The 72,089-nt window shown below is 32.5% G+C and overlaps 1 protein-coding gene across 2 annotated transcripts; it reads right to left on the reverse strand.

The window, feature by feature from the left end:
• Positions 1-322: 322 nt before the first annotated feature.
• On the reverse strand, positions 323-56,179 carry vn (membrane-bound neuregulin protein vein). Of its 2 annotated transcripts, XM_090107325.1 has the most exons (6): positions 55,707-56,179; positions 5,827-5,995; positions 3,847-3,992; positions 2,815-2,914; positions 2,571-2,629; positions 323-551 (listed from the first exon to the last, which is right to left on the reverse strand). In XM_090107325.1, exons 1-6 carry the CDS (start codon positions 56,119-56,121, stop codon positions 529-531), a joined length of 912 nt encoding a protein of 303 aa, XP_089963451.1. In that variant the 5' UTR covers positions 56,122-56,179; the 3' UTR covers positions 323-528. The 2 variants fall into 2 exon arrangements, with proteins under 2 accessions (XP_089963451.1, XP_089963450.1); XM_090107324.1 differs by lacking the exon at positions 323-551 and having other exon boundaries at positions 1,104-2,629.
• Between the last annotated feature and the right edge of the window lie 15,910 nt (positions 56,180-72,089).

Here is a 72,089-nt window from a genome sequence, read left to right on the forward strand (position 1 = left end):
ATGTTACTTAGATATATCACATAATATGAAACTTGAATCTACTATTAAACCGGAATATAGAAAAATATTTCCTATAAAAATGTTCAGTATCTGCCTCCTTTTCATCTAAGTTATATGAATTGTATTAAACATATTATTAAAATATAGCCACTATGAGTACTGTACAAATTGTCTTTAAAAAAATATCATACAACGCATTAACAATAAACAATCATAAATTAATATTAAGGCTTTTCACACTCATGAAGCTAAAAAATAATTAAATATGACTGAGGCAAATTCGATCAGGCAAATCCCACGATTTGCCTGATCGATTTCGAATTACTTAAAAAAAATATTTTTTCTAATGACTCCGAAAAAAATATTATAAATGCGTATAATTGCAACATTATGCAAGTTTTTTTTCATATTTTAAATATATACTCCTAAATTGCAAGTGAAATACGTTCGGGGCTTGGGCAGTGATATACGATCTAATGAGTTTCATTCGGGAATGATTTGTGACATTCATTCAGCGTTTTCCGTACTTCACCATAGTCGTTCACCCAGACCTGTACACAGAAAAATCGATTAACAACAAGTATTAAATAAACAGAAAAACATTTAAATTGTTAACAATAGTAAATATATTTTGAGGAATTACTCCTTACATAAGACTATAGATAGAACTATGATTCGCAGGTGCTAGATCTATTGAATAATTAACCGAGATATTCCCAAAAATATATTTAAGATTGTGGAAGAACATGTTTAGTTTAACATGCACCGTTACTTGTTAAATATATTCTCACAACAAATATTAAGAACAATTAGATATTATTTACATTTATCCCATAGACATGCATGAAGCATGCTCCCACAGAAATTAGTAGAAAGCATTAATCACTTTACATTTATAAAAAGTATGAAAAAATGTAACACTGTATTGAAAAAATTATAGTGGCACAGGCGCGTTACATTGTTTCATCTCTTAAACAAAATGAGTGCGGATAGGAAAGGTAAGTGCATGTTAAAAATGTCCAGAAATACGTACCATGTTCCACTTTAATTCCATAGATTTTGAAGGATTTTGGGATAGTTTGAGAGAAAAATAAAAACAAAAGTTATCGCCTCTCAGTTAATTCCATCACTCATTCTTTTATTGTAATTTTGGTTTCTTTGTTACATAACTAACATTTGTGTGTTTCTTAGTATTTGTTGTGAGACTTAGAAAAAGTAATGTGACGTCAATGCAACAGGGCTGAAAATATATGGTTATTTGGTTAACAAAAAATATGAAAGCGTATGACATCACTTCACCTTAATGCCCTATAATCTTCACATTAATATAATAAATAGTCAATTCTAGTTTAATTAAATATAAATAATGGACTTATAGAACTTTATACAAAATGAAAATATTGTTAACAAAACCATTCATCGTACAGTTCGGTCCCATTCAGAAAGTTACACGAAAGCTAGAAACTATAAAAGGGTAGGAATCTGACGTTTTAATAAACTTTCACTCACTCATTAGACGCACTCATGAAATTCATGTATAAATTAATAATTATTTGTATTCTGCTCTTTGACTAGGTAAAAAATAACATGAACGAAATTTAAAAAATTTTGATAAAATTAAATAGTAGGTACAAAACATACGGGACTGTAAAATTCACGTGTGCAAGGCGAGAAAGAGTCTAGAATTTGTATTAATAGAAAACGATCCTAATAAAACCTTACCCTAGTAGATATGTACATAACTTGCAAGTCTCTTCATCTGAATATTACATACTAAAGTTATCAAACCTTATGAGTTATAACAATATAATAATTCGCAAAATACAGTAAAATATTTACAACTTCGAAAACCGAACAATAAATTCAATAATAATTATCGCGTTAATTTTTATCGAATTTACTACCTGTAAGACAGGATTTCAATGGACAATTTTATCTATTACTGTCGGTAAATTTATCCAAATAGTAAGATTCGTCTACTAAAAACGCTTAAAATTATAATCTCACTGGGCCAGCTATTTATACAACTAAAAAATAATTTAAAGCTTCGCTAAAAGATAAAACTATAGAAAACAAAACTCAGAATAATATAGAATCTACTTGTATTCTCGGTTTGGTTGCGAGAACCAGAGGTTCTATGAGAGGATAACGGCCATGCAAACAGCTGGCCCTAAAACGATTACAAGTTGTCAGCAGACAACAGCTGTTCAACGAGCATAACGAATATTTCTAAAATATCATCTGGCAAATAATTGTATTACTAGACGTGAACATTAACATTACTATTGCAGTCTTGAATCTTGGCGTGATAATAAAATGCTTTTCATGTCACAATTTTAAAATGGCAATACTAAATGTTTTTTTAATCGAACGTGTCAAATCAATGACAATTGTTATGGCGGTAACATCAGCATCGTTCGGATGCTTGTACCTAAATATTCATCTGTGTTGAATGTTCGGATATTGATTTTTCTAGAATACATAGAGGTGGGTGGGATGTGGTCGAAACGCCCGCTAACAGTAGTAGGACGTGGAGAGGCCCAGTTTGCATGTGTAGGAATGATACATACTGCTCCTGTTCGACACGTCCTTGTTCTCGCAGCGTTGTCCATTGAAGCCTTCTGGGCATCTGAAATTTGTGTTAAGAATACGTGAATAACGCGCTTTATTTAAAAATAATACGAACTTTACAAACAGGTACATACATGAATTTGATATTTTTGGTTTTATGGCATTCATTTTTCTATTCTTTATAAAATAAGTAATTACCATTAAACAAAATTTATATGAAATAAATAAACACAAATATCTTACTTGCAAGCCTGTTCTTGAACAAGCTCGAAGAATAAACAGGTGCCTCCGTTGAGGCAATAGGAGGAGGGGTCTGGCATAGGACACGGCGCACCGATCATTGCTGAAACATAAATTTTTCTTATTAATATTAAAGTAACTAAGTATCAGATTTTCCAGACATGAAAATTATCACACTGTGTAGGTGTATAAAAAATTTGAGCGTGTGCTCGTTTGTTATAGTATCTATTCTGGATGTGACTTTCTTAAGGAAAGGTAAAGGAAAGGTTAAACAATCATGGAAAATATGAATCTAAACTGGCATTAAAATATGAACTGTAAATTTCCAGTCATCAGTGACGCAGTTAAAGGTCTTAATTAATTACTAAGGATCATTGATCAAATATTTTGCTATTTATAGAACAGATTAGTAAATAGTTATGTCAAAATCCATAGACTAATCAATCAAATAATAATAATAAGTAGATACAATCTATATCCGTTAATCGTTATACATGCAAATGCGAGTCCCGTTGATCAGTACAATGTTGGGTAACTGATCGCGAGGCATTGTCGCGTTCACGGAACAGATTTAGTTCTCACATACTGTACACACGGCAATGTATACCGGTGGCACACGACACCTACGCTGTTAGATGATACACTTTAATGACATAATTGTGATGGAACGTATCACGCGATACAAACATATGATGCTGGGAATTGATGTGTTTATTAGTTGATGTTATAACATATTCGCAAAATAGTGAATTTTCTATACTCTTTTACAGGTTATGAATAGATATTATTTAATCGGTATTGCCATATTGGCTGATTAAGCAGACTTACTCTTACATTATTAAAGTTGTATAATTGAAAGTAGAGATTTATCACTATTACTTTCAGTATTATATCATGCACCTTATGAAGTGAAAATTCATTATTATTCATTAAAGTATTTGATATATAAGTAAGTACTTCAAAAAACCCCTGAAACTGTTTAGCCAGTGACAGACTAATTGAATATCATCCTAGGTACTTGTTTTTTCTACTTACATGTATCAGGCGCCGAAGTGGCAGGCGGCAACACGCTGACGTTAGCTGAGGCGATGGCCGGCGGCCCCACGGCGCCCTGCGCCCTGCACTCGTACGTCGCGGCGTCCTCACGCCGCGCGTGCCTTATCACTAACACCGAGCGCCTTCTGAAATTCAGCGCAACTATAGTTAATTAATTTGTATAAATAAATCAATAAGATTTGTAAATTTTGATCTTGATGCGGAAATAATAGCGTTTTAAAAATGACTTTTAGTCTTAATTGAAAGGTGAAGAAGTTTTTGAAATTTCATCCAGTGTTTCATCCAAGAAGCTTATATCTTACACTGGAGATTGCACTATGACCATTAAGTAACTTGTAACAAGAAAATATGACGTTGAATGACGCCTGTATGTTAATGTTCATACTGAAATCTCCAGTGTATTAGATATAAGCTTCTTGGTTTCATCCAATTAAGTAGATACTAGAAAGACAGATTAAAATTTGTTACTGTGGTAACTGAGAAATAAATAATCTGTATCTAATCGTTCATATTTAATTGACATTGACAGCTACTTATTTGCGCGCCATTATGAAAAAAAAGAAAGCCATTTGAAATCCGAACAAATAGACTCAAAATAGGTTACGTTTGCAAAAAATGCCTTTGTCATGACATACGGCTCGTTTAACCGAGTACAATTACGTCACAAGACATGAATGAAGTCTTATCTAAAGCAAATAAACTAACGGGAATTAACGACCCGTGAAATTGCAGTTCGCATCACTTGATCATAATTGCCTCTCATAATTGGTCCTTCTAATACCCTCTCGGTTAATCAACGCTTTTATGAGTGTGTTTACTTTAAATATGCCGTTTTATTTTTCACAAATCGTAAATATTAGGTATATTATATGTATATATTATAGTCGATTGTATTAGACTTTTTGTGTGTATAAAATCAAATTTTTCCATATTCTGTAATCATTTATTTTGAGCTATCTGTATAATCTCACTTTTTTACAATATGATACCTGCTGCAGCCTATTTAGAGTAGGTATTTATATGTAAAATAATCTAACTAGAAATTATGTAGTATATTATTGATCTAAAAAACATTTGAAATAATTATTTTGTTTACATTAAAAACTTTAGTAGTACCTTTAGTACTTACATTTACTAAAAGTTTTCCACAAAACTAGTTCAGTAAAATTCCACTAGATGGCACTATAATCAAAACACAATATCAACGGTTTATAGCAAAACATAATGACCATTCGACTGATGTAAGCCCCATATGTATTGTAATGTATTTGGATCAAGATCGACGTCTTATTGATCCGTTAATTAGAACATCACATGTGCAATTAATGGCGGTTTGAATTAGCAAAGACACCGACTAATGGCTATCATTAATTATTTCAGGCACAACAAATAAAGACTAGTGTGTTACGCGTTGTGTTGTTTTCTTTGTGAATTGTTATGGAATAATTGCTATTTTATTGTCGTTATTTATAGAGCCATTTCGTAGAATTTCTCAAAATTTTTCCAATGCAACAAAATTCATCGAATCCAATTAATGCTGAAAGATCCCCTATCGTCTTTATTATAAAGCCGTATCGAACGTGATAAGTAGGTAATTTTTTTATAAATAAAACATTACCTATAATTATACCCTCGAAACATGCATGTAGTTTTCCTTCGGCTCTATCATGGCTCTATCATAAGGATTAATCTACATTGATTCTAAAATAACGACATAACCATAGATTATAGATGCAATATCTTTGTGAAATAAAGTCTCTACTAATCCCCTCACTATAATATAATATTGCAAAAGTGTGTTTGTTTGTTTGTCTTCACATTGTAATGAACATAATTCTAAGGCTAGAGCACTCCCTAGCTCTAGTAAATTACTATTTACTCTATTTTGAATTCACTTCGACCATACAGTATGTTGTTCATCATACACATAAGACCATGAAATACCAAACCAAGTATTACCTGAAACTCTGCACCCGGAATCTCCTTAAAGCAATATCAGCCACCGGCCTGCCGTCCCTGTACCACGAGATCCGTGGCGGCGGCCGCGCGCTCGCCCGACACTCGAGCTTCACGCGGCTGCCGCGCGTCGTGCGTACCGACTGCATCGGCTCGACCCGCGCGGGACTACCTGGGTAGGGGGAAGAATTTGTGAAACATTACAGAAATAATATAGAGATTACACAAAACTCATAAATCAGTAGGTAAGTATGTAAAAATACAATTTTTATTTTATTATTATGTCTCTCTCCATAATACACGGGTACCACCAGAAGGAAGATACCCGGTCCTTTGGAAGGCTTACGTGGGGACACAGGTCCAACACGCAGAGGCCCTTTAGAGAATTTAATGTGTTGTGGGACACCAGCCGCAGCCTGCCCATGACTGCACTATAGAGATACAGCCCTGGGCAGTCCGCGGCCAATGTAGGACTATTGCAGAAAAATGGAAATGAACAAAACTGGGTTATGGAAGGGGGTGTTAGATGGACTGGTATATTGGTTCTATGGGGACTATGGACGTCTGCCTTTTCAATATTAAAAATTGAAAATAATGGCAGACGGTGACTCGCCAGTTCGGTCGATGGGCTCCCAAAAAGGTTACCGAGAATGGCAACAAGGGGGCAACATCAGCTGAACGGCTAGGGGTGTAGAGAGGTGCGGCACCGGTTTCACCATCACGGGCCTTAGGGCCCGGAGCGGGTTTCCCCGCTATTACGCCATTAGACACTTCCACCCCCGAGCATATAGCTCTGGCGGCTCCACTCTGGACGGCCAACAAAGGCAAGCCAGAGGTGGGGGATCCTGAACCTCGTCATTGTTCACTCCGAACTGCCACTGGGACAGTCCAGAGGTGAGGACAGGGGCCTCCCCCGGGAGCGCTCGGTTCCCGCGGGGTCGCTACTCCCCGACACCTCGCCACAAGGTGCCCTGCGGGGTGACTGACTGCACGGTTGGGATATCTATTGTAGATATGCCAACCGGGGGCGATGGGGTCGTCACATCCCTACGCCTTTATTATTATTATTATTATCTATAGATATATTAATCTAAGAAAATGAAATGAAAAGAAAGTAATATCTTGCAGTGGTTTTATTATAAGAAATTATATCATGATTAATTTTGTAATGTAAATAAAAAAACGAAGCGACCTATTTTTTGCGTCACAGAATAGCAAATATGCGGATACAGTACCTAATGAATTTCAAATAATGATGTTAACTTCTCATTCTGTTACAATTTACAAACTATGTATATTCTGTTAAAAGTATGATATAATAACAGTGTGCCTAAATAAATAGACTTCTTCACGTACATTTAAAATCAAATACCAAAGCAAAGGAAGCATATAATTACCTCTTATTTACTATACTTTGTCACCTTAAGACGAGGAAATATTACACCTATTAATTCACCTCATTACAATCAATTGCCAAGTCACTTATGTATTTGAAAACAAACATTACGTAGATATATTTTCAAAGCGTAAAGACGCCTTTAAAAGTTCCCAACTAAAAATAAAGTCCTGTCATTAGGCCAACGGCCTTATTATACTCTGTGACGAGTTACATATGTAGGATCGAAATAGCATATTATCTACACGTTATTCTCTATGAGGGTGACAAAAAATTGGCTCCATTTCAGTTTTAGTGTAATTCATTGATATTCTTGGATGCTAAACGGTCGGACAAAGTGATGTATGATGTCATCAATTTATTGTTTTCCCGCTTTTATTTTTAATTTGTGAATTGTCAAGGAGTTAAAGAATAATTGCAGTTTTATTGCGATGAATAACAAGGCTGGATAGGGGTGAAAATTGCATTTAAATAAAATGAAAGAGATTATGATGATATGTCATCGTTTCATATTTTTCTCTAATATTTTTTGTGGAAATTGAGCAGTTAATGATGGCGCTAAAAGATTCTGTTTTCATTTTATTCATCTTTTCGTTTAATATGTTTATTTTCAACAAAAAACTTACCTTCTTAATATTAAAATCTTAAGCTCTACCTTTTTGGTCATCATTTTATTTTGCAGTTCGAAGATGCTTTTATCTAACAAAATATCGAAGCATTTTTAATGTACCTAACTAAAGATCTGCATGCATGTTAAGGAAAAGTAAAAAACTGAATTCCATACATTTCAAATTGAAAATATCATTCATCACCTCAACGAAGTAACCATACGACTCCAAAAAGAAGGGTTTTGCGTGAACGTGCTAACTATTCCCATTGAAGATGTATCTAAAAATACAGCGAAGTATGTGTAAATAACAAAGGCCCATTAAACCTAGTGTCAGTTCTGCCAATATATGACGTCAGCCCATTGAACCTCCTACGTACTACTTTCATTCACAAATCCAACTTGGAATTTCTAGAGACTGTCAATGCCCTCGCCTAAAAATATGACAATACTATAATAGACTTTTAACGTCATATTTGTGGGTGAAGTCCACTTCGAAATAAGTCTGGTTAGGGGTAGTTAAGTGTCGATATGAATTGGCGTTGCTGAAATCGACAAAGGAAAAGTTGTGTGAAAACTGATAAGGATTCTGGTATATTTAGATGCAGTCATTACTCGAAGATAATTTTATGATTCAGATTTCTTGAATCATATAATATTGGTTAATAAACAGAAGACTAGTCTTTGACATTTCAAACTCAATAATCTTCAATTTTCAATTAGTTGTTGTGTTATTGAGCAACAGAAGTTATCTTGAGATATCCGATAGACGCTGAAATTTTACCTTTACGCAAAATTTACCTTACACATAACTCTATCAGCGTTAACACCAAAACATTTTATACAACAATTTATCAAAGCTCTTAAAATTTAAACCAACGTATTTCACGTACGTATTCAACCAAGAAAACAAAATGCGACCCTGTAGAACATCATATTGACTGTATATCTGAAATACGCTTACAGTAGACAATTTTTCATATACTTTTCTACATTATCGAATAGTATTAACGGCTTCAACTATCTGAGTGACATTTTTATACTACCGTTAACTTTGTCAACGTTTGGCGAGGATCCAACACACCTGAGCTCTTCCTGAGGATGTGACGAACTATTTATGAAGCTTACCAACTGACGAGACGGGATAATTGGCCTGCCCAGATTCGTGACGCCACTATTTTTATATTATGAAATTGATCGGCGAATACTCAAAAAGGATGAAGTACAATTTACTCACTGTACAATTAGGCAAAACGAGAAAACCTGGGAACTGTCCATGGTGGAGAGTGCTATGAAATTATCTAGTAGAGAAGACTAAGGCTAGCCCGTAAAGAAGGCATTGAAATCCGTACTATGCTTTTATCTGTTCTGTGGTAATTTGCCCTACAGACACACACTACACCAATAAAAATCACGCACATGTCTATGAAATTTTCAAAACAAAATAAGGTTTTATGTCCATCTTTAATTTTAAGAGAATTCCGCCGAATACCAGTTAAAGGAAGTCCGTAATGATTAATCGAATATGATTCTGGGACGTTTATAGTTCATCGTTAGGCGACGTCGCCGCTCTTCCTCGTAGGAAAACTGGAACATACTTCTTACAAATAACCGAGGCAATTAAAGACAGGCGGTCAGTAAAGTGTTTGAAAATAAACGAAGTGCATCACAATAGTAAAACAGTACGTAAACAGCGCTCGAAATAGGCAAGCCTGCGCCTGCAGAGGATTGCCGAAAGTAAACAGTGAGGCAATATTTTAGTATGTATTAATGATTAAATTGGTTTTATATTGTCGTAATAGATTGTTGAATTTAGAGGAAGTAGTAAGAAATTCTCCTCTGTGAGCTGTTATGCAATTTGGGTTTATAATCTGTGCTAATTTTTCATCTGCAAGTTCACTTGCATGCACTTTAACTATAATATTAGACTACAGTTTCTGTTTCCATACAATTTCCAACCTTAATATTGCTATTTTAAGAGAAGCAGTGTATATTTACTGCAGTTCCAAATACGAAAAATTCTGATTCAAATATAGAAGCAAAGCAATTCACGCAAAATTTTAATCGGATTTAGATAAATTTAAGAAAAGATCTCTGTCTATAGTAAAAGTAGTAAAACCGCAAGCATATTCTAGTTCATAATATGTATAAGTCCTACCTATGGCTTACAAACAATACAGACTTAACAACTCTTAAAAATCCATCGTGTGTGTTCCCTTGCCTTATAAAACAAAACTTTACAATCTTCGTAAGCCACAATTTATTACTTGGTACAATACACATATGGAATTAAGTCATATAATTGTAAATATTATGTTCATAGAACGTGTAACATCGATGCTGTTAAAAGGTAATAACTTTTTATACATTCATGTTTAACTTCATTTCTCTTTGTGATTTATATCGATTGGTTCGATTTATGTTGCATCTGAATGTAATGTTTTAATTAAAGGGAAATAGATATTTTGAAATCAACATTTTGTTACTACGTTATGTGACTTTAATCGACATTAAAGAATTCACAAAATATATGGAAAGTAGTACAAAGTTTATTCTGGCAACGATTTACATGTAAGCATTTAAATTTCTAAGAAATTTGTATAACTCAATATGTAGATTTAATTAGCACAGAAATATAAAACAGAGTGATTCACCTACTGTAAAAATTATGTGCGTGGTATACTTTCATTGAGATAAATGTGCCAGCCAAATTAATTGTATACTTGTTGGCATCGATAATTGTAAGGGTCGAATAATTAAAGCATCAGCTTTCGAGAAAAATAACAAAGAAAATCTCAATTTATATTCTGTATTCTTGTAAATTCATTAGATGATGTAGTTACCTAATTAATTACTCATGAAGCTAAACCCCATGAAATAATTACGATTTTCAATCACGTATCCACCTTCAACAGATTAAAAAAGATTCCACGTTCAATCGAATAATTGCAACACAAAACACAGCCCTAATCCAGATTAAAAAAAAAATCTAATCAACGAAATTACCAGAACTCGAAATTACGGATTCAAAAGTCGAAAAAAAGTCGATTATTAAAAACCGTACGGCGAACGACGATGCAGCAAGTTTGTTTACGCCGTAGTAAGGTGCGCGGGGCGCGGGGCGCGTGGAATTCTACTACTACGTCTGATGAGTCCGTTTTTTTATCGCATTCGGGTTTCCTTTTGATTCGCTTACTTTTTTCGTTAGCGCCCAGTTTGGTGATGGCAACTCCATAAACAGTTACACTCTCGAGGCAACCCCACTGAATTGTTTTTAAATGATGGCGCGCCGTTGTGCGCGCGCGGTCTCCTATAGTGCATGCCTCAAATTTTAGTGCGCGTTTAGCTTTGTTTTTAAATCCTTAAAAGTTTGACAGAAATAATGGTAATGAGATAAATCGTTTGAATTCAAATCGACGTGCATATTTTCGGTTCGACGCTTAGAAATTCATCTTGGGCGATTTGCATACCGCGAATTCAGATCGCAAGAACTCGCTGCAATTTATTTTTGTTAAAAGTCCTATAGCGAGCCTTTATGATATGCCGATAACTTGTATGGTAATGATAGAGAATAATATCGGTTATTTAATTTTTTGTTCGTGCAGTGTTTGAATATCTGCTCGTCTACATTAACATAAAACAACATGATATGAAAATGTAGATCACATTTTTAGTCAATTGTCTTTGCAGAATTTCTTTTCTCATCCCATACAAAATTTAGTTTAAACTTTAAATGGTTATACAACAAAAAATAAATATATCTTCGATATAAAGCACACGATCGCACCAAAACCGTTCGATCGTAGTGTAGTCGGCAAAATCAATACGGTCTTTTGTTGGTCCCCACATGGAGCGGCCTTACGATAAGCGCATCGCAATATCCACTCCGTCTAAAGACAGTAAAATGTACATTTATATTTTTTCTCCTTTATGTTATGTCTAAATTCAGATTTTCCTTATTCCGCGCGAACTTCTGTTTGTTTTAACACGCTTTTGGATGTTTTCGTTTACGGTTTTCTGGGAAAATTTTCGCTGCGCTTTGTGTTAGACGTAAACAACAATACTATATGTGTGTTTATCCTTAGCTGTTGTCTATGATAAATATTACTATATCTATCAAGAAGAAAACTTGATACAATAGTTGAACGATTTTCAATTTATTTAGTATAGCTTCAAACACATATATACCTACACAAAAACATAATTACCTACCTACATGTAAGTGCAGTAAGTATTGCATAAGTTTTCAACAAATTACCCAATCTTGTAAAAAGCGTCTCTTAAATAATAATTGCGTTAATAAAACGAATTGTTTGAATGTGATATTTTAATTTAAATAGCTCAGTTTGCATGTATGGTAATGCACATACCTTGCATGGGAGCACTTCAATTATCCATGATGCCGCTAATTTGTGCCTCCAACCTCGAGGCCGTATTTAATATTAATAAGCGATGCCTGGTAGCAAATTTGTATTATTTTGTGGCTGCTTAAAGATTTTTTATGTTTTGTTGTTTAAATATTTCTTCGATTAAGATTTTTAGTTTTCATATATGTATGTAGATAATTAATAAATAACTGATAATGATTAATTATGATAAAATATGAACTATATTTATTACAAAATGTGAACAAATAAAAGGGTACAACTTTTTTTTCAATTCATGACATTATTTAATACTCATTAAAATTATAAGTAATTTAAACTTATAAAAGAAAAGTGTTTCTGGGTCTTAAAATCTTAATTAGGGGTTCAATTCGAGGATTCATAACAACTCAAATACTTAACTTTATAAAAATATTTAATCAGGAGCATTCCATACATGATTTCAGGCAACAAATTCTTCGAAATTCCCTAAAAATTGCAGCTATGCGCATGCGCATGCTAACGATTATCAAGGATGGTATAATGACTAACATCGCGTGCCAGGACGTTAACCGATTTAGGAAATATTCGCAGGTTCGATGACTTGTAGAGGTCGTAGCAGACACAGGATGAGAGTCCTTTGGCAGTGTTGCCAGGTTGAAATGTAAGGATAGTTCAAATTCTGGCCTATATTTTTGCCATAAGGTAATGAGGATCATAACCAAACGAAGATGTGATTTAAATCTGAAATATGACGTCTCATTAGTATGTTTAAATATCCTACTTAGTGATTTAATATTCGGTACCATTAACACACTTTAAATTACTTGTTTCAGCTATCCATCCAAATAAATAAATAAATACTTATCACCAAATAAATCAAGGACCCAATCCTTTTATATTTCATTCTTACAAAGAAGTATCTTTAAAACTAGAAACTACTAATATTACCTGTGAATATTACACACAAACTACGACTCGCTAAACACCACTGAAAACGATGTGAATTTTTTTTCAAGAAGATATAAAATCATCACTGAACTGAGCAAATAAAAAGCATCATCTTGTTTTCGCTACTCCGTTAAAATGATCCCTGTGACCAAAACTCGTCGACTATGAGACTGAATCTGATACTCTGCGTTAGTCAGAATGTTTTTCTGAAAATGAATAATTGCATAGTCATATACAGTCTATACTTAAATTTCCACGAAGCCTAGTAATCCGTTAATACTCTGATTAATTGCGGCTCCATATATATAGGTATTGATTCATTTTGGCGTAATGCCTGTTTTTGTAAGTGATTCAGTAAACAATTATTATTTTACTTGCATATATATAGACTAAAATAAACGCACTGTTGTAACGAGAGGTATTTTCGGATAGAGTAAACAATGGATTTGTAATTTTTGCACCTAAAAATATCTGCGTGAGATATCTCCTTGAAGTTTTTTCAATGGATTTGTGAGATTCGTTGGCTATTGCTTTATCTGTCAAATAGTTTTGTGTTTAATTGTATTTTATAGATGTTAGTATTATTTATATCTGGTAAGAAATTTTAGGTCCAAAATAATTTACATGGTTACGAATAGTAAAGAGTAAGGAATTTTAATCACATCTTTCAGGCACATATTTAAAATTATTCTCCTAAATTGTAATTGTGTCCGTAGTAATAACAATAAAAATCCGATTTCTATACATTTAAAAACGTAAGCTTCAAATAATACTGGGATAATATACAAATAATACTACAAATAACAAATGAAAAAATGTATGTAAGAAAATAAGGAAGTCCTATTCTCGTAGACTGTAGAGTAATAAAGTCCGCCGTTACAGTTGAATTATATGAGACAGTTCGTCTCATCTTAGAACAATCAAGGTTTTTACTCTATAAATACGTAATGCATTACTGAAACATTAATTATTATTTCTGGAAGTTTTGTCTTTCAATTTGATTTTCTACTTTGAATCCTGTTTGGGTTCTTCATACGGGAGGTATTTGTAATTTGATTGTAATAATAATTTAGTCAAATTCAACTTTCTTAAACGAGGCAGTAAATTGAATTTTTTTTATCCCTTGTAGAATATTCATATAAACAAACCTATAAAAAAGTAAAATTTTATAGGCGTAGGTATTTATGCTAACAATCCATATATTTAAGTAATTCTAAAGTATCCAGGAAAGTGAAAGGAAATACGAAATAAAGCAGAGTTCGCCACCGCCATCGTAGCCTCTAGAAATTCCTCGAAGAATCGCCATCGCATTTGCATCGCAATGCACACATCTAATTGCAGTAATACCTGTCAGACTCACCTTTTAACCCACTTGTATCTGGATTCCATTCCATTGTCACAACCACTTCATTCGTATTCCGTCCACGCTTTCATCAAAAGCCGCTATTCGCTCAAGTGTTTCTAAATTCTGTCCCTTTTCATCGAACACTGAGTCTGTGTGCTCATACGGTTTACCGTAATATGCCCAATCCACGCCAGCATTGGAAAACAAACACCCGCGTCTATTCGCTTTGTGATCAAACAATATACGGACAAAGTCGGTAACAATCCAATGTTTGTATTTGAAATGCTTCGGTGTCTTTAATTCCAACACCGCCTCCTATCTGTTTGGTTTTAACATTATTTCAAGTGTAATGTTCTAATTTTTTGTTTGTTTATGTGTGAGAATCTTAATAAGTAAATATAAATACTTCGTTCGAATTCTTTCTTAATAGCCATTGATGTGTTTCAGCGGTTTAGAGAGTTAATCACTATTATTAATTTCTTTGTTGGTATTGTTAGCTTTTATGATATATAAGTATAAATGCATTCTACCTGGAATATATGTTATATATTCAGTATTTATAAATAGTAATTATAATGCGTCATTTGGTTGAGTATTTTGTCACTCAAACCATTTTTCATCGAATTGACGATCTACCATAGTATCTATAACTATTATCAACATCATCAACAAAGAGAATAACCGTTACCCTTACAAAAAGGGTAATCCAAGTAATTGAAATCGAATTCCTTCCGTCCGTAACACGAGGTCTGCCGTCTGCTCATACTGGGACATTAAAATGCACCTCGGGATGACCGCACAAGTCGTCGGCATCTATCGTTGAGCCAATTCGATAACTCTCCCTAATGACTTCGATTAAAAGCGATTATGGCCCTCTCGGCAAAAACGGACTCCTCCGTCTTCAACAAAACTGTGTAATTAGACAATTTCTTTCCATATATGAGCGGGAATATTTTAATGCCCGATGTTAGGAGGCAAATAAATGCTTTGCATAATTTAAGATGTGCTCGCGATTTCACTTGTTTGTTTATGTTTGTGGTGGTCTAGTTTGTTATTCGTGTGGTATTGTTTAGAAGGATTTTTTGCATTGTTTGTTTTGCGCTGTTACATTTACTATTGGATTTTAGTTTTCACTTTTCAGCTATATGTATCGTATCTACTTATTGGGAAAACTATATGAGAATTTATTCAACTTTTAGCAATGTTAATTGAAAATATTTATAAATGAAAAGGTCCGGCAATCAATTAAAGGTCTAATTATGTCCAAGACAATTAAACACCCAAAATCTGCATAGGTTTACATCGGGAATGTATAGAGGGCGCCCAGCTAACGGCGCGGGCGCTTTTTGCTAACAGTATCTCAATTTTATTGTCCATCGCTTCATACTTTTTGGTTGTTTTGCGTCTGCTCCCAAAAGATCCTAATCTTTGATTTAGGTGCCTTCCGATAAAGACGTGTTTAAGAATAACTTTACTGTCTTAACATATACCGACGTGTGCTTTTATTTGAAAAAAAATTATGAAATGAGCAATTTATAAACAATGTTTGGTGCAAGTACCTTGTTATTTGGAGTTTATTTCATGTATTTTTTTATGTGCTTTTTATTTGAATTTTTGCATAATCTGTACGATTATAAAGGTATATCTGCGAATATGCACCCACTTATAGAAGAAGCTGAGTACCTCTCCTGTATAAATACTTCATCATATAAAATACTGTAATCAAATGTATTCTTTTCAATTTATATTAATACGAATGCTTATATTATAAACGTAATTACATAGCAACCCACATTGCAAGAGGCCCGCATGGAAACATCGTACGCATCCGCGAATCACTGCATTTAAAATTTTCACTTACGCAAATTATTCAGATGCCCAAGCCATATGGGAGCTTAAAAAATAAGGCCGTTCGAAAGAGTCGCCACTGGAAAGTGTCACAACGTAAAAATTAAAGGCGTCTTTTTTCGAATTGTTTTTAAGTTTATTTTCGGTATTCTATTTACATAAATGCGCGGGATCTGAAACGCCGACTAGCCGGCCGAGTCCGTTCTCACATTTCTGCATCGATTTTTGAATCGATTTATGGAGACGGACCACTCGTTTATGGCTCGCCTTTGTGCAATTATGGATTTGTTTTAGCGACGGAATGTTATTAGATATGCTCTTGATAGATGTGTTCTTTAGATGAAATTGAAAAGTAAATAGAATTGTAAAGGGAGTAAGATTAAGTGAGGTAGTTATTAAAATCAGATCATGTGCTGATCATTATCTTATCCAGATAATTTGGTTGTAAATTCTTTATTGTCCCAATGAAATTGGCATTCACATCATGAAAATGACACATATTACATGGACTACACATGAACTTGCCCAGTATCTTTAACTAATCAATCCTATATTTCCAATAAAGTCTAAGAATATTTTGATTGCCTATATGTATAATTACTAGATGATACGTGATTCAACGACTGGCTTCCTGACGCGTGTCGGTTGCATCTGTTATGACTGCTGAACTATGATTGTAGTTACTTTCTGGTAGCTAAATTACGATAGTAACTTGTTACTCCAGCACTGTCTGACGAAGATACTCGAATCAAATCATCCCCAAGCGACTGGAAATCATCCACAATTCATACAACACCTAATTGGCCGTGGCTCCCAAACCGATAACATCTCAAACGGGCCGCGGATCATTAATCTTCCTGCCGATGGGTTACTGGCCCTCACACCCTATTGTCCATGTTACGAATTTGCACTGTCCGTCTGTTGCAAGTTTCTTATGGTGAACAGAGAAAAGTTTGTTTCAGTACAGTAATACACAGAACACTCTCCTGGTGATATTATAAGAGAGAGGTCTCTGTAGTGAGTCAATTCTGTAAGGACCAAGAGAAACCATGCATTTAAAAGATAAATCTATTTTTATGCCGTCAGTTTTAAGCCAGGAAACCTACCGATGATAAGATTCATTAAAAGGTGACAACACTATAATGACTAATAAGAAGATTTGAATACAAAAGGATTCTTGATAGAGTAATACCATCTTCTGACGTATTTTCTAACTACCCTCAACCATCTGCATCGATATGGGTAAAATAAATATATTATGTAATATAAATAGTTGTGTGATGGAAAATAAATATAGCTTCATATACAACAGCTGACTTAACTTGACCAACAGTTTGATCCTAAAACTTTTTAATGTTAAAGTTCATTGGATTAATATTACGTCTTGTAATCAAATATGTTAACATAAATTGGAGGGCATTATCAAATTTCGAGAGCAAGAATTTAAAACAGAACCGTGGCAAGGAGTCGCAACCTAGTATACAAAAATAAAATTCACAATACGCTACTAAGCCAAGGAAAAACCTTTGAAACGCGTTTGTTACGCCAAAATCAGCTCTATATATTGTGTATAAGGTTGTTTAGGTGGTATATAGTGTATGTATGTTTGTAATTAGATTCTGACAGGCAAAGGAGCCGATTGTCAAAAACGCGGCGCCAACGCACACGCGTCGTAAAGGCAGAAAAAATATAATAAGATTAGACATTTTGAAGTTAACCGATCGGCGGAGGTGAAATTTTTGTTTTTATTTATGCGCCGTGGTGATGGTCTAGATTTAGAGGTCGTTCGATTTGCATGGTTTGAAATGTAGTTTTTGTTATGCTTCAATCGCATGTTTGTCTTTATGTAGGGGATTGTTATGCGAATTGGAACTTAATCACAACTTGTAGATTTCTTTATTCTAAATGCGCAAGTGTGTATAGTACATGTTTCCAAATATGTTTGATCATTAAAACATATGATTTTAATGAGCTTTAGCATAATTGGCATGTCCCTAAGTAGAGTAAAATATAGAGAGTGCAATTTTCAATAACTGCTTATATCACAAAACTTCGAATTTTACGAATTTTAACATTTCAGTTTTTTTAATGGTAGTTTTAGTACATTTTCTTTAACTACAAAATTAATTGCTCATCTCTATGACGATAGTTTCTGTGACCGAACATAAAATACATTTCTGAGTCACTCTTGAATCGCGTATCGTAAGTTGTAACAAAAATAATGTGTTGCAGTTGCCAACACTGATTTTTCAATGCATTGAGCTAATTTTTTTATTGAATTTACGAGTTTTAAATAGGCCAAGAGATGTCGGAGAAAATTGAGAGCAAATAGGTCGAGTGTAAAGATTTAAATATATCTATTGGTGGTTAGAATAAGGTTATTGGTGTATCGTATATATTGTTTGAAAGGAAGTGTAAGTAGATTAAATATTGTACGTATCTAATTAAACTAGTATCGAACGGTGGTAGAAATTGGACAATGTTATAACTAAACATTTATTTTAGCGGCTAATTTAAAGGAATAAATACCCTAAAATATTTATTAGACAGACTGTGTTTATTGTTAAAGTCAACAGACTTTTATAAGCTTTCCTAAATCGTTTTACATGGACAAATAGTACGGAACGCAGTTCTTTAAAAATAAAAAATTCAAAACAAGAACGTTTAACGAAGAATTAATTATGATTATTTTGCTATAAAGTAATATAATAAAAATTAATTATTACACGAATTATCAAGTTGCAGTGCCAAATGTTTTCGCAAAACAGATGATACTTGATAATTATTCTGTGGGAGGCAAAAAGTACATTTATAAAAATTAAACGGTAATCCATATTTATGTGGCGCAATTTGTCAGCTCAATTACGTTTCAACAAGAACATTGTTGGCTTCAAATTCGGTTTGTAAATAATATTTTACGTCATATTTGCAAAACTTTATGATGATGCGAATCCTGAAGATTGTTTGTGAAAATAAATTGCTGTTTATTTGATAGTTGTTCGTTTGGTTTTTACAATTTTTTAATGTGCACAGAAAATTTTGTTGAAGTTTTAGCGAAATCGTATCTAATATTTATTAATTATGGGTAGCTTTCAGTATAAGTGTTGAATATGTTTATTAATATGATCTATGATCTATATTCTATTTTTATTTAGAAGAAATCTTATCAAAATCGTTCATATGTGAAAACACTTACTATAACAGTTTTAAAACTTTAAACTATGAAAACTGTAGTATAAACGTAATACAGCAAAGCTATAATCTACAATAACTATAAGTACTATATTAAACTATAGGTAGGTATAGATATTAAAATGCATCAAACTATAAAAAATATAAGATTTAAGTATGTATTAAAAATAAATCGACCTAATTCTTAATATCAAAAGGAACGAGTCGAGTTGTGAATTCCGTTTTTCCGACACTTTCTTAATGGCAAGTACTTTTATTGAGGAAAATTCATGTAGAGATGAAAATTTAAGTGTACATAAATTTTATGTAACGTATATGACATAACTGGGACGTAATACTAACCCCGAAATGTGAAAATTTCAGGGAAATTCTGAGTAAGCTTTCGATGCAGGTAAATAATACGAATTTATGTTAGTAGCACAATCTATTAATATACAATTGTATACAATATGAAATAGGAGAAAATGAATCCCTATTTACTTTGTCACGGCGTTATGTTGAAATACTTGATAGGTAGGTACCTAATAAACTATAACTTACTGAAAATAACAAGTAGTTCTTATAAAATCTTATCTTAATTTTCTATTTGAATCTATACTAATATTATAAAGCTGAAGAGTTTGTTTGTTTGTTTGTTTGTTTGAACGCGCTAATCTCGGGAACTACTGGTCCGATTTGAAAAATTCTTTCGGTGTTAGATAGCCTATTTATCGAGGAAGGTTATAGGCTATATATATATCATTACGCTACGACCAACAGGAGTGGAGCCACGGGGGTGAAACCGCGCGGAGCAGCTAGTAACTAATATAATCCATTCTTATTTCCCCATATCAAATAGATTAATCACTAATGTATTTAGGAACAGACGTTTCGGTACGATACACGAGTTATTGACACACAAACATACAAATATTATTAAGTATATTAGTGGGATAAGTGATGTAAAAAATTGAAAGAGGACACCCACTTTTCAGTTGGTACGCGCATGTAATGTCTCAATTCAAATGCGTCAAAAAAAAAAGAATAAGTTACGTACGGTCAGCAGAGGAACCTTTTTTATTTTAATATTTTTTTTCTGATAGGTTTCTGAATCTGAATTTATGAGTATGAAACTTAAATAGTAGTAAGTTAAGTAATAAATTGAACAGATTAGTTTTTATTTATTGCACTTTTCATATTGAAAAACCAGAACTTGACAAAATTATACTCATTATATTTTAACGATACGAATATTTAGATGTTTAGATGATTTTATTAAGGCCATACATATGAAACGTAATAATCCAAATTAAGTGAGAGCAAAATATCGATAAATAAATCAGAGCTTACTTGAATCTTTAGCAGCTTTCCATATCAATTGAATAACTAGATACAATGATAAGATGTGACTCACTCACAAACAGAATAATGTTCTGGGTAAGAACACTTCACATTGCGCAATGATTACAATATTTGGGCGATAATTGAGCGCGAACGGATTTATTGAATTGCAAAACTAACATCCGTTGTAACTATTTATTACACTGGGTAATATAATTTGCCAAGGAAGTACCATTTTTGCGTCTACGTGGTAGAAGATGAAAAAAATACGATGTCTGCCTTGAATTGATTGATAATACAACTATATGTTTAAAAATAAGAGCGTTTGTTCATCATCCACGATTGGAATAATTCAGTTGATATATTACGTATTTATAGAAAAAGTTACCCAAAATACTAATTTAATTAATTAAATAAGCTCTAAATCGCCATTGTTTAGGAATATATTATGAAGTTAGAAGTAAGTCCCTAAAATTGTGAATTTATGATTACATGTTAATATTCTAGATACACTGCTTTTACCTTTAGCGCCAATACCATAATTATTAAGATTTATAATTATTAAGATGTGATTATATGGCTTCAACAATTCTAAATATCAATGAAATGTCAATAAGACGTTAAATCCGCACGCAAGCAATTCGTCACAGACTCACTTTCAAAATAAATGTCGTTGCAAACGGTACGTCGCGTCTCGTCTATTTCGGGCGCCCGCCCAGCCAAGTTTATTGACTCACAGTATACCCGGATTCTTTACAATTTCTAATACTTACTGCGAGTGGCTGCGTTTTTCAGACGGATTGCTGAAGGTAAAACGGTGAAAGGGCTTTTGAAAAGTGAAGGAACCCCTTTTGTTGAATGTGCAGTGACTATTTAGTTAGATTATATTACTAAGAATTACCTATGTTAATATCTTTATAATACAAGATTTGTAGAGTTTTGTTTAAGGTAGATATTTCATTGTAATTAGACCAACATTTTTTTTGTGAAAATATTATGTGTTTTGTAGACGTATATTATTTAATTAGAATTTAACTAAAATGTATTTTGTATTGTATCAATTGCTTATGCAACTTCAAAATTTATTACCTCCATGTACATCAAGCTCAACTCATGTACATATATTATTAAAACGACAACATATTAATGACAAAATAATTAATAAACAATATGTATCATATTGACACTAGATGGCACACATGGTTACCGCAATCGATAGAAAAAACTCAACATTCAAACAACTTTCCAAAAGCCAGTACTTAAAACAACACAGAGTTGAATTCGCTTAATAATTGGGGCTTTAATGTTAAGCCTGAAGCAGATGCACGCGCCATCTGTCGCGGGCACGAGACAGTTTTTTCACCTTTTTTCATTACTCGCCCTTGAGCAACAGCAACAGTTATACTATCGTCTGATATTATTTTTTTAAACTTTTACGCGCATGTTGACCGTACAACGTATTGTTAGACTTAAAACACGATTATTCAGATGTGATATTGTTGATCAGGGATAAAAAACATAACCGATCACTTAGGAATAATGTAGCTTTCTGCTGATGAAAGTATTTATAAAGTTCAGTAGTTTCAAAGTTCCAAACAAACAATCAAATCTTTTTTATTTATATTTATGCGTATAGAATATTGATGATTTTTTTTGTTTCTTTTACGGTTAAAAATTGATAGCTTTCTTTTACGGTTAAAAAGTAGGAACTGTAAAGTCTTGAGAGAATTCTCACTGCTAAAAATAAGTGGACAAAGAGATATTATTTTTTATACGCCATTAAATCATTAATTGGCGGAGACGCATATAATTAATGAATTATTTAAACGCAAGGTGTTAATGTTAACGAGGTCGCCGACTCAGTTAAGAGTTAAATTATTTTATGATTTTACTCACATCATTATGTGAAATTTGTGTAAATAGAGTGGTCACTAGTTTTTTCCCGCGAAGACGCTTGCATCTTCTTCCGTTAATTCTATTTTATTTATGTTCTATAATACTGTCGAATTTTCACCAATCTCCATTTTTTATATTTCTAAGCTTCGAAAATATATGAGAAAACTGACTATTTACATCATCGACGAAACGACATAAATCGTGAATTACTACACTAAGCTCACCTTAACTTAAAAATTCAATACACATTCATTTTTTTTTCAATAAGTCGAATTAAAACTGAATTAATACGTCACAAATATCGTTCGCGCGTTTGCAGTTATGTTAAAACTTACGACCACGTGGAGCAGGTGTATCTTGTATAGTTTAATCTTTAGATTACTATTATTGACTTTTAATTATAGGTTTATAGTTAAATGGCAGCGTTTAATGAAGATGCTTAATCAACAAGTCGAATATCACCTGGACTTTATTTATTTATTTATATTAGTCTATTTTAGTGGGTCTTGCGATATATGAAATTACTAGCGACCCGCCCCGGCTTCGCACGGGTGCAATGGCGGCCGGCCGGTACCGCCGCAAACGCTACGTTCCGCAATTTTTAAATCTGTAATATCTTCGAAAATATTCACTTAAATCATACGGTGTAAAGGGCCATATAGATCTATATTAAATGAACAATGTATTCAAGGTATTTAATTGGTTAAGGATTAATGCTGTATTGGTTAAAATCGCTTCGAAAATTATCCATTATTTGTCGTAAAAAGTAAATGACAAAAAAAAGTTATTGTGGGTTATCCATAAGAGATAGACATATACCATCGCGGACTTTTCTGTAGACCTTTTCAATGTGTACAATACTTAGTACATTATTTTGATAAAACTCGTAGGGTTCAGCCTGCGTTTGCAATATAAGCGGAATAAAATGTAATTATTTACGACATCACATTAGAAACCTCAAAAATAACAGTACTTCTCCACTATTTAATGGATGTTATTATACATATAAACCTTCCTCTTGAATCATTCTATCTATTAAAAAAAACCGCATCAAAATCCGTTGCGTAGTTTCAAAGATTTAAGCGTACAAAGGGACATAGGGATATAGGGACATAGGGACAGGGAAAGCGACTTTGTTTTATACTATGTAGTGATAATTCACTGATTGTGTTTAATTATGTTTGAAAACTGAGCTTTTAGTTATTTATTTGATACTTATTTGAAAAAAAAATGTATTATGTAAAAAAAAAATATAATAAATTTTGACTGGGAATGGGACTCTATTTGAAGAAAATTACCTACAGTCGTAAAAGATGCATAATTATCGTGTTGTATCTAAATTGATTTTGATTCATTAGAAAATTATATTAGACTCTATCAGTAAAAGGTGATGGAATAGTTTTTAAATATGTATATTAATTAAATGAATATTAATAAGATATAATTAAAAACAAATGTGCAGTTAATACATAATTAGCGTTCTCGACAGTGTTACATTATAGAAGAGAGCGATTTTTTCATTGCAACATTTTTTTTGTTTTAATTTTTCTATTACACACAGAATATGCATGCATGAGCATGTAAAGTTGGCAAAATCTGAAATCATGGGCATACTTTTCTTCTCAGCGCAAGAAAGAATTTGTCTTTCATAGCCTTAACTAATATAATAAATCCAATATTGATTTCACTAGAATGTTCAAGATTTTTCGTGACACGAATATTCTCGAATTTTCTTTTGATAATAGAAACTATAACATAAAATAAATCACTTCATTGCACAATTCACAGAGAGAGCCAAATTACATTTCACAAATAATTCGATTGTATTTTGTGGCCTTATCGCTTAGATGCTTTCTTCCAGGCAACCTTGATTGCTAATGTGCAACTATGTACTATGTTTATGTGGTAACTAAGTTTGCTAGATAGGTATGTGTAGGTACTTTAGTTAAGGATCGTCGCTCAGTAACATAAACAAACGCTAACAAAGTTAATGAGAGCTAACAAGCGGTGCAAGCGTTTCTTGTCCATTGTGTGCGTGTTCCCACGTCCTACGTAACGCATAAAATATTTTTTATGATAATCTCCTTATTTTTATATATTGTAGTGCCCGATACAGATGTGACGCACTTTATTAGTTTTTTGCTTCAATTTAATTGGAAAATTTGAAAAGCTTGAGGTGAATTTTTGTGTGCCTTTAAATAGAATTATTGATTCTAAAAATCAGTAAAAACTTCTAAAAACTTGTGGACAGTGGAATCATTAGCCAGTTAATTACTGAATACGTTGTTATTCCTGCAAAAATAGAAATTGTCTGTCAAATGTTAATTATAAATCAAATTGAAAGAATGAGGAATGTTATTCTTACCCAATACGAAATAAAATCGTAAATATTTATCTAATATCCCAACATAAAATACCAAATTATGACGCAAAGCATCAAAGATAAAGCGCATCGCAGAACCGCCATTCAACATCTCAATAAATCAACATCCCTTCATACTATAAAGTTATTAAAATGACTTATTTAATATTGATTGATTGCGCAGTAAAAACGTTACGATCAATCAAATTATTCCAAGCATCAGCTTCGGACATATTATTAATGCAATAAAATCGCCAATGCTATAATAAAATGAAAGTTTATCATATCGATATGTGTAATTTTGTGTTGAAGGCAAGCGAAATTGTGTTTTGATGTGAGATGCGTGTTAATGGGCATTTAATACTAGATTTGAATATAAATAGAACTAATATAACTTGATAATAATTGTTTATTTCTTATGTATTGGATAATAGCATTTCACAATAAAGTGACGATAGCGCCAATTAATTTTATTATCTATGCATGTTTAAAAACAATAACAATACTCTCCACGTGATCGCTCTGTATAAAAAGATGATATTAAAATAAACAATAAATTTCGCAATTACGTTATTGATATTATGAATACATAATGCGAATTTGCTAAGGTAAATAATGTTTATAATTACTACATAATGTTAGGGCATGTTTTGTATTTTGATGTAGTTAATTGTTGTACTTGTGATTAAAATATGAGTGATATCATACAAATTATAGATACAAATTTTGAGTACAGAAGACTACTTATAGATGGAATTTATATTATCATACCAAAATTAAGGTAATTAGTAATTATCTACGTTTCAAAATTTGTGTAGGTACTTAGAGATCGGAAAATTCAAACTATGACAAGTACATTATTCAACTAACACAATTCCAATGTTTTACACGATCCCTCCGCTCAATTACTTTGTTCCAACCGCGGAAAACAAATTAACAACATCATCAAAGAACAGTAACCATTGCTATAACAGGAATTGTGTTGAAATTTACGCAAGTGAGGCAAAACAAACAGAAATATATCGGCCGTCTCCCCGGGGCCGTTAAAAGCGTATTCCGTTTAATCAGTCTCGCAGAGGCAGTTTTATGATAGGCATTAAAGTCGTACGTGGTGGGTCGCTGAACTTTGATTGGACCGAAATAATGGATCGCCTATTAATCTTGTACTCGCTAAACATATCCGTGTGGATTCTTACAAAAAGTACGCACTCTATGGTATTCTTGATTTATGTAAGCTTCATGCAGTCCATATAGGTACCTTATTATGTCCTAAGTTCGTTCGTTTTCAGTATCATCGCAAACTATCACGAAAACATTTTCCTGAAGTGTTGGGCGGTACTTCGCCAGTCTGGTTTAGTGCAATGTTCACACGTTTTATTTTGTCTTGTTACTTTACTTCATTTTCATAAAATCTAGCAATTAGCCAACAGCAACAATGTCCAGTAAGCTGTTAAAGTAAATCCATTCCGTTATTGAAAGGAATAATCACAAGGATAGTGATGTTAATGTAGAAAATGCTTCTTTAATCCATAAGAACTTAAAACCTGCCAGAATATTACCAGCTCGCGTTTTGATACAAGCTAATAGTTTTGAAAAGTATCTGTATGAAACTAATCACCAATAATAAAAATATACTCGACCGTTAACAGTTTTCTATTGACTAACGTAGAGATCATAAAATATTGAAGAGATTAACCGTCAAGCAATAAACACGAGGAGTTTCAGCCACTAGATGTGTGGCTATTTATAATCTGTGAGTTGTGACACTTATTTTCATTATTATTCGTACTTGACGAACTGCAGTTAAATGCAAGCTTTAGTTTATCAATGGTACGTTATAATTAGGGATTGATTTCAAAGGTTTAAAAGATAACATTATGACTATAATATGATAGACTATGGAAGTTGTATTCTCGGAGATAGCTAAAGGTAGAAAACTTGGTGGAAACCTGAAGGTCTTAAGTGTTGAAAACCGCGTTTGCAAATGCACAACCAGAAAATATAACTCGAAATGTTTTCAGAATAAATTACAAGCATCAATATTAAAAACACTTGAAATCTTAGCAGCTTTAAATGATCAAAAAGTTAAAAAAAGCATAGATCAATTTAAAAAAGAGATTATACCCTTTAGGATGAGTAACGTCTCTCATAAAAGAGAATAAAATATGTACAATTTACTCATCTACGACTGAAAAAGCGTTACTAAATCATATTTACGTTTTTAAAAACTAGTCTTGGCAACAATACCGTGGTCCACCCTTGACCTACCTACACAGTATTGGCATTTGCTCACAAATACACACATCTGAAGATTTTAACAGCTTTAGTGTAAATACATCTCAAACAGTGGATATATAGCTGAATGAATCACGCTTTGTAGAAGAGACGTAGTGACACATCATTGGAACATTGCGAATTGAAAATGATCATTTGAGTGTTAGGAGATATCCAATGTTTTTATTTTCGAGAAGTATGTGACACAGTAGATATGTTATGATGTATTGACCTTCAAAAATAACCATGCATCAATTATAGATTTTTCAGATGGATTCCATCAGATAGATTTAGACGTAAGTGTGAAAATATTCTAGGTGTAGAACTTGGGCAGGATGATAATTTCACCTTAGCCGATTTACCTAAATCGTAGAAATGCAGTAATGTTCTTAACTTTTTGATTAAAAAAAATTGTGTACAGGTCTACTGAAGAGAAATCTACTCAGATCGCTAAAAGTTAAAACTATATAGTATAAGTGGGTACATAATAACAATTTCTTTGCTTTTAATAGCAAAGTTTAGCTTTAAGTTAAATTTGGTCAACGAGTTCTTTGCTATTAAACGCAAATAAAACCAGTTAGTGTCACATTTTAACTATTTAATCAACAATTAATGACATACAATACGCCGGAAGGCAGGTGCTAAGCCGATAGCGCATCTGTTAGATTCGATCTCAAGTGATGTGATGGGAATCATCGACACTCGATAATTTCAAGTGGCAACCGATGACAGATGTCGATAAATATAAAGTTATTGCTGCACTTGAAATATTTCACACTGCATGTTAAATGCGTGAAGCTAATGCTACCTGTACTAAAATATTTTATGTTTGGGGTTTAACGTAGATCGAATTTAGCAATTTTACATCGGAATTGATACGATACTCATCAAACCGTGTTAATTTCATTTTGATACATATTTTTAACTATATGCACTTTAAAAACGTTATTTTAAACGTTATAAACCAGTATTAATTGAACTAAAAGATTTTATAACAGCATTCGTTTATAAATAAACATGTAGAAAGCTATTAATTTTAATCTCCAACACAAATGGGTTTCGGTAGCGTGATCCTATAAAAAGTGGAGTAAAAACCTTAAACAAGAACCAATAATTAACCTATATTTAGCAAACAAATCTGGCTATTAGATATGCACAGAAATAAACGTGGTAACACATTTATGGGTGTATTAATATCTACGGATAGCAACATTTTTGGGACCACTTTCGGTTTCTTTTGAGATAGATACCTAGTATTTAATAAGATTAAAGTTCTCAATATCCTATTTTTAGTAGGTTGTACGGAAAAATGTGATTTTTGTAATATGTGATGCCACTGTAAAAACAGAAAGTTTTTTTTATCATTTTTATCATTTGAGCTTTTAATAAAATGTGTACAAAGTTTTCTCTTAGTTCGATTGCATAAGTTGTAAAACGTATAAATTACACAAATAAACAGCACTCCATATTGTTGAATTCCATTACAAGTTATTAACCTTTATTTCGAATATTATATCACAATGATAAATGTTTTACATGATTCACGCCGGTCAATCTAATTTCATAACGCTTTCGCGTGGTTTCTCGCAACTGAAGAATTCTCTTGGAATCCTTCCAAATACCGCTCAAACCTCGTATCCATTGTTAATTGGATATTTTAATTATGTCCTTTACAAATTTTTGGGTAATTACTGAAATATTACGACATCGGAATCTAATGTATTCCGAATTTCAACACTGACTTCTGAATTTTCATTTGTTATTACCTCAATTACGGATCGAAAAATGTTACAAAGAATTCTTATTTTGTAATTCTTCGGGCATTTTTATTTTACGGCATGTGGAAGAATAAAAATATATAACTTTAATTGGATGAGGCAGAAACTGTTTTGAAAATTATCTACTTATTTAGTACCACACACATATTTTAAAATAAAACTTTACATTATAATATAACATATAAAGTAATTTTATCGACGTTTTATCTATGCGATCGTTTAACGAACTGCGTTGCGGTGCAATGTGTAAATGAAAGGTCAAAATTGATCGACAAAGGGCACGTCACTAACAGGTGTATGGCCTGATAGGTACAGTTTATATTGTTTTTGGTTAATATTTAACTGTATGACATTGAGATTAGTTTCTATCGCACCGCTCAATTTATAACACCTGTTCATACCTGTATAATACATAAGTTTATATACTGTAAACAATAAAAATAAACGCACACATCAAAAGTCTCATATTTATGTAGTATATTCTCATATACTTCCGTTCTAAAAAATTGAGGCGTTACCTCACACTAACCTACATGTTATATTATTAAAACAACAACTTCGCCTATAAAAAAATAAATCGCACAATAATGTTGTTTTCCTTCGAGCGTTGTTTTCCCGCCGTAAGCTGCGTAAACGTCTAAAATCGAAAGAGGAGCTTCCCTGCACCATTGCGTGTACATATATGTATATTCATATGTTCTGTACACCACTTATAAATCAAGATCAGCTGAACAGATTTTAATGATTTCAAGGGTTTGTATAATCTTATATATAAAAATGAATCGCAAAATGTGTTGGTAAGCGCATAACTCGAGAACGGCTGAACCGATTTCGATAATTCTTTTTTTATTATATTCCTTGAAGTATGAGGATGGTTTTTATGTAGAGAAAACGTAAATATGTACCACGGGCGAAGCCGGGGCGGACCGTTAGTCTTATATATAAAAATGAATCGCAAAATGTGTTGGTAAGCGCATAACTCGAGAACGGCTGAACCGATTTCGATCATTCTTTTTTTATTATATTCCTTGAAGTACGAGGATGGTTTTTATGTAGAGAAAACGTAAATATTATGTACCACGGGCGAAGCCGGGGCGGACCGCTAGTTACTGATAAAATTTTGAAAACCAAAAAATATTACGATACACACGGAGCCAGCTACTTTTTTAACGGAAGTATATAGCCGTTACTAATGACCAGTCTCTGATGTGCGACTGATAATCTTGTATATAATCTGTAGGCTTTGCTATCATACGATAAAATCTAGTAAAATCTAGATGGGTATAACTCGAAGTTACTTATTTAGCTTTGAATGGTATAAATGAGTAAGTATTTAAAAAAAGCCTATAAAAATGAGAGGTACAGATAATTTTTTCCATTTCCACCAACCATAGTAATATTGAAAAACAATACTTCAGATTACAGAAATGGCATGCAATAAGTTCAACTCTTGGGGAGATGCACGTAACACGACTAGGACGCAATTTTTTATATTCTTCTTAAAATACATAATAATACAATTGTATTTTAGTTTTAAATCTGTCTAGAAATCTATATATACACATTTACACATTTTCGTAACATTCTAATGTGCAAGTGTGACGAATATAAAATGCTATATAAGTATAAAGTATGACTTACAAGTGATGGTATCAGATGTCGCACCTGTCGCCAAGCATACCAAGTTTAAGTTATCACTATAACTTGTTCCCAATGCCTAGAGCCTACGTAATTAATTAAGTTGCAGTTTTTAATTATCGATATTGACGTCGCGTTCACATTTAAAAGTATCGATAAGGATCGTGACATCCCTATTCAGGTCTTTACGTTTATTATTATAATTATAACTAGCTGTTTTGCCCTGGTTTTGTTCGTGATGATAATTATAGAAAAAACTTCTACTAAAGTATATAAGATTCAATTTTATATAATTTCTATGCTAGTTTTTTTTGAAATAGCTTCTATTTAAAAATTAGAAGGTATTTAAATATCGAATTAATAGTGTCGATGAAAACGAAATCGATAGTCGATGCGATGGACCGTGCACTACACTTTTTGTTCCAATTGTACAGATTGCAAAAAAACTATTGTAAAATAGTTACTTATAATATATTTACCATTTTGCAAAGTGCAGTAAAAATACCTTATTAATTAAAATTATTTTTAAGTCAATTCTATACTCGAACAGACAATTTCGTTTCATATTGAATATTAATTTATTTTAAACTCATACTCAATCTAGTTGTTGTTATAATACTGTGTGTTTTTACTAAAACTGATTTTTTTATTTTTGAAGTGAAACTTCTTTATCGGGGTTGGAAAAAAATTTAGTGTAACATTTTTTCGTTGCGCGTGACATTTATCCGTTACGCGCCATCATTTTCTTATCCGCTACCACGCGTGATTCGACGTATTTCTGTAAAGTTTCATATAGTAAATTATTTTTTGAAAAATAAGGTCATAAAGAAGTTTCACTTCTTACGTGTGTACACTAGTACACGCACACATTTTTTTGCAGACTGTACTGCTGACTTCCTAGTGAGAGGAAGCGAAAGGCTGCAGGATATTATTTTACATCACATTACACAGATACATTAAGTAGCATTGTATTTACTGTAATACATATTATATATTTGAAGTTACAAATAAAGATTATTTTTTTAGTTTGCAAATTCTTGACCTCTTTGTAATTCTATATGACTTTTTATATGTTTAGTCTTCAGTATCCTATTTTTATTTATACTTATGTCCCTATAGTAACTAACACTGAAGCTTGAAAAAATATTTATAGACATACCTATACCTATATATATGTATATATATATTAATTATTAACCTATCATCATATTATTATAACATAAAGATTCGTTAATAAATGGAAAACATACTTCGAAAGTACCTCATTATCTCGAATCAGCTGATTGATTAGGTCTTAAGTTTAACCTAGGTTCTAAGAGTACGTGTTTACCATATATGAAAACTAGCTCTGTTGAATAAGTTATTACTAATGGTTTAACACGTTCACTGCGGCATGTCCAGTATCGGGCCATCAGCGACTACACCACAGTGCGGCGCCCAAAATCGCAGTTTTCACCGTGGTGCGGCGAGGTTTTTTATATGTTAATCAATGACTAGAAAAGAGACAAATATATTTTTGTGATCACATTTTGAAGTAGGACTCAATTTCGTTTAAAAATCGTATGGCAAAATATTGGACCAACGCATAGAAAAGAAACCGTTTCTTTTGTATGCGGCATGTCAAATATTTTGCCATGGACAAGCACCTCATGCCGCACTGTACTGCGAGCGCGCCGCGTGTCAGTGTCGCATAGTGATGCACCAGGACCGAAGCACTTTTCTTTTGAGTTTTTTTAAATGACAATGATACCTTAAAGGCTTTAGTTTTTTTACTTTCTTTTATTTCGTAGCATAAATGCAAAAATGTGATGACAGTTGTGAAAATAATATAAAACATTAAAACAAAAGTTATTGAACAAATTAAAACGAAAGTTACTGAACAATTTCCTGATAGTACTCTATCAAGTACCTTGTTTTATATGTGTTTTTTTTTGTATCGACGATCTCGTTATCTGTTAACAAACAGACTGAAATATACAAAATTGATTTATATCGATATCGATGTTTTATTTTACAGTGTTTCCCATCGCTATTACTGTAAACATGCCGTATCAACGCAGTGCGGGATGGCAAATAATTTTTCACAAAATCAGGGGTTTACATTTTCCCTCATATCTTTTAAACTATTCGGTCAAACTAAAAGCTATTCATGCGGTATATACTAGACTATATATACTATTATCTGAAAAAAAAAATTTTGAAATATCTTGAAATTTCATGAAATTATTAACCTTCAAAGTCAGAAGGTGCGATGTGATAAAAATGGCTCATGACGCACAGTGGTGAACTTGCCGATGTGAAGTATGGAAGACATGCCGCAACAACGGTAAGTTTGGCATTTTAGGTGCCGCAGTGAACGTGTTAAATATTTCCAATAAGGTAAAATAATATACTTCTGAAGATATAACCTGAGATACGAATATTTATTTTAATGTAAAGAGGTTGAAGATATATTAAAATTATTGTTAGTTTGGGAACACATTTATTTTCAATACCTATTTAGGATGTTACAACTAATATTGAGCAAATACGTTTCCTTATATTAGTTGTACAAGCTGGCCTAAAGCTTCTGTATTAGCTTAGCTTCCATACACTTTGTAAGGCAGACTATATAAAGAACCCTTCACCATGCCCTTAGTTTATGTTATAGGAATAAAAATAATTAAAATGTTAAGAGTTCTTCAGTAATGCTGCAGTAATTTTTCTTAAAATCCCACATCAAGTTAAAAAGTTTATCCATAATTTACTGCATAGAGAAAAAAATATGATCGTGAGAAATTGTTCCAAAGGCAATTCTAGTCACGAGTAATGTATAAAAGAAATAAGTTTTCTTAAAATACAATCTCGGCGGAGCTTTGTTTGTCGCACAATAATAGTCAAGTAGATCATATTTATAGATCATAACTCATCACTTGTTAAGGATCGCCTTGGTCATCGAGTGGGAAGTCACATTCGATACATTGTTGGCTCATAGACTATATACATTATTTTCTTTTCATGTTAAATGATTGAAAAAATGTATAGATTGTAAATGAAAAGTGGTAATAGAAAATGTAACCGTACAAAAGCAAAATGAACCGTGAACCGTAACCGTAACCGTACAGTGATAAGGGTAGGATAATGTCGAACGTCTGTAAATCTGATTTTCCTAATATTTTCAATTTTAATTTATAACACTTATATAATATTGATAATATCTTTCGTTCCTTGGTTGATTCAAAAGTCCATTCTCACTGCATATTATAAATTAATCTTAAATGGTAGTAGTAGTAGTAGTTCTATTATAGGCATTCTACATAAATTCCTTTCTTCTTTCTGGTCAATATATTTTTACTTTTATATTGAAAAGGCAAATAATATTGCGTGAGGTCAAGTAAACAGTGTAAATATACTCATTACTCATCCTTAATAGTATCTTACAAATTACTATAAATTGTTTATTTCCAAAGATTATATAAACAATTCTATGCATGCAAATTAGTCAAGCTTTTGTCAGTTCTTCTGAAGATTTATATTATTCGAAGATTTATATTTCAACACTCGCAACCTTAACCGATTTCAATACATTACAGCAGAAAACAAATTACCCCATTATCTCGTTAGGCTGACCTTTATAAAGGTGATAATGCACAAAGCAATTTTATGCAGGTTCAAATATAAATCTAACTAAAGTGGGAAAACATCTGGATGTTTGAAGTTCACTAAGATCATATTGAATATATCTGATAATACACTTATTATGCTCATATATATAAAATTTTAATTACACTTCCAATACATTCGAAATTTTATTTTCCTGAAAATATAAAGCTTTTTCTACAACCATCGAAGATAAACGCTTGTTGTGCCTTCAAGACAGTAGAATAAAAATAGACTATTATATAGTAAGGTAGCTGAAATCTACGCTATGTTCTGAAATATGAACAATATAGTATGAATCATGTTAAAGTGGAATGTTTCATCACTACACAAAAAGTACATTTTCTTACTCTCACGTGATAGCTTTTGAAATAGGTTTCACTATTCGTTGTGTTAAGTTGTTTTTCTGTATAGCGTGTCTATCTATTGTCTGTATCTGAAATAATTTATGAAACGTAGCCACTTCAATGTTTACTTCACTACGCGGATTGTTGGCGCCGACCAATTTCTGGGAAGATGCTTTCTATTCTTGTATATAATATATTTGGGATTGTTTGTTTGTTTTCTTGTAAATTCTGATAAGGATGAGGAAATTTTGGAGTAGCTTTAAAATTAGCATATCATATAACCTATATGAATATTTCAAAAATGGAGGTGACTCTACCCCTTTGTATTTTATTGATTAACTAATTACACCCTATTATCTACGTAATAGTCGTAACTTATGTAGAAGAATAGGGAGCGGATGTGGAGTCATGTAGGTAAACTACATTAATCTACTCAACTGAAGTGTCGTTTAAAATTTACTAGTTCAATCTGATAATTTAAAACAAGTATAAACAAAATTTTGACGAACAGTACCACTAAATCGCACCTCATTTCTAGCATCAACCTAAATTGTTTATATTCGCACCGTCAGAACTACTACAATTCAGACCGTCTGCGAATTTCAGCGGAGAGTGGGTACATTATATCGAAAGATAACGCGCAAATTACAAGTCCTTAGTGTGTGCTTAGTGCACTCTATTCAAAGGGTTTCCGAGGAATCAATTGCAGTAGGTATTGACGGGTTTATGTCTTGAGCCTTCGATATTACCGACACTCAGTCTAGTAGAGCTTTTCTTTCCTTTTCATAAAAGAGAGCGAAGATTTTATGTGTATATTTAACAGCAATTTCGAGAAGTTTTCTTTACCTTTAAAAAGAGAGTGAATAAATTATTTTTATAATATATTATAAATAAACTATTTTACAGGATTTTCCAAGTTCGGAAGTCAAGGAAGATTTTTCAATTGCTCGAAAAGCTCAAGTTTAAAAAAGATCAAAGTTTTTCAATCACCTTTACTTTCCGATAAGCATTTGTTCTTCAAATTTTAAACATAGTTTTTCCCAGTATCAACAATTAATAACAATATATCAATAAACTTGCAATCTACATTCGATCTTCATCCACAACTCACGGATGGATATGGATGGATATATGGATGAAAATTTTAGAATTTCAATTTTTCATGATTATTTCGTAAAATCCTGTTGGTTTGTGAACTTTTAAGGCGCAATAATTACGCCCAAATCTAAACTAATTGCCATATTTAAAAAGGATATCAAAAGAACCCTCATTTCGTTTAAACTTTTGATACTACGTTATTGCACTTGCTCTAGACAGAATATAATTTCATACATCTATTAATTTCTCTACACACAATAGAAGCATGTACGTAGGTGAGAATTTCGTATGTATAACATAAACAGACGGGTCAATGTATTGTACAGTGGATTCCAAGAAGCACGTAAACTATATATTTCCCAAGGTAACGCAAATTACGTAGGCTTTGTAACAATTTCGCATTTTCCACCGTGCTATCTATGTCTGTAGACTAGACGGAAACGTTATTCGATTTTTATAGTTTCGTATGAAAATCGGAGTCGGGTGCCGTATTCTGAAATCGATTTTTTTTAGTTCTATGTTTAATTGCGCAGCGAATTGAAAAATGTTAGAAGTGTAATGTGTTCAGTTTTCCTATCATTATAAATTTTTTACTGAGCTTTTTATACCAAACTATAAAAATATCAATTGCAAGAATGTAATACTTTAGTATTTATACTTTGATTGATATTTTGAGTAATTTTATATTTTTTCTTACACCTCAAACAATTCATACACCACTAATATTTTTTTTATCACGATAAAATTATCTAAACATTAACAAACAAAGCCACCGACTATAAATACTAGATTCGCCTTGCACTGCGCACACGCATCACATACCTACACAACCAAATAAGTCCTCCCCGACCTCGGTGCGAATCGATAAAAACCGATACACTTAATAAATGGGTTCATCTTTTATACGGATAGCTGACGGCTATTTATTTGCTGTGTGGACAAATATGTGTGCTAGGGAAAATCCTTCTCATTTAATACATTAGAGTTAGATTAGCAACCATTTACATAGAAGCTCATTTGATTGTAATAAATAGGTCCTATTTATAATTAAAAGTAAACTAATTAACCTATGTATTCTGGAGTGAATTATATAAATAATGGACAAGATTTGCTAAAATTTCACTTTTTAACGTAACTTAACGTGTGTAAGTATAAGTACTATTTAAAGCGCATTCCTTCTCAGAATGTATTCAGCAGAATCTATAAATTAATGCCTACGTCACAAATGAGCTTACGCCATCGTTTCATATAAGCATATATCACACCAATTCCAGTATATAAATGACAGTTACATAGTATATGTACATTATATGTGAACACATTGACATTAACACATTATTTTGTACCGTCAGCGCAGAAAAAATCTTGAAACTGCCATATCTCTTGCTCTTGCCTTGTTGTTTGCATGAATTATGTGTCAACGAGTTATATAAGGGTAATTTAAATGTTTTTTCTATGGGAAAATAATATAATGCGTCAGTAAATAGTTTATCGTGAGTAAGTGGGTATTTTGGAATGTCTGGGATTGATAAAAATTTACAAAGAAAATTCTTTTGAACCTTGGATTTTTTTCTAAATCAGATGGAGTTGCTTTATATTTGATTTATGTAAAGCAGATTAATTATTTATTTTACTAAATAATATTAAAGTTAAATACCATTAAAATTTGGTCTCTACTTTCATTAATTTCTTAAAAGAATTCACTATTTACGTTTATAAGTCGGTACGCTAGCTACTATCCATACATATTTTTTGCTCTTTTTACAGATAAATAACACTGAATTAGTAAGATACAGGATTATAGATGCATATTCCACCCAAAAGTGTAACCCAAGGTTAAACTCCATGTTTAGGTATCCATCAAATATTTGGCAGCATCCTGTATAGAACTAGACTAAACAATTTGTAACGTGTGATATGAAATTATCCTTACTAAGAAATCGCGTATCCGGCGCCCGGAGATCTGGTGTGAAGAGATTTGTGACGTCACTTGACATTAGTGTATGACAGTTTTGATTAAAGGTTATTGGTGTCACTTTGTATTAAATATAATAGTGTTTATAGATTCATAATTTTTATAGAGAAAAATGGGAAATGGAAAAAGACGAAAATGAGATTAAAATAACATGCATTTTCAGTAATTATAGCTTTTATCGAAGTGTACTCAATTCGATTCAGTATTATATTATGGAGTCGATGTTATATTTTTTTTAAATAAGTTATATAGACGTTTGACCACAGTCCCATCTGATGGAGAGCTAGAAAGATTCAAAAATTATTGTAACAGAACAATACTTTCGTTAAATTCGTTTCGTTCGAAATTTGTTCTCGGTTACACTTCCACCCATCCACGTTTTGTCAGCTGGTAACGTCGCTTACCCCAATCGATCGAGAGATGCAGCGCGTCACGTGTGGACAAAACACTATAATGACTAAGATGCGAGATTACCAGCGGATTATGTCACGGGACTATTTCGATCAACAAAGGGCGGATATATTTAGTACTAGACGACTTCGATAGTTTAAACAAAAGTGAAGTTTAGGTTATATAATTTAGTAGTATCTAAACTGTCTGTAAATAATTTAAAGAAGTAATAATCCATACTAATATTATAAATGCGAAAGTAACTCTGTCTGTCTGTCTGTTACTCAATCACGCCTTAACTACTGAACCAATTTGCATGAAATTTGGTATAGAGATACTTTGATACTCGAGAAAGGACATAGGATAGGTTTTATCCCGAAAATCCTACGGGAACGGGTTTTTCTTTGAAAACGCGGGCGAAGCCGCGGGCGGAACGCTAGTAAGTAATAATAACAATTATATCTACTATTTCATATTACGAGCATATACCTCTGTTGAGCTATCATTAGTTATCCATACTAATTTAATAAAGTTGAAGAGTAGGTATGTTTGTTTGTTTGAACGCGCGAATCTCAGGAACTACTGGTCCGATTTGAAAAAATCTTTCGGTGTAGATAGCCCATTCATCAAGGAAGGCTATAAGCTATATATCATCACGCTAAGACCAACAGGAGCGGAACCACGCGGGTGAAACTGCGGAGCGCAGCTAGTTTGTTATATGAAAAGTCTTATTCCAGCGTTTTTAAACGTGAATATATTAAAGTTTATTTTTAACCTTCAGTATTTGCGTAGGATTTGTAATGTAATTGATATGAAGTATTGAATTAACACGAAACATTCCAATAATTGTCGAGATGCATTTAAGCCAATTTATCCATTACCATCAATTGACAGAGCTAATAGCATTATTTACAATCTTACGTATGTTTGGTAATAAATTTAATTAAGGTATATTAGAATACAGACAGAACTTGATTTGGTTTGTTAAATATTATCTTAAACTACTTGAATTACAAAATTGCATTAAGCTGAGCTAAGCTTTTTCATCAAAACATTTTATTCGTTAAACTAGACTTATTTTATTGCATTATATTGAATCATCTGCACTAATAACATAAATGGAATGGATTAATTTTTCTTATATTTGCAATAGATAAAGTCAAAAACTACAATTGATTTGTAAATTCTATCACCAATCAAAAGCTTCATCATTCCATATAGGTCACATATGCTATATTTTTTGTAGTTTTAACCCAGTTCAACGCTGAGCGAGTGGCTTGTTAATAAAAACTGATTAAGGTTCAAATTTTTGGAAATAAATCACACTATCAAGTGTCGTGTGAAAAAATACACTTCGAATTAATATGGGACCTGATTCCTAGTTCTTATTTCTTAATAAACCTCCACCTGACCTCAAGCTTCATAATATTCATCGGATATGGTAGCAGCATCTTTTTGCGAAGCTGCATGCTCCGTTATACAGCTGTGTGTTTGATATGGGACTTTCAACTCTATTGCAAGGTAGTAGAGGATAATGTGTGGAACAGCTACGACTAAGTTGCTTACGACTAAGTAAATTTATTAAAAACAAATAGATGATTGGGTTCTGTTTAGTGGTAAGTAGGGAATTTTAATTGTATATGCTTTTATTTGCGACTTATGAAGTGTTAATTTGTTAATGGGTATTTCAATTCGTATGAAAAACCTTGTTTTTTTTTAGGTGTAAGATGTTGAAAATATTAAATAGTAAGTCTATTTAGAAATAAAATATTGAGCTTAAAGTTTGAATAAGGGACTTAGACACATATCATACACAAAAAATTATATTATTATAGTACCAAAAGAACTCTATCTTTCTTATACGAAAGTTATGGTCTCTATTACAATTTCAAGTCTATTTTACAATATTAAATTAAAATTTAATAATATTAAATATTAAATATTAAATTAAAAGCACAAATATACGACGCTTTCAAACTCAAAACTCAAACTCAAACTCCAAAAATTATTTATTCAATTAGACTTCTTTTAGAAGCACTTTCGTCAATACATATTTTTTACATTTATATGAAAAGAAGCTGTTAAACATGAAAAGATAAAGAACCACGTGATAGTCCCAATCTTTTCCCAATACACCGATCAAAGATGTATAACCATCAACACTTAAATTAAATTCTATTTATATATTATTAGTAAAGAATGTGCAAACCATGTGCTCAATGAAATTCCACCTACATTTTTATGAATGACGTAGTTTTACGTCATCGTTTTTAGAAGCACATGACAACCAGTTAGCGTATATTGTAAATAGATCAGTCAGAATCGACATTGAAAATCGAGAATTTAACAATAATTCCAAAAGTTTTCAAACTTCGGTCAAGTGAATGGTACATTGGGACGACAATAAATCACATTTTGCAACCTTGTCCGCAGTCCGGAACATTGTTAAAATTGCAATTAAATTATTTTTTTGCTGTATGGTCGTGAAAAAAATTCCAAAAGTTCTGCAAACTTGGGGAAGTTTTCGATATAATATTTCATATCACGTATTAAATTTGCAATCAATCTAAGTGTACGGAACATTGTTAAAATTGCAATTAAATTATTTTTTGCTGTATGGTCGTGAAAAAAATTCCAAAAGTTCTGCAAACTTAACACAGATATCGGAAATATATACCGAACGGTTGTATAAATTTGCAACCTTTTTCTTTGACCGGAACATGTTTATTTATAATTATTTTTAATTCGTCGTCATTTTTTCGAGTAAGGTGGTCTCGGAATAATTACAAAAGTTTTGGAACTTGGTTGCAAACTTCGAAAACATCTATTCTGGTGCATTTACAAATTTTCAACCTCATTCAGTTTAATAAAAAAAAAAAACATTAATATTCAATATTAAAAGATGTTCCGTACACTGAGATTGGTTGCAAATTTAATACGTGATATGAAATATTATATCGAAAACTTCCCCAAGTTTGCAGAACTTTTGGAATTTTTTTCAGGACCATACAGCAAAAAATAATTTAATTGCAGTTCCGGACTGCGGACAAGGTTGCAAAATGGGATTTATTGTCGTCCCAATGTACCATTCACTTGACCGAAGTTTGAAAACTTTTGGAATTATTGTGAATTGAATGTCTAGACTGACTGGAGTAAAATACGTTTTTGGGTAAGATTTTAAGGATATATCTAATTATAAGTGTTTTATATAATTGCTTAATCAGAATTTTTATCTATATATATGTATATATATATAAAACTCAAAGGTGACTGTGACTGATATAGTGATCTATCAACGCACAGCCCAAACCACTGGACATATCGGGCTGAAATTTGGCATGCAGGTAGATGTCATAACGTAGGCGTCCCCTAAGAAAGGATTTTAGAAAATTCATCCCCCAAAGGGGTAAAATATGGGATAAACTTATACCATGAAAATTTATCTTTTCCACGCAAGCGAAGCTTCGGGCAACAGCAAGTACTAATATAAGTATGTAGTAAAAACGTGTTTCTGAGAGAAGAACCGAGCGTCTATAGTTCAGGAGTATGATTTTCAGCTCATTACAAAAATAATACTACTCAAAGAAGAATCACAAATTAATCGTGATATTTTGAAGACAATCTAGTAAGTATATATCAAATATTTTATTTTTCCTGAACAATTTTTCTCTACATGCATTTGAAATTCAAACTAATTCAGAACTTTTTCCTCAAATACAAAATGTATGTTACATTTTCGGGCCTTAATTGTACGCAAAAAACTGGGTTAATTCGATTTGATATACTTGTAAAGGTGAATAATACTAAGAATTAAGAACCATTTGAGTATTACACATCCATACCGTCGGAGACCACTATTCGTTGAGTGATATGTGACACATGGCGCTTGCGCATATAACGTCAAAAGCGCCGCACCGAGACACATTGCAAAACAAACTTTAGCTTTTGGACACGAAGATCTATAGTCCATTGGTGGGAGGGTGGACTGAAAATAATATTACAGTTTCGGGCCGGTTGCGCAACCGATGTTATAATTATCAAGGTAGGTTTAACGTGCACACGCTATTTAGTTCAAATAAGTTTAGTGTTTGGGAATAAAATAGATTTTGATGTGTATGTTCGTGTGTACTGTAACACTGTTTAATTATTTATACATATATTTATTGAATCAACACATTATATGTAGACGGAAGGAGTATATTTTCAAGGTACATTTTTGCGTTAAAGTTGCTTGATAGAAGTTTGTTGTATGTTTCATTGTTTGTTTACATATTAAGATAGATATAGATTTAGAACCCAACATGTACAGAAATTCCACGCTTAGCTAACTATTATAAATCACTAAAGCAAGCTTTGTACCGCCAGAAATATAGAGAGTATGATTAAATTTTTATTATTTCTATACAAGTTACTAAATATTTACAACGTAATGTGCATCTATAGTCTTCAGATATGTCTGCCATGTGACTTTAAATTGAAAGACCCATAACATATAATAATTTGGTTTTAACTAAAGGGCATCCTGATGTATATTTAATTATATTTTGTATAAATTGATATAAATATGACCTTCCTTATTGAACGTATCAAAAATAACATTGATCTTTATTTCCGTAAAAGAATACATTTATAACATAATATACATAGGTAATAAAACATAATAAAAATTAAACTACAGCAACGCCTTATACTTATTTTGATATTCTATACTCTTCCGATAAGAGCTTTTTTCCAAGGTAGCAAATAAAGTACTCAAAAATCTTTATTTGATACTGGTGAAAAGGAGAGGGTGAAGACGTTTTTCATATGTGTGTGTGATAAGTTAGATACCTGTGGGAGATCGGGTTGGATTAAAGTTTTTAAAATATTTTATTGTTTATGTATTATTATCCAGGATCTAGGACCGAAGTAGTCCTAAATCGCTGACCACAGAACCAAAGAAAAAAAAACAATCGTAAAATTTAATAGCGAACTCAACAAGGACACAAAGAGTAATATATGACCTTCCTTATTGAACGTATCAAAAATAACATTGATCTTTATTTCCGTAAAAGAATACATTTATAACATAATATACATAGGTAATAAAACATAATAAAAATTAAACTACAGCAACGCCTTATACTTATTTTGATATTCTATACTCTTCCGATAAGAGCTTTTTTCCAAGGTAGCAAATAAAGTACTCAAAAATCTTTATTTGATACTGGTGAAAAGGAGAGGGTGAAGACGTTTTTCATATGTGTGTGTGATAAGTTAGATACCTGTGGGAGATCGGGTTGGATTAAAGTTTTTAAAATATTTTATTGTTTATGTATTATTATCCAGGATCTAGGACCGAAGTAGTCCTAAATCGCTGACCACAGAACCAAAGAAAAAAAAACAATCGTAAAATTTAATAGCGAACTCAACAAGGACACAAAGACTATGTATGGATGTGGTATTAATTTGGAATCAATATAACCAACTCCTATTAGGGTCTGGCGCCAGGTGGCCGTGAGATCTGTCTGTTTGTACGTGCGTTTATATTGTATATGAGTAATAGCTTTCGTCTTTGTCCGAGATCTAAAATATTCCTTAGTAAAGTAAGAAAGGTTTAGGAAATGGGAAAGGAAGATTTCTCGTGACATCAAAATCACCAAGGCATTCCTGATCTTATTTTTAGCTGCTTTGTGTCACTATGAATCTTCTCTCAATCTTTTACACATTACAGGTAAGCCTTGTAGAGCCTTGTAATAACGCAGAAGACTGATGAAGCCGTTCGTTTTAATTATGGAAGTTCTAATTATTATTTGCTTTTAAATAAATAACTTTATGGTGTGCAGGTTTTAAAAGTTTTATGAATATAATAAATTGCCATAAATATAATCTTTTTGCAAAAAAATAAGGAAGGCCGTACTAACTGTAATGATAATTTTTATGAACTTGGAATTGAAAGAAAAAATCATTCATCCCAAGCAAGCGGTACTTTCTTTAATATTATATCCCGTAGTTTTCACTTACGAGACCGCGCCCATCAATTAATTCTAAATGTCATATGAATCGGGCTTTTTTGTTGTGCTATAAGTAATGAGCGGGAGCGACGAGCGGAGCGATGAGCGGAGCGACAAGCGGCGCGAGGCGATTTATTGGTGCAAATGTTGATAGTTTTTAAAGTGAAACTTTTATTGCATCGTCTCAAACTTTTTGGTCTGTGTAGCGCATGTCGCGACTCGCGTGTATCGCGGCTGCCGAGTAGGTATACCTACTCGGCACGCGACATGCGCTACACAAAGCAGTGTTCGGAACCGTTCGAACAGTTTCACTTTTACCGTGGTTTCATAAAACCACACAACATTTTTTTTTTGTAAGAGCTTTCTTTATAAATTGATTGTAACGAGCTTATAAATTCTGCTACTTATGTCGCATGACAGTATATTTATATTTCTAACGACTGGTCTTGGAACTGAAAGTATAGTAAGTTCTGTTGTAGCTGGTTACGTTATTTTCATACAACATATGCCATACCTTTAAAATGATTCAATGTGTATTAGCTATGCATTCCTGACTTTTCTATTCATATTTTAATTTTGATTAATTTACAAATCTACACACGCTCATCTAGTCTCAAAGGCCTGCCTTTAAATGAATGCAAAGGCTTAACCACTGAGCCATATATACTGCTAATATATCTCCTTACATAACATTAAAAGTACGATAGACGTACTATTATACCCCTCCGCGTTTCTCTCACATCTTAAACCCTTATCCTCGATATTTCAAAGGTAAATTTTTGACCAATTTTGCCAGAAGCAACGGTTACACAATTCGCAGGTTATCATTTTTGTTCATTAAATTTATTACGGAAAATGTATTGCGATCGTTAATACTCATGTTAACACATATAGAGAAGTTTAACTTGCGTATTTAATTAAGGGGATATAGTAATGTAATACATGAAATTACTTGTACGTGAAATAGATGAACCTTTCGTGGAAATGTCATGTCATGGAAATGTCATGAATTTCATGTATTACATTACTATCATCAAAAAATGTCATGTTGTATTCTTTATTTGTGAGTTTTAGGTTGTTTTTTTGTTATCAATAATTATATTTTTTTATTCGTATTCATTTTATTAACACACGTTAGTCGTAAAATATATAAAATTAAAAAGATAAGCCATACCTAATTTGATTGATTTTTAAATTCGTTTAATATCAAAATATACATTGGTATTTACCACCTGCGTAAAATACTTAAAAGTTCTCAAATATTTACATAACCCTAGAGTTTGAATAAATTTATCAAGAACTGAATAAAATCGAGATAAAAATTGCATAATGTGCTAAATATCAATAAATTAGCCTTAGCAATGATGAGCTACAATCAGTGTAGTGACGCGCGGTAGGCCTGGCGTAACTACACGTTTGCGATTTAATGGGACTGTACTTAATAAAAAATAGTTCATTTGCACAGAATATTTTGTTCTTATTTCAACAAAGAAAGCTCATACTTTAATTGTATTTGTTGTTTAAAGTTTTTCATGAAGAGTAATGAAAAGCAACGATTATTGAAATATTTATTTGTAGCTTTTCAGCTATCTTGGTCGATTACAAAGCTTTTTTTCAACAAAGTTACTTTCAACAAATAAATAAATTGTGACAAAATGTAATAAGAAGGTAAGGTAAGTATAAAGGCAATAAAACATCATAAAAAGTTTGAAATTACTATACATCCAGCAATTGACATATTATTATTATATTCAAATCAATCAATTGTAAAAATTTTCAACAAACATAGTTATAATAATCAACAAACATAAATTATAAATTATAATTAGAATAATCCACTAACTGTTTACCTACACATCGGTATTTATGCAATAAAAATTGAAATTGTCCCTCATTTAGCAGACAAATGGTCACTCGTCAGGGCGCGGTAGTCGGACATTAGGGGCCACCCGCGTACGTAATGAGGGGTCCGTTAGCTCTCACACTGGAGGAAAATATTATGGATTTAAATCCCCGCCCATTAGTAGCCGAGTCACAGGCACTGTGATTTTTCGTGTGCAAATATCACTGTTATTTTTGCGGATAACGTATGGTGATTTTATAGAGTTATTTTGGCAAATAGTATTAAAAAAAAACCAAACCTTTTTTTTTAAATTTGATGTAAAATTAATGAAATCTTTAAAAACTAAATAGCCTGAATAGAACATTAAGGTTTTAATTGATATGCAATAATTTTAGCTCGGCTGAAAAAAGTACCTACGTGCTCAATTATTTTAAACTATTCGTAAACAAATCGACTTTTTAACAATTTATACTGATTTCTTCTGTATAAACCGCTTGTTTCATTCCAAACTGACGTATCGCCACCGACAACATATCAAATTAAAATATAATTAAAAAAGTGCTGACCCAATTTGCTGCAAGAGCTTAAGACTTTTACCTTTAACAATCACTTAAAAATGATTTACGGAGTGACATTATAATCTGTCAATGGCTAACCTTTACCTTTGGAAATGTCAATTATAAAAACCGCCCGGTGTGGAACGGTCCCCTTTCAATTATGTAACCCTGGTACTTCGCCGTACATTTTTGATAACATCTTAATACTTAACAAAGTCGTCGCAAATTTTCAAGCATATATTATAGCAATTAGCCCGGTTCACATATTATTAAATAATTATTTGAAAATCTTAACTGATGACTTAATTTCGATGACCTTTGCGTATGAAATATATTATCGATTACGATATGGTTGTTTTAAATTATGGTTATTTTACGGAGTTAATTTAAGGGCTTCTTGAGTTTTGTGGTAGGCAAAAAATAATTAAAAGATGCGTTTTAAATCTCTCTTGTTTACAAGGAATATTCAGTGGATCTTTTGGTTTCATTTGGTTACACAGTAGGTATGTATTAGATGTGTAGAATTCTTTAGTAGCAACTTATTGAACTTATTACTAAGATTTATGCAAAATTAGAAGAATGTGTGTGAACTCAAAGTTTTCCTTTGACTTACCCAGAAGAAACACAAGTTTTACAGCACTAGGATAGTTCAAATATTGTCAATCAATTCCAATTGAAACATGAAATATAAGAAATTCATTCAACATTTAATTAAAGAATATCTATAAGATCGGTTTTCATACTATCTTTATATTTCAGTACCAACACTGCACACTATTCCCATCAAAGTACTCGTAAAACAAAAATATTTAACTTCATAGGTAGGTATAAGGAGCAGCGTCTCATCAATAAAATGTCTAGATATTTTGGTACCGGCGCGGGTAAGTCTGCGACAGCCACAAAAATACAACCGTGTATCTAATTTCATATTCTTATAGTATACGTGTGTGTGTACGTATATGTGACGTCACGGCTTGCGAGTGTGGTAATTAAGGGCCGGTGAACTAAACATTAGAAGTGAGGATGGTTTTACAAGAATAGTAGAGAAATTCTCTTATTATTATGACATATTTACTCTTGTTGCTCTATGTATTAATATCATCTTAATTCTTAAAAGCTTGCAATGTGCAGTTATGTCGATTCGCCATTTTTTTTAAACAATTTCTACTTGACTTTTTATAACAATAATTAATATATTAAACTATTAAAAGTAGTATGTACTTACATTAAAAACCATAATTATAACTCTCCTATATTGGTACCTACTAACAATATCAACTCCTTACCAACAACTAAGATCAACACAAACATTTTAAAATCCCAAACTGTTTATACTTTGATTTTATTTTAACAGCGTCTGAAAACTGAAAACATAGTATAATGACGCTCGGTTATTCTGTCTCCTCGCAATAATTTTACACCGTCTGGTCCCAGTCTATATATAATTTTCCGTATATCAAAAGTTAATATTATCTATCACTAGCCTAGTCTTCGAGAATTATAATGATACTGAACGATATAGTTTTCACGAAATATTTTTCATTAGTTCGTTACGTAATAATTTATAAACGTCGTTTAATAGTCTATTGGAAAATCTTGTAAGAATTTTATCCTCACTTATCATAGATTGATAAAATGTTGACATTTAAGAAATAAAGATGGCTGAAAACAGTTTTTACATAATCAAAATATATTAATGTGATGCAATAATATGCATTATATGGATATTTTATGTCAGATAGGTGGGAAATTTGTACACAGATTACACCAAAACATTGCCAATTGGTTTTATCACAATTTTTCTTATTGGTCTTCTAAATCTGCTATCAGTTATTACTACACATTTTAAGGAATAAATCGGGCTCGTCACTTAATCAGCGATCAACACTGAAATCGAGTAAACACCTCTTCTCGACGATTATCGTACATCACATAACATTTGATGGCTTTGGCCTCACATTAAGCGCGTCACACACGGTGAAGATACTATAATATTTTATCTTAAGATACTGTTATATTTTATATTACAGTATCTTAACGCATCCGGTATCAGCGTTCGGACCATCATTTTTCTATTTGTCATTGCGTACTAAGACTCCTGTAGAACCGCCATCCTGTTACAAATGACCCACAAAATTTCGCGTCATTCATCAGTCACCCACGAATTTCATCGAGAAAATTCACTTGTATTTTTAGACGTTGGTATGGGAAAAAATTAAAGAGCTTTTTGTATTATGAACGTGAATCTAAGAATTAGTCTACCTCTAATAATACCTCTTTATTGGTAATTTACATATTGGAATGACGCATTTTGAGGAATGATGTCGTAGAAGAATGGATACCATACATTTATTCTATTTCTAACCAAACAGACAATATTTAAATGTTCAGCTACATCTCCATACCTGTGTGAATGTCACCAAAAATGCACTATCCATCAATAAAACCTCTAATTTCCGAGCTCCATACATTTATCGAGTCAATATCATACCCATTGAGAGCATTGAGTCGAGACTGTACATCGGATACACGCGTTAATCGCAAGGACACGGCACTAATATACTGTAGCTATTGTCCAGAGGCAGCCATCAGTATCGATGGCTTCCCATCCACTGGGAGACTAGGAAGTTCAAGGATCTGATGTATTCTGGCTTTACCTTTGCCTCATTATCAAACTCAGGTATGGCAGAATAACAGAACCAGTTGATCTTTGACATAGTTGTTTTTCGATGTCAATTTCTAAAAACAAATGTGGTATTTGGTCCTTCAAGGATGCTATTATTTATTTAATTGACTATATATTCTTCTTATAATTAAAAATCCTACCCATAGGTTGCCTGGTAGAAATCGCTTAGTAGCGATAAGGCCGCCTTTTTAGCTTTATAACATATTGTCTGTTTCTTTTTTTACATGTATTTACTTGGTGCTGAATAAAGTGTATTTATTGATTATTTATTTATTTATAAAGAAAGACAGACAATTAGATCTGTAACGTAGTTCTGTTTCAATGCTAATTTCACAAGGTAACTAGGAAACGAATAAGTTCAATGACCTGGAGAATTTTGATTAGATTTGAGTGAAAACAAAATAAATCTAGCTACCTACAGGTAAATTAGCTTGGAGAAATTTTTGCGTTTGTAGTAGTGTATGGTCAGCAAATAAAAAAAAACAACATTTTATTTTTAGTTTTTATTCAAGTATATAATATTAATATTATTAATATTTTATTAGTTCCAAACATTACAAGCAGTGCCGATTTTTACTTCAGTGAAGACGTGTATGAATTAGGTGTTCTCCGGCCAAAAATGTAAACCACGGTAAAAGTGAAACTGTTCGAACGGTTCCGAACACTGCTTTGTGTAGCGCATGTCGCGTGACGGTCGGCTGCCGAGTAGGTATACCTACTCGGCAGCCGCGATACACGCGACATGCGCTACACAGACCAAAAAGTTTGAGACGATGTAATAAAAGTTTCACTTTAATAACAAACAATAACAACAATCAACAAATACAAAATTTAACAATTAAACTACGTAATAATTATAATTTTTCGAATGAATATGTGCTTTATGTTCTTTAACGGTACCAAGCGACTGACGCCGGACTGCACGAGGCACCTGCGGACAGCGTAAACTGGTTTATTCTGGTTTTGTGCGTGTTTCCACTTTCCACTATCAAGTGACGATTTATTTATTTGTTTTGTTTCGTAATTATTATGGTCAAATATTAATTACGAAACAAATTATTATGAACAAGATATTTTATTGTTTCACGGTATTCGCCTTGTCATTGGCTCAAGGACGTAAAATTGAATGATATATTATTTTTTTTATAAAGTCAAAACCATTTTCTTTAAAACATAAATCAGAGTATTGCTAGGGATAAGTATAAAATTGAATAGTAATGTTAGGATATCGAAACATTTTTGTATAGGCTAGAACGATATAATGGAAACGCGCTCTAAGATCTGAGTAATATACACACCACTACATATGCAAAAATTTCTCGAGACTAATTTCACTGTAGATACCGTACTCTACCGTACTCTGCAGTAAGGTAAACGATGACAATTTTAATGATTTAGATTGTATTGTATTGTGTACTAGCTTTCCGCCCGCGGCTTCACCCGCATTTTCAAAGATAAACCCGCATAGTTCCCGTTCCCGTGGGATTTCCGGGATAAAACCTATCCTATGTGTTAATCCAAGTTACCCTCTATATGTGTGCTAAAATTCATTGTAATCGGTTCAGTAGTTTTTGCGTGAAAGAGTAACAAACATCCATACAAACTTTCACATCTCTTATATATAAAAATGAATCGCAAAATGTGTTGGTAAGCGCATAACTCGAGAACGGCTGAACCGATTTCGATAATTCTTTTTTTATTATATTCCTTGAAGTACGAGGATGGTTTTTACTTAGAGAAAACGTAAATATGTACCACGGGCGAAGCCGGGGCGGACCGCTAGTTTATAATATTATTAGGATGTCAAGACATACTTGTCAAGGGATTTATGTTGCAAACTATAATGTTAATAAAGTATGGGTGTGTTAAATACTTATTGATATTCAAAAATAAATAGAATATACATATATGAAACAGTAGGTGTGGAGTCCCTAGATATTATAAACATGCACGATACAGTTATGACAGACATATATTGAACTGGTGACATCAGAAACCAACATATAAATTAATTATTTTACCATCTTTGATTATAACATTTGAATTTTCATATACTTAATTTGCCCTTGTGCAGTAATTATTTGTAAATGTCCTTTAACTTGTCTTTGAAATAAATCAATTATCTGAATATTATGCCACTTATACTATTTCTTTTGTACAAACTTCGTTCATTCGTTATTATTTCATTAGTCAACACCAAACAGGTGGGCAATGTGCTCGGATAAGAGATAATTAATTAAAAATAAAATATACTATTCAAATGAAGTTAAACATGAAACATTATAATAGAATGCTCGTGTTATGCTGTGTCCACACAGAGCCAATAAAGGGCAACGAACGCGAATTCTTTATTCGTCTTAATCGCTACAGTCAAATTCAAGTAGTTGCTAAATGATCTTCAAATTACTGTAATTTAATTGTAGGTATCCAAAATTACATATATTTTATTAAGTAAATATTATATAGTACACATGATACATTTAAACATGGCTAAAATGACTGAATGATTTAAATAATGGTAACTCGTTGTCTCTACATTTTTAAGAAGTTGGTATTTCTATGAAAAACATTTTGAGGTTGAATATAGCAGTCTCCAAATCATGATGCCCAATTCTTTCTCCTGTATTTATATTTACATTTTCAAAGAAATGCATTTGAATTTGAAATTAAATTCCTTCGTATTAATAGCGTCGTAGGCCCAGTGTGGACGTAGCATTACAGGACAGAATGACCGACAGAGCGCATCGTACATAATGGTGAACCGGCAACCCGTAACGTCTATTATGAAATAAAAGGTTTTTAATAAGACGTCGCCATGTGACTTAGGACTATAGACTACAATGAAGGTCAAAAGCTCTAGTTTGTATAATTTCCTGTAGGTGCATCGGACGGTTGGTAATAACTTTATTACGATGGTAAATGAAGAAGATTGGTTAGAAAAGAGCTAGAAATTATTAAGTGTGAATTGTCTTTGAATTATGTCCTGTAGTACTTTTGAAAGAATGTTTTCTATGGAGGTAAAACACAGGTCTTATTATCTTCGTCGTTAAAATTATGAAGTATGAACAGTTTTCTTAGAAAATTGAATTATCATTTAAAGAATGTACTAACATATAAAGCGAATCATGAAAATGTGTAGACGATGTATAAGATGAGTGATGTTAAAAATATTTTACACAAAATATTTACGGACAAACATTTTAGACGAGACAGCAAACGTGTGAGTTCCTAGAAAGTTTCCAGCATCACATTTTATTTATTGCCAATGCCATTTTTACGTTAAATATTTGTAGTACTACATATCACCCACCAACGAACAATAAACACGAAAAATCAAGCAAAAATTCTATCTTGATCTAAAATCAATGCCAAGAATTTCACAAATGCTAATATTTATGGGATAAGTTTTGAAAAAAATGATCAGAGAACTCGCAGTTTTGACAGTCACAATGACTGAACGTTTTTAAATCAAGCCGAGACAGATTTACAATCAATAATGAGAGAAACGAACATTAACAAAGGAAAAACGACAGATAGCAACCAGATAGATAAACATTTCAGAAGCACGCGGCAAACGTAAACACAGCAAGCGCCACTCACCGAAGCTTATGAGCAATTAGACTTAAAAAAGATTGGAAATTGTATAATTTTATGAGTCACCTTACGATCATTTTAAATGAAATTCTTGAAGGCATAAATCAGAGGAGGAAATGAAAACTTCTGTTTGTAATATTTGGAATTGCTTATCTAAAAATTTCAAACATGCTCGTCTGTCTTTAAATAAACCATCAATTAACTATAATTCCTGTTTTCATATTGCTATTTAGATTCTTAAATTTCTTTCGACATAAACTTAATGGATCAAGGATGAATGTATGCACAAGTGAAAATAATTCTCAAAAAGCCTACAAATATGTAATTACATAAAACTAGAGAACTTGTTAACTATAACAAATGGTTATTCGAAGAATTGACCTGTCAATAGATCAACATCATAATTGAATAATTATTAATTATTATCGATAACAGTTAATTGAATTTATAGTATTGTTCCTTATCGGAACGACGGTGTATCTACAATATAATATTTCTGGGAAATTCCCAATTATCGTAATTTATTGCTTGGCAACGGGTATCTCATAAAATGTTTTAGGACAGTCACTTGTTCTCTATGCAGATTAATGTCAAACTATATTACTGAATGAAATACCATATTGGCAAGTGTCCCTACGTTTAATTTAAGCCTTGGCGGTACGTTTTTTACTTTGTGTTTCTCTATCGAAACGGATGAGTCAATTCTAATGCATTTGGCGGTTGCTATATCACTTTTGCTTGGATAATGAGGCGTTTTCATAATTAGTGTCAACGTGAGGCTAGATTTTATAGCTTTTACGTAGGAATATGAAAGTGCAACTGCAAATGAACCGAGATTTTATTCACACTTATACATTATATTTCTAAGATATGTTCTCGATAATAGTGGCAGTTAATTTTGAATCTTAAGTTTATCATTTCGCATTATATTGTTGTCTAAACTAACCAAATGTCACGAACACTTACGAGACGATCCGTCGACCGTAAAGTATCTGATACTTATTGAATTCAAATCCATTGATGATTCAACAGATGAGTCTATTGCAGATTTGCTATCGGATTAATCGAAGGTAGTTGTGACGTCACTCCACGCTCCAGTTCCGACCTGTCCGTGCCTGTCTGACAAATGTAGCGTTACGGCCTCTTACGTGAACTCTGCGCTGTTTTTTTGGCACTTGCTCCGATATTTCCGGAGCGCTTGAACTTTCTACTATTGGATTTAGTTTATCTGCGATTGGGCCATCTTTCGATCAAAAGTTATCGAAAATAATGCACACAAGAGCCTTTGTGTGCTCGAGCGTTTGTGCTCAACAATTGTCTGAAAACAATAACTGGCTTACACGGTTCACGTACGGTTGTTGAATTGCAACAATTCTCAGTTGTGAAGTCAAATATTATAAAAATAATGACCAGATGTTCGATAAGGATGCTTTAATTAAGGAGTACTAGTAAAAAAGCGTTACTAGCTTTTATCTCACCGGTTCCAGCGGAGCGTGGGAACCGAGCAAATTTTACAGAACTGTTAATAATATACGGTTTAATTTTTTGCTTACTTAACAATTTGAATTGTCTCAATTCATTTATTACGTTCAAAATCAGTTCCCACCGTGAGATGTACATTGCGGGATTTAACGATATCGTATTTATAGTTAATCATTGAATAGTGTTGATGTACGTGCTGTATTGAGAAGAGTTCTGATAATTTTCTCCAGTTCAAAGGAATGGTAGCGCTGACGTCTGACGTCTATATTTTGTTAAACGCCCCGGCTTTCGAGATTTAGTGAAATGTTAAGTTTAGATACAATATCCCGGTTACTGGGAGTGTTGAATGTTTCTAAACATGGCTTTAAATTTGTTTTACTTTTGTACATTTCAGATGCGTTTTAAATACTCTGAGTTTTATGCAAATTTACTTCGAAATTAAAATAAATGAAGAATTTAACTGTCTTTAACAAGAAGTAGGTACACAAAGTGGCAATGGAAGATTATTTGAATAAAAAGCGATCCACGTTTTAATCTATGCAGCGTATAACAATGATAATATCTTTAAAACACTCGAGTGCAATTAAGGCGAAGAATTAGACTTCTTTTCCTTATAACCGTTTGTGAAGGGTGCATAATAAGAACAAGTTAAGTACATTTAGTACAGTCTACGTTTTGCTACACTGGCCACGTTTGACTATTTACACTGCACCTAAAATGGATTCATAATGGCTACTTGTTTGTACGATACACCTGCCTCGGCGTATTTGTTAGCAATAAAATTTATGAGTGTCTTTAATATTACGATTACGAGTAATACGTGTGTTATGTTCTTGAACAAAGACATGTGATATTTCTTTGTGATGAATTTGTCTAGCGGAAGCTTTTGGAAAATTAATTATGTATTTGAATTGTATTAGATAAACATAGAGACTAAATATCTCAATTTTCATTGACTCTATGTAGAGCACTGTTTTATAATTTTTCGACTTATTTCTGTGTCATTTTTAAGAACTCATAAATAAACATAATTATTGGTTGCTATTTTTAATACAGATGCGTGGACAATAATGTTATAATGTGTCATTAAAAATTCAAATCGGTAATCCTATTGTTAGTGTCAATCAACTCGTAATGTAATTATCATAATTTGATAAACACACCGAGAGTTGGAAGCGAGACATGCAACAGCATAGAAGTTGATGATCGAAACTAGTGTAACGACTGAAAACTAAAAGGGGCTATACCTCGAAACGCTCGCTTCGACGACGTCAACTTCCATGCACTTACAGAACACAAGACACTCACTGTAACCAGGCTTGTAGACCGCGCGTATCCTCCTAATCAACTTGCCGGTCCTTCTCAACGGAGGCCCGAGGGCCACGGCGGCATGGCCCCTCCTTTCCGCGAACACGATATAGTTCTTTCGATTCTGTAACGGCACTTCGAAACGTCCGGAGCACTCGAGTGAATCCTGGGGCAGTTTGAGCCGGATGATGGCGTCTTCCCGGGGCCAGCGGCCCTGGCGGCGCAGAACGCGGCGGACTTGCACCGTGGCGGCGTCTTTGGCGAGCGATTGCACGCGCGCCTCGAAGGCGGCCGGGGCCCGGTAGGCTCGCCATGCGACGTCCGCCCGCTCGCAGTAGAGGCGGCGCGGCGCCGCCAGGCTGCCGACGAGGCAGAACAGGGCCCAGCAAAACGCCGCGCGCGCGCACGTCCTCATCGCGCCATCGCAGCGCACTCGCGTCGCTCACGTCGGTGCGACCCTAGCTCGTCGGCGGCCGGCGCGCGACTACTCCCTCCGCGGATTCACGCCCCGCTTACACCGAAATAGTCTACTGTGCGGGCACGCGCCGATATATCTCGCCCGATGATAAATTTGCGAGTGCTCGATCGTAATTAGCGGGTTAGCGCCTGATCGGGGTGCGTTCGAGGGCCCCTTATTAACTTTTTAGGTGAATAGTTGCCTTTCGGTTCGTATAATTTGACCGATAAAGCCGCCGTTTTTTACTCCGTATGTACATTTTAAGTCTGATGCTAATTTATCTTGTAAAAAACTAATTCTCATGAGTTACGTTACTACAGGTGAATTAATATTAATTTAATTAGCTCTTTAATTTATTAAACTAGTTTTCGCAAAACAACCGTGTGGGTGTAAATTAATTAACCTGCCACTATTACAGCTTTTTTGTTTACACGTTAAATGGAAATAGGGCACTAAAATGAAGCAGCATTTCTTTAAATGTGATGAGGTGCTAATTTTGATAATTTCTAACTTCATTAAGAAACACCAACTATACCTACAGCTATTTTGATATTTAATATCATAACATTAAATAAATTTAAAATTATAAGCCTTAAGTAGAGCCGCGCTCTATCAAAAGTTATCACCTGTATGTTCTATTATTGTACGTCAGTGATTACCATAACATTTTTATTTATGACTACTAAATATGTTTTCATTTGGATGAAAATTTTAATGGGTTTAAATTTAAATAAAAAAAGTAAATTTCTTATGCTGTATTATTTAAAACGTATACGTATGTATTATTTATTTATTTTAAACTATAAAAATCTTAAAAATTAGGAACGGTATTCAAAAACATTTATTGCATCTATTATAATCTAATATTCGAGTAATTACAAGGTATTTTTTTTAATCTGTTGCAAAATTTGTAATTTCTCAGCATTGGTTAATAACGTTATTTATTTATTTATAAACCTAGTCATAAGGTGAGAAAAAATAAAAGCTGTTATTTTTTAGTAAAATTGCTTGCTGATGTTTTTGAAACATGGATGCAACTTATTGGAATTTAATATAAAATAACTTTTTGAATAGTTATAATGTTTGAGGAAAATTTTTTAGAAGAAAAAATATTTTATTTCACGTTAAGCTTTTAGTGAGAATGAAACTTTTATTCTTCTTTGAATCTTTTATGTTCAAGGATATTTGGGTCATACTTTCAATCTGAATATGAGATATTCAGAATTAGATGATTTATGCTGTGAATGAGTTATTGACAGATATTAGTTACAATCTTTAGTACCTATACATAAGGCTTCTTTTCCTGAAAATGCTAAAGATAGAGTTGGAAAATAAACTTTTTAAAAATCGTTTGAATATTTATTTCTCATTCGGCTTTTATAATATAACCTTTCATAATGTTAATATGCTTACCTAAGTACATCGATGTTCGTAGCGCAGGTTTTCATTTAGAGTGCCGTAGCCTGCTACGAACGTAGACTTGGCTACGATTGCTTTCGCTGTAGTTTCTCTACTAGATATTTTGTCTAGTAAAGGCATGTTTAGTTTTCAGGGGGTCGGTATTAGTGTGATACTATCGAGCTTTTTGTAGTATCTTCTCAGTTGAAATGCCGATTCGGTAGTAGTTAAAAAAAATAACTATTCAGAACTTGAATAGTTATTAATAATATTAAACTTTTTACATGAATATTTCTTAAACGTCTTAAAAATGTAGTCGTTAAGTGTATTTACAAATATAAATAAACTTGAAAGATCTTGGATGTAAATGAGGGAATAGAATTTAAACTAATCAAAATTTGGATTTCAAATTTAAATTATGCAATGAAAATACAGAAAGATTCCATTGGATGTAACAGTCAGCACCATTTATATAAGCAGTACAGTGGATACAATATAAGTAACATGAAATAAACACTAACCAAATTTATTTTCCAATAACCGATTTTTTTACTTCCTATTTATGCTATAATTACGTTAAAAACCATGAGAAAAACAGCAGGATGTATTTGTCGAAAGCCAAGTAAAAGGCTATATACCTGTAATAAACAGGAAGGTGATCTTTTGTTGTAGCTCAATGGTTAAAATAAAACAATTTTACGCATGTTTATGACAGCAAATGGTTCCCACGGGTTTGGGCCTTCTAACTGTGATGAAGTGTTCATGTAATAATTTCTAGCCTCAGAAGTATGTACAAATGCTAAATTAAAAAAAATCAACAAGGATCAACCATATGATGTTAAAGGGTTAACTGTAAGAAGCCTTAACGTAAACTTAAAATATTTGATAGATAGTTAATTATTATATTTTACTAAAAGGCTTTTTACGCTAGTAAGTTGGTAGGTAAAACATTGAAACTATAATACTGAAATGAGATCACCAACGATGTTACGACCTATGCTATTCTTGTTAAATGTGTGTTTAACATAAAAAATATACATATTACATATAACAATTACAAACACAATTCAAGATATCGTCTACAAAATATAAATAGGTTACCTAAAAAAGTCATGAGAAATCATTCCAAAAGCTCAGTACCTAACGGGTCTCAGCTCGCTTTGCATCCGGACAAAAAAAACGTACGGAAACAGAGCCTTTCCTCTAAATACGTTACTTATCTCAGGTAGGCTCATACCAACCATTCATAGTAAAACATCAATGAATGATTTCTTTGTAAAATTGCCGATTATGCCTCCTACGATATAACAAGCTTGAAGAAATTTAAGCTTTAAAGCAAAGGGATAAAGTTCAGTTTTTAACGTTGTTGTGTTCAGGTAAAATAGTAGAAACTTGTCTGTACATTTTATGAGCTATTTATTCGTACTATGAGATGTTTAATGCAAATCTCAGTTTTGGGACGTATCTTTATCACTTCGAATATGTATTTGATTAAAACGTACATGCAGCTTTGTGCCATAAAGTGATTAAAATAGAGTCGATAATAGCTTGACAGATTTCATAGAAATACCACCTTAGAGGTCCATTGTACACGCACGTGCGTCACGGTGGGCTATTGTCACACACTCACACCGCAGAGTAATACGATTTGTATAGGGATGAATGAAATTATTTTTTTCTCACCTTGGGTGTCTCATTCGGTGTAAAAAGTGTTCAAATAAAATGTTTTGTGAATGGTATGTGTGGATGATTAATCAGCATAATATGCGATTGTACGTTTATTTAAATAAGCAATCTGAATTGTTTCTATTATATATGCTTTGGTTCTTAATTAAATACTTATTTTGAGATTATTTAAATTTTAAATTATAGAAAAATTTGTTTGTTATAGTAAATATATAAAGGGCATGTTTTAAACGTGTTCGTATAACTTGTCTATCAGTTTTACAAGTTGCAAAAAGAAATTCATTAATTAAACATGAAAAATAACAAAAAATTGCATGTTTCGTTTAGAATGAAGACGTTACTTTACAGCTATTTCTACCTGCGCTTCCGCCGCTTTATATTTCCACTGCAAATTATTTGTTAACAATGGTATTAGTAACATTTGTAAAGGTAATCTTTGTTGGCAAACACGTGGAAGCAATTAGTCGAAGGTGTGAGAAAGTTTATTACTAGAGTTCGAGCGAATTGTGATTCGGTAAGGCTCTTATCGGTGTAACAGATGGTCACTTTCGATTATTTTAAATGTTTTTCGTACAGGTGGTAAAGATTAGTGGTATGATGTTTATGGGTTTAATCTTTTAATAAATGCCATATGCTGTGCAACGTTAGTTAAGTTCTTAAGAATTATTAGTTACTTGTTTTATAATGTTATTCTATTTTGAGTTTTTAGAACTGTTTTTGTATTATTCCGTGTATAAATTATATTTTCGTACAAAAGGTAAACCTGATTGTTATGTTTATTTATTTTTACCTATTAGAGATAAATTGTTGCATCCATATTTCTTTTTTTTCGTAATTCAAGTCAAAATAGTTATTTTTAATGAGAATAAAAAAATTAGGTTACTTTTACTGAAACTTTATACGTACTATCCACGCCGATTTTACACCCATTTAAAATATTTGACCTAATTCATTCCGTCCCTAACTCCCTAAATTTCAAAATGTTGCTTATAATAAAACAATCTTTGCAGTCATAATATTGGCCCTACAAAACGCTTATAAATTGGTATAATTGTGGTATAAATTATATTTATTAAGGATGGAGAACATTATAAGCATGAGCACGTTGGCTAGACGCAATTCGGAGTCGCGTGGCTTATTTCTCTCACACCTGCGAATAAATATAACTCACAGACGTGCTACTAGTGGAACTCGAAACATTCTCGATTGATATTTAATAATACTTTTTTAAACGTGACTTGACGTGTAGTTGACCTATAACACAGGGGATGCTAGCATATTATGCTAGTGTGGGTTTCAATGCTATTTTTTTAATATATTTTGGAACAATAAACAATGTTTGAAGGTTGTGTGTTATTTGAAAAAAATACTTGCAATACTTGCACGATAATAGTAGACGGTCACAGTATTCGTGACAATTTTGAAAAATTGGTAAAATATTTTAAGATGGCATGTAAAGTAAATAGGTTACTGTTTATCTGCATTATATCTTGTTTGTCTCACAAGAATTCTTATACAAGTTGTACGCATTAGTATAATATTTAAAACATCAATCGAGAACTAATTGAGAACCAATAGTACTATATCCTTGATCTGTTACGAGTGCCCTCACCTTACTATCCCGTGACACTGATGATAGCGATGCAATACTTTTAGATATATTTCACGAATGAAAATCTTCCATGTACCTACACCCTGATTAATAGTAATATTTACGGCAAACGAAACATATTTTTTTTGTAGATACTGACTCATTCTTTTTTAGTATTTAAATTTTATTTAAATTTCAAATGATATAGAATCAGCAAAATTATTAAAACCATATTTGTACGTACTTAATTTTTTGATGAGTTATTATGTGATAGAGTCAGAATCACTTTTGTCAGAAAATACGTAATAAAAGAGTTTTTTTTATGGTTGAATAAGTTTTAAGTTGAGTTTGATATGATTTAGGAAAAGTATTTAAGACGATTACGATTTATTATAACGGTACATTTAATTTGCTTTTTTTATTAAAATAAATAATACCTACTGGTATATTATGAATTAAATATTTGTTAAAATTAGATTCATGTGTCCCTTTTTCATCGTATCAACTCTGACTATATATAATCTGTTATCTGCTCTACCATGTTTTCTTTGTGATTATTATTTAATGGGAACTATATTTTCTATCACCAAAATTTATATTTGTCATCAAGTTGTATCACCTAATAAATAGATCTATCACCACGAAATATTTTCGTTCTCAGATAAACAAAAATTGTTCCCAGGTATGAATTATCAAATTAATGTTAATATATGTGTAAAATAAGAGATCGATAACCAATAAAATTATATTGCATTACATGAATATAAACTTCGTTCTTATAATAATGGTTTTGTTACTTAAATAATAGCTCTGTGCTCAGAATGGTAGATCTGTCACCAAATAAATCGATTATCGATCCCTGACTGCGACTCCTTTTTATTTGATATTTTGTCACCAATACAGTAGTAACATTTTATTTCGTTCAGATATTAAAATAATACTATTCGTTACCAATTTAATACATCAATTTATAATTTTAATGAAAAAATGATCAAAGGGGCGGAGACAAATTGGCGCGCTTTAAAAATTGACCAATGATGACCAAATGATTATTCAGTGGTTATCATTTTTAAGAATAAATATTGATTATTTTAACTTTAATTAAGTGTTTTATCTACTATTCTGCTAGCCATAAGCCAGCTATTTTAAACCAGCGCTGATTGTTCAGTGGTAATTATTTTAAACAATAAATATTGATTATTTTGACTTTAATTGTTTTATTTACTACTCTGCTAAAAATTTTATTTAAATAAAATTTATACTACCAGTGGAAATTTAGAACCTTGGGAGTCTAGTTAAGTAGCAGAATCTTTTGGTTGAAACGATGATGACAACCCTAATTTTTTATTTGAACTTAATGCAATTTTCTAGTAACATAATATGATTTATTGGTGATCTCTTTAAATTAGTTTGCTTAAATACTTATTAGGACACACCTATTATAATACATACAAAAACATTTATTTGGTACTAGACCTTATATCTCAGGATTTTAGGTGATTTATTGGGGAACTGATTTTGCATTGTTTGGTGACTACATTTTGGTGACAGATCTACTATTTTGAGGACAAACCCTATTATTTAAGAAACACAAAACTAATTAAATTGGTGATAGCTAACTAATTTAATGATACCCTTATTTAATGTACTTACGTACGTACATAGTTAAAAAGCTCTTGAAATTACTCGCCGATTCTTGATAAATATACAAAGTTTGAATTAAATCTGTTTGTCTGAATTAAGTCAAATTCGAGTCTAAAGTCGTCGGTAACATAGTGTATACAGGTGCAGCTAATAAAAGCATGTTAAAAATACAAATGGATATTGTAAAGTATGTAAAATAAAACAAATCATAATTAAGCCAGTTATTCCAGACTATTTGCACATGCAAACATGCTGCATATCGATAAATTTCGACAAAGTAAATATTTCCTCCATCCCATAAATTTTTGCAAATAAAATAGTGAAATTATGATATTGGTGTTTGGTTAATGTTTAGATTTGAATTATGTGAAATGTATGCCACTTATTTTTTGTATGGTTAAGTGAAATGACCCTTCCAATATCGTATTATTTAACTACCTATCTCATTTTGAATTGGCACACTGAACAACTATCTTTACATCTATTAAAACTATGATGTTTCAGATTCTGAGTTAAAATTTAGTGTTAGTAATTAATTATTTATATCTGTAGACACAGACATGTATATGTCCGTGTCTGTAGATCATTCAACTCTCTCTGCCCTTGACATTAATTAAAACGCCAGGCATTTAGGACAAAGAATTAGATTTCGCCACCAGCGAAGTAAAAACCAAAAAAAGTAACTCCCGACAGCTATAAATTACTTTTAATTTAAAGGCCAAAGAAATATTTTAATTAAGAGATTCGCTCGTTATTTATTGTTATTGATTAGTAACAAATAAATGAAAACGGTTAGTTGATATTATCATTTACACAATATTCGCTTCATTGATTAAGTGATGGATGTTTTACGATGTGTTTCAACTTTTAAGGTCAAATAATTGTTATAGGTTGCAAAATTATGTTATCGTGCCATTAAAATGTATGCAATTGGAAATAAAGATTCTTTAAAAGTAATTAGTGCAGGCAGCTATTTGCTTTGTATACCTACTGGTTGTTTTATTTACAAAGTGTTTATTATAATATTACAAACACTAATCATTTTGGGTCACTAACACACATACTCGTATACTCACCTACCTATGGAAAATTTGAAATAAAATAAAGCCTACTACAATCAACCTTCTACCGTTCATATAATTTTTAGTGGAACTACGTAAAACAAAGCAACAAAAATACAAAATTTTCCTTTTAATTATGTTCCTTTATAAAAAAACTAGTTAATTATATTGATAGTACACTCAATAGCAGACAATACGACCTCCGTCGGAGTGTAACCGACATTCCCAGACGTACGGAAAAACATATAAATATATCTACGTAATGAGAAGTTTTCATAGTTTTTATGCAAATCGTATATAATATTAGATAAGCTGTAATATATGTGTTACCTTAATTTTTATTAGTTTCGTTATATTTTGTAGTTTTGTATCTAATTCCTGGTTTAATTTTAAAATCGTTTTGTCAAATTTTTAACATATTATGTAGTTAATATGTAGGTACTAGGTACATATAATATACCTAAGCTCACTACTTAAACATTTATTTATTCAACTAGACTAAGTGTGCGTCCACACTGAATGCGCGGTGGCGGCGGCCTAGGCGGGCGCGACGAGCGGGCGCTCGCGGTGGCCACACCGACGCGCGAGCTCAAGTAGCGGTTCGACGTTTTTCGGGTGTTGCAAACTTTGGACGATTTGCTATTTTTACTGGACAGTCCGATTTTGAGATGAGATCATTATAGAAGTTGTACACGAAATAAATAAAACAGAGGAATAACGGGTGAATCTTATATGAAGAATTGAGATTATACCCTACAAAATTACTGTGGTGTATATAAGTGTTTTAGATTGAATCGCACTTATAAATAAAGAAGTTTCACTTCAACAATTAAGTATTTACGCTATTTTACGAAAAACAATAAAGGATATAATATAAGAAGTCGAGCGACAAGACCGAACTGGTTTGATACCCCCGCCGTCCGCGCATTGGGTCGCTTGCTGACTAGGCCCGTAATGTGGCCAGAACGCGCGGATAGGAGAGTTTGAAAACTACGCGCGCTGGCTCGCTCATTACCGTCGCACTAGGCTTCCGCCAAAGTCATTTCAATGTGGACGCAAAGGCGCGTTTCATACGTTTGATATTTCGCGCCCGCCGTCGCAACCGCGCTAGGCTCGCAGTGTGGACTTGCACTAAAGTTCTTCAGAACTCAGGATAGTTTTTTAATCGTCAAATTAGATATTTAAGAACCGAATACCGATCCGAAAAATAAAATAATTTTAGAAACGAAGCAAAAATTCACGAAAACGAAAATCAAAATGAAAACTTATGAGGCACTTCGGTAAAGATTTTGGAGTTATCTTATCAAAATATTTTAAAATAATCATTTCTAAACTTAAATATATGTACTTATTAAATCCAAATAGGATTCACCATAAACATAGGTACACCATGACGCTCGGACAGAGGCTAGAGGCTAGTCTGGTGACCTCGCGTTACGCACCACAGAGCACGCCCGCAGACGGACTAATAGCACGATAAAATTCACGGCGGCCCGAATGCACCGGCCGTAACGGGCATCGCGATACCGAGAAAGTAAAGCCGCTGTAGATTTTGTATTTGTGATTTGGGGTTCTTTTATACTGTGAGAGGTTCTGTATGTTGTTTTGTAATGTTAATTAGATATTTGATTACTCAATAAATTCTAGATAAGTTGTTGAACATGTCAATATTATATTTTTAACGATATTTGTAAGATCGAAATAATTAATTGAAAATTTTGGGCTTTTACATGTAGAGTCAAATACATACTGCAAAGGTTATGTTTTAATTGTAATTGTTATGTTGTAAGTTTACTTACATACCTACATAACTACCTATATACCTAAAAACTTAAATCTAAACAATACAAATAACAATAAAATTAAAATACTTATTTTTTATGGTGTGTTTTTATACTGGAAATAGTTTAGGGTTGCCTGCCTACACTTAAAAGGTTATACATAATATGATTGTTAGATAAATATAAATAAATTGCATAAGTAGTATATGTCCAAAGCTCCCTTCTCTACTTACATCACATGCAATATGAAAGCTACATGCAAATTTCGGAAGTATTGGTTTCGTTCTTGACTTGATATATAAGTCATATTTTTTTGTCACAACATCAAAGGCGGTATAATTCGGCAAGAGATTATACCTTATAGATTGCAAGCGTTTTCCTTTTTGGGAAAATAATTAATTACCCTTAATTAATATTCATTTATGCGCTATTAACTATTGGGTAATGTTGTTTTTGAGTAATTAAATTAAGTTCAGTAACGGAAGTACTCTCCCTTGTTGCAAAATGACAGTTTTTTCATAGATTCTGATGTGGGAAAAGCCAAAAAGGTAATTAATAAAACCTTGGAATATATCATATAATATTTAAATTAAGAGTTACGCCTACGACTATGTCCTTAAAAGAGAATGCTGGCAACCCTGTTAAACTGAAGGCAAATAAATCGGCACACAAAAAATTTCCTTCGTGTAATTTTCACATAAAATTCACATCTAAAGATAGGAAAATTCATCAAAAACTTACACACGTTTAAAAGACATTAAAGTCACATTATTATAAATACAATAACATATTTTATAAATAACTTCCAAAGCAATTCGCTCATTAATTACGATGGTATCTCATCGAAAATTGACATTGTTTCTAGAACGTTCGCTGCAATTAAAGCAAAGGTCTTGCATGAGAGGATGTCACGGGCGAGTGCCGGAAGATTGCAATGATAACAAACAATAGGGGGTGGGACTTTCACTCTATATATTACTTTTAAAGCTGGTTTGAATATTATGTCTTCAGCATATTTTGTGTAGAGAATTCGTTGGATTACGCTATGTTTAAAGAGGCAGCTTGAGGTCTTGTCACTTTAACTACGTGAACATAAAAAGATCGGGGGATTGCCATGTAAATCATCATGACTGCATGATTTTTTGAATACCAATACCTGTAGGCTGTATTGATAGTTAATCTAATATTATCTTTTTGGAAAATTTTACATGATTTTGACATCAATTATACAACCTCGCATTTAATTATGCATACTTTTGATGAAAATTACTGAACAATTTAATTAATTTTATTTCTTTCATTATAAATTCGTAAATTCGTGTTGTTAACTGGTTAACTTGACACCAACACTTAACATACAACTTTTATATCATAATTCATAATTATTTACCATCACAATCAGATTTCAATAAAAGGGTGGATAACTCGAAATTAATAAAAAAGTTAACAGTATGTTGCATATTTGTAACAGCAAAAAGCGATCAGAGTGAGACCAACATGCAATTATGACGAAATATTGTGCGAAATATTATCATAATTTTCGCACAATGAAATGCAAATAAACAACGATTCATTATTCATACACTTGTGTTAAAAACTAGATGTCTGCTCGCGATAACAATTAACAGCCTATAAAATAAATGGTATTCGTCAATTTATTCATATATTTCCGACAATTATGAGGGCAGTTATGACAAATATTACAACTCAGCACTTAAGCCATAATTGTCGTGCAATTTTTGATAATTATTACTGACTAGCGGTCCGCTCCGGCTTCGCCCGTGGTACATATTTCGCAATAAAAAGTAGCCTATGTCCTTTCTCGGGTATCAAAATATCTCCATACCAAATTTCGTGCAAATTGGTTCAGTAGTTTAGGCGTGATTGAGTAACAGACAGACAGACAGAGTTACTTTCGCATTTATAATATTAGTATGGATTAGCGAAGGGTCAGCAAGCATTCCGGCTATAAAAAATGTATGAGATTGGAATGATGGAAAATGAGTGAAGTTTTTCTGCCATCTTAGTATATTATATATTACTTTGCATATAATGCTATCACTTATCAGTGCCTTTATAAATGGAGATATACTTATAGGTTTTTACCGATGGTCTGTAGATAATTTTTCAGATATTACCATGCTAGTTTTTAGTCTATCGCACAAATGAAACTAGGTATTGTAGCTGACTTAAATATTTTAAGTATAAAATATATTATACGCACTCATAAGTACATAAAATAATATAATTTAAAATACGAACGTGTATTTATAGTTCGCAAAAAGTATAAACTTAAATCATCAGGTTAAAAACATCATAGAAGTGAAACTTTCCATGTTATTTTATAAGATTTGTTTGTAATTGAAAACTTTTTAAGTGAAACTTCTTTGGTACTTTCAGGGTAAAATTTACAATACCGTCACGTCATCGAATAAGGCGATTTTGGTATCTTTGAATCTTGCCAAAGAAGTTTCACTTCTGGCACGTGTGCTCGGCACACACGCTCTTTTTTTTAAATTTCCCATCATCACCTTATAAAAATAGTAAGGAAAATTCAAATTAGAAAATATATTATACCTAAACGTTTAAAAGATACGTGCAATAAATTTTACTATGTTTACGATAACTTTAATGTTTCGGTTTTATATTGTATCATGTATGTACTTGCAAAATGTGACGAAGGCATTAGTCTGTAAGTGGTAGCCGGAGCGACGCCGAGGCTGGCGCCGTCTAGCCGACATAGACAACGATTTAGAAAATATAGATGTGATACAGACTATAAATTAAAAAAAATAACGTTGCTGTAATTTTTTTTTGTATTGCATGTATTGTATTGTATTGTAAATTTCTTAATACTCTGTTTTACATCTTACATTAATTTTACATCTCTATGTACAACAATTAGTTTTAAAGAAACAGACAACACAACTAAGTTGAACCTTATAACGTTTTTATTTGTGAGATAAAAATTAACATGAACTTGTTAGATACAAACTTTTTAATGAACTAATTTTTTTAAAGAGAATCAGGTATTTCTTGTTCGCATGTATTAAAATCCTCTCAATATGTATTACTTATAATTAACTCCTACGATTAATTTCTCCGATAGCTCTATCACTCTACATCATGAACATCGAACAGTCCATTTGATATGTATTGAACTTTCTAATTGATATCTTCGATTTGAAGCCTACTCTAAGATAGATTTTTAAGGGCACAGTAAGGGGTAGATATTCAGTGCCGCTTCCACAATCTCTATATCAAAGTTTTAGCAACAATATATACGTTTGTATCCAACATTTTATAGATATACACACGCTGATTCGATCAATTACTACTGGTATTATGAATCGTAAATACGAAATAAAATAGTGGCGGGAGATATTGATTTTGGCGATACATTTTGTATGATTATAAGAGCAAATACCTACGGAGTTTCTTGACGGTGCTCTTCTCCGTAGAAACTGCTTTCCGAATCGGTGGTAAATGGTAAAACTATGTCATGACAATTCAAAAGTGCTTCTAGAAGAATCTAATTGAATGAATAAATGTTTGCGTTTGATTATTTTTCAACCCCGCAATATGTTTGTCCCAAAGCTTACAAATTGTAGTAGAATTGTAATTAATTAAAACGATGTGTACTCGTAGATCAGGCTTTAGATCTTATATATATAAATCTCGTGTCACAATGTTTGTCCTCAATGGACTCCTAAACCACTTAACCGATTATAATAAAATTCGCACACCATGTGCAGTTCGATCCAACTTGAGAGATAGGATGTTTAAACATGTAGGTACCACGGGCGAAGCCGGGGCGGACCACTAGTAGTATTATAAGTTTTCAGTTCATAGTAAGTAGAAAAGCAGTGACAAAAATACCAACAGGTGTAGGTTAAATTAGTAAATTTACATACAGCCATTCCACGATGTATCTACCAATAATTGAACATATAGCTTTTCTTCTTACCACTAGAATAAAATCTCTGGAACAAAGAAAACTACGCTTTTTTTTTTGTGTGGTGTCTCTCAATGTTAGCCAGAAGGGCTTCTACATTTTAACGCGGACGCGGGGGTGAACTGAAGGTTCACCCTGGTAGCGACATGCACAAGGGCGTCCCCCCTTGACGGGGATCTCGAACCTCGGCTTGGGCTGTCGCTTGAGTGGAGGAGGCCGGAAGGGCCCTAATCGGACGGGACAAACTACGCATAGTCAAGGCTTACTGTTAAAAAATACACATATTGCGCTATGGAACATGCGACTTTTCTGCTTACAGCTAGAATAAAATCTCTGGAACCAAGCTAACTACGCATAGTCATGGCTTACTGTAAAACACGCATATTGCGCTATGGAACATGTGACTTTTCTGCTTACAGCTAGAATAAATCTGGAACTATGCTAACTTACGCACTATAGTACTAGTAAGTACTTGTATAAAACTGCAATACTTAGTGCGTTTCCCACGAGCGAGCGCTCGTAAAGTCTTCAATTTGGGCGAACCTGGAACGGGCCGACCACCAGCGGTGTGGTGTCGCACACTTGTGTGTGCGTGTGGTGTAGGTGACAGCGGTGTGGAGCGAGCTATGGGCGGAAGCGGATAGTGCCTTGATACCTGATAATGAGCCACGTTTGTTCAAAATAATATAAATTTAAATAAGAGGTGTCATGACGAAATTACAAAAAAATGGATTAGTGAGTAATAATTGAAAGTTACGAAATGTGTATATTCTTAGGAAGTAAATACATAAAATATAGGCAAAATGGATGAGTCGACCACCTAGAATCTGTGTTGTCCTTGAATAATTTACACTCGTTTGCATATAGTGACAACTTTTTATTGCATGTTATGAGCAGAAGCGAATTCATGAAAACAAAATTAAATTAAATTATATCACACTTTCTTCTTTTCAACATAAAACAGTGCGATAGAATGAACGATATCATAAATATTATATCGATTGCCAAATGAGCAAATATCAAGCTCATTTCGCAAAACTTACGTACTATAGTAAATTATGCAAAAGTACAAGCACCCGAAAATCTCAATTGATTCCAATTTCTATATGGGGGTTGATTTACCTTTAAAAAATCAGAACTAAATATTATATTTTCATAAACTTTCATATGAGCCACCGTCCTAAAATGCAGAATTGCGAAACAAAAGCTCCTGTTGTAGTAATAGGTAGTAATAATAATCACGCTTGTTGTAAAGTTTTCGAGACAAATAAATCGCGTTACGAATTCGTTAAATATTTTTTAACTTCTAATAGTCAATTCACCAAATAAATAAATAAATAAATAAACTCGCGATCTCCTCTCCCTTAGCCCGGCGTCCAGTCCGCCGTGGGAACTGAGATTCCGCGCGCTTAATCCATCGGTGGACGCTTCCCCGCTTTTGCATACTTTATTTATGTCGCCAGCCCGCTTTGTTGCGATACTTGTAATGGTGCGTCCACGTAGAGACTGCGAAGCTCGATACTGTTTGCAGCATACTGCAAACAGTATCGAGCTTCGCAGTCGAACCCATAGGTTCGTGAGCCTTGGTGGTGCAGTGTGACCGAACTGGACCGAACCAATGATGGATATATTTCATGATGAAAAGGATTGATGTCAATTACATTGCCTTGTTTTTTTAATATTAGTAGGACCGCAGATTAAGGTTACCTAATAGATACCTATTCAATATACTATAGAAACCTAGATAATACGGTGGTAGTGCGTATAATAGGTAAATAAATTGATAACTAATGAAAATTAATTAGTTTTTTCAATTGAACCTTCACCCGCATGACTGTATTATCTCCCTTATGTATACTTAACTAAATAATAAATCACTTTCAATTTCTATCGAAATTTGACCTAAATTATATTTAAATATTATCAATGTGATTAAAAAAAATAATGAGGATGATGTAATGCTGTTTTGTCGCTAAATAAAGAAACTTATTCATCTCTTGTTTGCAAATGTAAATTAATTCTAAAAATACATGTATTTCATTTGTAAAAAAGGACTTTGTTAAAAAAAACATAAGATGGAAAACCTTCAGCCGTTATATTATATTAATTATTAACTATTAATATATTTATTACTTAAGCCATTTCCTTTTTACAAAATTAAATACTTAATCTAGCTATTATAAACACCCATTTGTAAACGATTCCACAAACTCCCAATTCTATAGAAACTATTTATCTATCCTTCCACATTCTAAACGCTAATAAATTCTCATATAACTTATCCCGAAAGAAAATTTGCATAAAATGTTCCCTATTTCGTTTTAATAATTCTATTTAACTGCGGAGGTGAATATTACATTCCCGACATACCAAAGGGCTTGGTCTAATATACAGCGATTATAATTTTTTATTTTCCAACTTTATATTTTCTATATATTATTTATTTTTACCTTTTTAGCCATAAATATATCCTGGAAGCCATAAACAATAATTTTGCATTAAAAAATATATCAGTTAAGAGTTAAGACTACTTAACCTATGTAACCCCGATAACAATGACGCTATATATCATGACCAGTCTATAAAACATTAACTAAATGAACTAAAAAATCCCAAACACAAATACAAAAAAAAAATGTTGTGTGGTTTTATGAAAGCACGGTAAAAGTGAAACTGTTCGAACGGTTCCGAACACTGCTTTGTGTAGCGCATGTCGCGTGACGGTCGGCTGCCGAGTAGGTATACCTACTCGGCAGCCGCGATACACGCGACATGCGCTACACAGACCAAAAAGTTTGAGACGATGTAAT

This window comes from Colias eurytheme, chromosome 11, assembly GCF_061535395.1.
Source record: "Colias eurytheme isolate Ceu_HAF_F1 chromosome 11, ilColEury1 Martin Lab GWU primary, whole genome shotgun sequence".
Classification (NCBI taxonomy): Eukaryota; Metazoa; Arthropoda; class Insecta; order Lepidoptera; family Pieridae; genus Colias; species Colias eurytheme.

Bases quoted from the DNA above. Each gene is read 5' to 3' on its own strand.
- vn (XM_090107324.1), bottom strand. From the start codon at position 56,121: ATGAGGACGTGCGCGCGCGCGGCGTTTTGCTGGGCCCTGTTCTGCCTC. The intron at 5,996-55,706 runs GTGAGTGTCTTG...CCCCCTACCCAG, and splicing joins GGTCTACAAGCCTGGTTACA to GTAGTCCCGCGCGGGTCGAG. The intron at 2,915-3,846 runs GTAAGTAGAAAA...TTTATGTTTCAG, and splicing joins CACTTCGGCGCCTGATACAT to CAATGATCGGTGCGCCGTGT.